Below are 72,089 nucleotides of genomic sequence, written 5' to 3'. Positions count from 1 at the left end.
GCTTCACCCCTCAGGCTCTTTCCAATAAAGCCAGGCCTTTAGGGTGGGTCCTGATCCATTTGAACTGAGACACATGGGACATAGGAGGACACCTGTGAAACACGTGGGGAGAGGACAGCCCCCCCACCTGCTGGAGAGTCACAGCCCTTCTTCTCTCCAGTACCCACCTGTGCAAGGGGCAGCCCCCCCACACACACTTTGATTTTGGCTCCTAGACTCCTGAGTCAAGAGATCATGAAGTTTCTGTTAAGTCACCTGACTTGCTGTGCTTTGTTAGGGAGCCCTGGAGAACAAATAATAAGAGAAGAAATTCTGGGAACAAGGCTCCAGTGTGTGGCATTTTCCCATTACATACCAGGCTGACCTGGTACAACCAAGGAAACTGAAAACCTTTGTGCAGCTCTCAGTGTTTATACACACCATGTCAGAGAGGATTTATAAACATCAAGAACAGAGTTTAAACAGCCCAGGCCCATGGAAGTTTACTTGGCAAGCACAGTGTTTTCAAAGACAAAATAACTGGTGTGAGCTTTTTGTCTCATTCACTGCAATTATGTGACCTGTGCACCGATGGCAGGAGTTTGCAGCTGCCAGCCATGATCAAGGGGACTCCACTGGCTGAGGGGATATCTCTTCACCTGTGGTCTAACTGCCATAGGGAACCACCAAGTTCTCAAGACATCTTACAAGCTGGTCACTTGAGGATGAGAGTCTTGGAATAATATGCTTTAAAGAGAGTGAGTCCCCTGAGGGCAGCGGTTAGCACTGGGCACACAGCTCAGTGGCAGAGTGCTTTCCTTGCCTATGCAAAATTCTGAGTTTGATCCCCATGCCACAAGAAATGAAGACAGAACACACACAGGCAGAACAGTGGTCGGCAGGTACCAGATGGGGATGAAGAATTCACATTAAACTTCTAATCTCTGCAATCTGATCACTTCTTTGTGAAGCAGTTGGGACAAGAGATAGTCCTTTGTGGGCCACTCTTCTTTGGCAGTCTCCTTGGGGAACTCACCTGTTCCCTGGAAACTAGGGAATGGGGAGCTGCTCCTCCTGCCAAGCCACATGTCTGCAGCTCAGATCTGTTGGGCTGGCAGGTCCAGAAAAGAGCTTATTGATTCTCTGCAACATGTTGTAGAGAATCTCCCCAGCACACTCTCTGTGGAGGCAGACCCTGCATCCTCCTCACATCCAGCCAGCCAGTCCACGAGTCTGCATCTTGGTTCCTTGGACAGGATATTAATCATAAACCTCTCACAACTCTATTTGCTAAATACCTTGGGAGGCTGGCCTCATTTTCTTCCCCTGACCAGTGCCTGAGTTCAGCCCTCAGGTCATGCCTGCACTCTGGAATTGTATCAGATCTGCTCTGACTTCACCTGGTGGCAGAGTGAGCCCCAACATGTGAGCAGGTGATCTCCCCACTCCCAGCCCTGCAGGGGAAGCCTCTGTTGCAAGACCTGTGGAGCTGTCTGTGACTGGAGATGCTGGCTGTCCTGCATTGCCTCCAGCAAGCCACACATGCCTCCTGCAGCTACCCTACTGCAGCACTATGCAAGCTGCGCTCACTTAGCATCTCATGCAGACTGCAGGTTTCTGCAAGGGTTGGCCCTTCCTGCCCTCCTGACAAGTGCCCTATCCCCCTCACCCCTTCTCCTCCAGGCTCTGCTCACACACCACCTATTTTAGGAGAGCTTCCTGAGGGCCCTTGACAGACATCAGGAGCTTCCAATGCACCTGCCCAACTTTGTAAGTAATTCTAATTTAGCAGTTAGCATTCTGATTTTTTGTAAGCACAGCTAATTTCCAATCTAAATATGAACATCTCAGGAGCAGAAACCACATTTTTCCATTCTAGCTTCCGAGTAACCATAAGAGTGTTTTGTAAAGGTGATCTGTGAAACACCTTACCCAGAACAATCTGCTTTGGTATCCATAAAAAACTGGATGTTTGAGCTTAAATTTCCAGCCTGTTAATTCAAATCTCTAAGGAACCTGGCGATGTGCATCTTAAACAAGCCACCAGTGGCACAGAGTGTTAAATGACCATGGAAGAACACTGCTAACTAGTGTCTGAAAAGCACCAAGACAAAGCATGTCTCTTCTTCCCTTTACCCCTTTCGACTGTTCTTAGTTGAGAGAGAGTATGACCTTCCAAAGAACATGGAGATGGGGCCTGGTATCGGGGCCCTCTACCTCCTGGTCCATACTCTACCACACACCTGCAGCTGAGGCAACTGCTCAGCAAGACATCCTCCTGAGAATGGCCACTGGGTCACCATAGCCTCTAGAGATCACAGTGGAAATCAACCAGTGTCCTCAAGGGCATTTCCTGGGCCCTGCTCTTGTTCTAGGTAGTTTAGCCATTCGCTGAAGACACAGAAAAAAAAGCTCCACTGCTTGCTCAAAGTCACCCTTCAATCCCAAGGAGACTAGAAGTGATTATATGTAGCTTAAAACAATTGGAGCTTAGAAACAATTCCAGGCCCGATGTCTGGACCTGCTCTTGGCTTCCATGACTACGTTAAACTATGCAGACCTGAGGACTTTCTACTCTGTGTGCAACTGCTTCCTTCTGTGCCCCTGGGTTTTGGCACCTGCATTGACAAGAAAGCTGTCCTGAAGAGCTGGGTTCATCTGCTCTATGCTGAATGTTGAAGCAATATTAAAATCTAATTATTTTAATGATGAATGAAGGAGAGCTAGTTTCTACAAACTCTATAACTCTAACAATGTTCAACAATATAGCAGGAGAGTTTCGGTTCTGTAATGAATCTGTACTATTTCGTGAGAGGAAGTGATTCCCCAGCACTTGCTTTGTGTCTAAGTGTGTTCCAAGTGCTCACCAAATCCTCGAATAGCTTCACAAGTTAGGCAGAATCACTTCCATGGCATGTTTGAGAAAACTGAGGTCACAATTCCAAACTACTTTATTCTTCCTTTATAAATGGGACTGGTACTGGGACTTCAACCTTAGTAGCTGCTCAATTAAGACTGTTAGCTCAAATATGAAAGAAGAGACATCAAGAGAGGTGAAACCAAGCCAGCTCAGATGAGCGGGAGAAAAGCAGAAGGTGAAGCTGCTTGAGACAGTGGAGTTCTGGCAAGAGAGAGAAAACTGGAGATGGACAGCAACTGGAAATCAAGGTTTCTGAGTGGACCGTTCAGTACAGTTGTGGGACTAGGGAAGGCAGAGGGATGTGGAAGCCCTGACCAGGATAGGAAGCTCTTGCTGTCTTGGGTCCAGGGCCCCAAATGGCTGCCATGCAGTGAGAGCATCACTCTTCCCTCAGAAGAACCCTGGTGTTGCCTATAGCAGCCCACACTGCCAGGAAGCCTCACCTTGCTGCAGCCTCTGCTGCTCTCTCTGGAGCTGCCTCTGCTCCCTGATCAACAGCTTCAGGTGGTAGAGGCAGATATCCTCCAGACTCTGCAGTCGTTGGCGGAGTCTGGCTTCAGCCTGCTTGGCGATCTTCCTCTCCAGATCCAAGTGCTTATGCAGCGATCCCCTGACTGTACTCCTCTCCATTCTCCTCGCTGTCTAGAGACAATAAACAAGGTCCTTCCATGTATTGCAGTCAGTCTGACAGAGCAGGGCCTGCTGTTTGGACAGGCGGCACTGAAGCCTGTGTGCTTCTGAAACACAGCTGCCCAGTCAAGTCAGGCCACATTGTCAGAAAACACTGCCTAGAGTAGGAGTTTCCAGAATCTAGAAAGATGGGGGTGGGAGAACAGGTCATTTCCCTATCCTTGGCCTCCTTGCCTGAAAAACAATGATAGATAGAGGGCTCCCTACACGGCCCAAATCAAATTGCTCTGTGTAAAGATCAATTGAGAAATATGAACAACTCTTTTTGCAGCAGGGAGAGAGTATGTGGATAGAAGCCTTTACATATACAAGACACTATTCACCCAGAACAAGAAACCCTTCTACTCTTCTCTAAAGATTCCTACTTCCAAAGAGCTTTCTCAGAGACCTGAAGACATCTGAGCACCTAGGCTCAGACATGCTGGCCCTCAGCTCATTCACACACACACACACACACTCCTTCAGTCTGTGGTTCTTCAGGGGACCAGTTGCCCTCTTGAGAGCTGAGGGCAGTTGTAAGACAGTTCCTACTCTCAAGTAACTTTAAGATTCTCCACTCTGGAGTCTAAAAACTCATGCAAAATCTGAACAATCAACATCTCAAAGAGTGAGCAAAGTGGATCTACAATTGCAAAATAGAACAGCATAAACAATAAGCATTTCAGGTGGAACTGGGGAGTCACTTGGGGCATGAGTTCCTCTTCCACCCTCACCCACCTTCTCAGACTGTAGGTTCTTTCCACCCTTCATGCACCTTGATGCCCAAATCTGCACTAACTTCACCTCAGCCAAACTCAGTGGCACTAATAGGCCAGGATATGTCTTTCCCTTCCTTAGAGATCCTTGAAAAACTTAACTCAGAGCTCAGAGGAGGACATGTGTACAGAACATAAATGAATTGCTATCAATAAGGCTTTGGTGGGAAAACTACAGGAAGAAGGTTAGCATTAAAAGGGAGATGAGGTCAGGCACAAAGCAGCTCAATCTAAGACTCTGCTATAGGTCAGCTTGATTTAGAGTCTAAAGTGAAGATCAAACCTTTAGTGACACACATGGTGAGCAGCACTTACCTACAAAGGCAGGGTTCTTACCGCGAGAACAGTGCTTGCTGCTTTCGCTCTATCAGACGCAGTCTGGATTAACAAATTTGTTTTATGCTCTGAACTGACAGCCAGATGTGGGTGGGGGCAAGGGAGCACTGGAGAGGTCTGTGGGCAGTGCTTGGTGCACTGGAAAGCTCTCTCCCTCCCTCCTGTATCCCCCCACCCCATCTGGATCCTGGGGCCATGGGCACCAACCCTGGAAGAGAGGCTCTGAGAGTGCAGGAAGCCTGCCAGACTCAAGCCCTCCCCTAGAGGGGCCACGTGGCTTGTCCTAGCTGTGTCCATGGGAGCCAAGAATGAGGAGTGGCTCCCTGTGTGCACAGGCGCCCTCCCCCAGGTCCTGTCCACCTCGCCCTCCCCTTTTGCCATGCTTCCCTCCCCCCACTCATCCTCCTTCCTGGATACCACATTTGGCCCCCAAAGAAAGCACCATTTTCTCTGCTATGCTTGTGCACATTCTGCACAGTGAGTACAGGGAGTGCTGCCTGTGATTATTCTGCACCATTGCATACCACACTGCTACCCCCAGGCTGCTACCCACGTGCAGCACACTTCAGAGCTTCTCACCTCTTCAACGTCCTGAAAGCTTTGTGCTCATATTTGGACAGCTGCAGGAGAAGGCAGAGTTGGACTGTTGGTTACACAATAAGATACTGAGTGAGATTTTCACTGTTGCCTTGGAGCTACATCCAAAAATAAGAGTCATTTATATGCCAATCTAAGCCACATAAAGACAGCTGGCAAACAGGCCAAACAGGCCCTGCCAACCACCATCACCACACAACAAGCAAGCTGTGTAAAAAGATTACTGGGGAAAGGGAGCAAGAGCAATTGTGGGGTGGGGAGGATTGTTTGTTCAGCAGGAAGCAATTCCTTTCCAGTCCTTTCCCAAGAGGTAATTCCCTCGCCTCCAGAATTTTTATGGACAGAGTAGAATTCCAAGAAACTCACCACAAAGAAGAAACTACCACACCCTGGAAACTAGTCCCCATTGTCCAGCTAGAGACCTGGTGGAATACAGAAGATGCAGAGAAAAGGCCCATGGCATCCCTGAGTTGCCACAAGAGCTGACATCACACATGGGCCACTGGAAAGCCTATTTCCTGCCATGTTGTGGAGAGCTGGAGAGGAGAGGCCTACAGAAACACCCATTGCTGGAGGGCAGGGAGAACTCTCACGAGGTGTGCCTGGGAAGACCATGTTGGCCAGACCCATGCTAGTGGAAGTGCTGCAGAGATTCTGGCTCCACATTCCCTGGGATTTGTCACAGGGATTTTGGGAGCAGCAGAAACCAAAACAGCATCATGCATTCCTGTCACTGGGAGGTACTGTTCCAGCCAGAGAGGAAATGGAACCACAGGCAAGGCCAGAGAAAGGGAGAGACAGAGGAGATCTGAGTGAAGGTCTACTTTCTCAAGAAAACCACACAACCTAAAAGCAGAGGCTATCAGGAACACATGGAGCAGGAGCAGACAGGGAGGGACAACAATGCCTCAGCATGAGGACTGCAGTGGCAACACTGAAGAACTATGGTTCAGATCCCACCTATATCTTCAACCCAGACAGGAGCATATTAGAACTGAAGACACAAGGGAAGTGCAGAAAGAAATGAAGAGCAACGGAAATGCTAAATATAAAGGCTTTGTATCTGTCTTTTCATAGTAAAAGAAAATGGACTGTTGAGGGAAAAAATTAACCCTGAAAGGTATACTTTATAAATAGATACAGAAGTAGAAGACACTACCTAGTTGCTCAAAGGATGAATGGTACTAATCACCTGAGTTGAAGAGGAAACCCCGCATGAAATCCACTGCTTTTTTCCATGATGAGGAACAGAAGAGCGCATCCTCCAGCTTTTCTTCTCTTCGGCGTCCATCAGATCTCATTGCCAAAGGCTTCGATACCAGGCTGGGTAGTCTGCTCCCGCTACTCAACAGAGCCCTACAGGAATTACTGGGATAGGGAGGCAAGGAGGGACACACAGTGTCCGGGAAGGTGCCAGTGACGTCATTCAAGAGCATTTGCACTCTGTGTAGCGACTGCAAGGCCTCTCAGCATCCAAGACTTCACCAGTCTCCTGCAGCAGGTCAGCAAGCAGACGTGGGCCTAGACATACATGAGAAGAGTAAAAGCAAGTTCACAATAAAAACACCACTTACAATGACAAAATTTAACACAGTAGTGAATCATAACAAGTTCAGGAATACATTTAATAGAAAGTAGAACACTGAAATATTTCAGAGAGAAATTGAAGACGACCTGAATAACCGGGAATGTACACCAATCATGCTGAGCACTTTAGACTGTCAAGTTTGTCTCGAGATTACAGGTTCAATCACAATCACATGCTTTTTTTCCTGGCAAACATTGAGAAGCTAACTCCAAAATCCAACTAGCAATCAAGGGAAGAGTGCCCAAATTATTTTAAAAAGGAAGAACAAAGAGAACTAACACAACTTGAAGACTTCCTCTAAAGCCATTGCATCTTGTTGGCATAAAGAGAAATATGTTAACATGAGAAATATGTTAACATTGCATCTTGTTGGTGTAAAGAGAAATATGTTAAACCAATACAATAGAAAAGAGACTTTAGGGGCTGGGGTTGTGGCTAAGCAGTAGAATGCTCGCCTCGCACATGTAAGACCCTGGGTTCGATCCTCAGCACCACATAAAAATAAATAAACAAAATAAAGATATTGTGTTCGTGTATAACTAAAAGAAAATAAAAAATAAAAGAGACTTTAGAAGTAGACCCACACATCTGATCAGCTCATTTTTGATAGAAGCATCAATATAATTCAATGGAGGCAAAAATATTCTTTCCATGGTGTTGACACAATGGGATATCCATGTGGAAAAATTAAATCTCAATTCTTACATTACACCACATGAAAAACTAATTTAAAAATGGATTGTAAATCTTAATTTCAAGGCTAAAACAAAATGCTTCTAGAAGAAAATATCTTTGTAAACTTGGGTTAGGCAAAGATTTCTTAGAGGAAAAAAAAACCCAAACTATAAAAAAAATGATAAGTAACTTAATAAAATTACAACTGATTGTTTTTCAAATGACCCACTTGAGAAAAGAAGTGGTAACTAAGAGCCTGTAAGAATAAGACCTGTATTCATAATACCCATATACGGCACAATGACACAAACAAACCTGCTCAAACATGTGACAAGACGTGACAGATGCCCTAAAAGCATACACAAACGGCCAATAAGCAGATGTTTATGTACTCAAAGTGGTTAAGTATTGGGCGCTCCAAAGAAAATCCACAAAGTCAACTAAGAATAGTTTAAAAATTGGTTAATGAGATTATGGATCAACTGAAACTTTTATACACTAATTTTTGTGAATATAAAAATAGCCATGACCATTGGGAAAAGCATTTGGCAACTTCTTATGAAATTCAACATATGCTTCCCTATGACTCAGCAATTCAACTCCAACAGAAATAAAAACATGTCAATTACAGGATTTGCATATCAGTGTTCATATAAGCGCTATTCATAACAGTTCCAAGTTATAAAAACCTGAATGACCATGAACAAATGAATTGATAGCCAAATGTGGTTCCTTCATGCCATGGAATTCTACTCAGCAATATAAAAGGCCAAACTCAAGATGTACAACAGCATGTCAGGTCTTACAGTGTCTGTGCTACGAAAGAAACTATACACCAAAGAGAATCCCAGTTCATATGTTCAAAATAATACAACAGGCACACTTCATCTACAGGTGCTAGAGGTCAGCCAGCAGTCACCCGAGTTGAGAGGTACAGATGAAGACCGACTGCAGAGAGGAATGACGGAATTTCTAGGGAGAGAGAGGTGGGGACTACATGCTGTTTGTGAAAACCAATAACCTGTAGACTGGAACTACAGATTTTACTGTGTATAAAATACAACTCAGTAAAGTTGATTGGAAAAAAACAGCCTAATTTTCTTGTGTCAGAAGCTTCTGCTTGCATGCGACGAATTGCTACCTCTGGCAGTTGTCTTCCTGCCTTGCAAACTAGAAACTAGGGTAGAGCTACTTTATGCAAGGGTATTTCCTCAGTTCTTCCTTCAGCAATGCTGTGACTGATGGGTGGGTTCAAATGGTGCTAGCTGATACCTCCATTGTGGAGCTTCCCTTGGACCTTCCACCTAAGCTTCCAACACCAGGACTGTCCCTTGGATCCGTCACCTCATTAGATGCTGAAAATGGTGAGTTTGCATCTATTAGCTATGTCTTCTAAAAATGTTTCTCTCTCTGACTGTTTAGTCTCCTGAAAATATAGTTCATATAGGAAAAACAGGACTGATGCTTGATTCCTTTTTAGAAAACACAACAAAGCATCCAACTCAGTGTTTTCAGACATTGGAATGGAGGCAATGGGGTTTGTGATCCCTAACACATAAGACACAAACGAAATGAGCTCTGCAGTTTCCCAAGTTAGCATCTAGAAGTAGTTTTCAGGCTCTGATGTATGAAGAAAGGAACAAAATAGAGCCCAGCTGTTGAGCAGCCAGAGTAAAGAGCCAGAGAATTGAGTCTGATAGGTAGAAGTGGCTGGAGTCTGCAGAACAGAGTATCAGGAAGCCAGTGTGCACATGTGTATACATAAACACACACACACACACACACACACACACACACACACAGTGAGAATGAGAAAGTTGCAGAGAACTGCAGAGGGCTCCCTCTGAGTCTCAGCTGAGTACTGATTTGCTGATGCAAGGGGAAAATCTCCAACAACCTTGGGGAGAAATAAACAGATCCTAGTACATTTATACAATAAGAAGCTACTAGGCAGTAAAAAGAATAAGAGTACTGATACAGGCTACGAGTCTAGATCTCAGAGCATTCTGCTGAAGCAAAGATGCATGCTTCCTGGTATCAAACACAGTGAGCTCTAGAACATGTAAACTTGAAGGGATATAAAATGCAGATCAGTGGTGTTCATGGGTAAGGCAGACAGCATGGAAGACACAGTTCCAGTCTACATCCAAGTCTTAAAGGATGAGAGAAAACGTCCTAGAAATATTTTTTATGCTTTTGTTTGCATGAATCTTCATACTTTGTACTGAAAATGGATGAATATTATTAGATATACATTGTACTTCAATAAAGCTGGCTTTTAAAAATAATACTGGAATCACTATGAAAAGCCAATTACTTTCAGAAATTACTTTGACAACAACTCATTATCCTGAAAATTTTAAAAAAGAATCAAGCATCAGTCCTGTTTTTCTCATATGAGCCATATTTTCGGAGATTAAAGAGTCAGAGAGAGAAACATTTTTAGAAGAGATAGCTAATAGATGCAAACTCACCATTTTCAGCATCTAATGAGGTGACGGATCCAAGGGACAGTCCACAATGGAGGTATCAGCTAGCACCATTTGAACCCACCCATCAGTCACAGCATTGCTGATGGAAGGACTGAGGAAATACCCTTGCATAAAGTAGCTCTACCCTGAGTCCAGTCCAATCTCAGATTCTGACTGCCACTTCACAGATTCATGAAAAAAAAAAAATCAGTCAACATGAGAAAGCCAGATCCAGAATGTAAATCATTTCTGGTGGTCAGCTTTTTCATGACTATGGCCAAAAGACCCAACAAGAACAATTTTAGAGGAGAAAAGTTTATTTAGGACTCACAGTTTCACAGGTTTCAGGTCACAGACAGCTGACTCCATTACTCAGGGCCAGAGGGAAGAAAGAACATCATGGTGGATGGATGTGGAGGACGAAAGCAGCTCAGGACATCACACTTGGAAAGAGAGAGAGCTCTCCTCACCACAACAAAATATATATCCCAAAGGCACATTCCCATCGACCCACCTCCTCCAGCCACACCCTACCTGCCTACAGGTACCACCCAGTTAATCCCCATCAGCAGAATTTTAATGCACTGATTAGGTTAAGGCTGTTATAATAGAGCAGGGGGCCTGGGATTGGGTTGTCTTGTGAATTTGAAGAATGAAATCCATGGATACAAGGATGAGAGTAAAGTAACAGGATTTATTAGAGTAACCAAAAAAAAGAAAGCAAGAGCTCGCAAAGCAGGAGGAATATGGAAGAGTGGCTTGCATAAGGGTTTACATGAATCTACAGGACTAAGGGAAGTAGCCCCTACCCAATCCTGGGAAGACTCTCAATATCCACAAGGTCTTCATGCACCGTTTGGTCCAAACAAGTTACTGTCCCCCCCCCCCCATTTTTGATGGTGGTTTGGGTACAAGATAGAGGATGTCCCACTGGCAGTTTTTTTCTGCCTATATAGGAGTCACCCTGACCTGGATGAAGCCTGGTTTGTGTCAGCAGTTTCTCAGCCCTGAATAGAAAACTGGCCTTAAGGGAGCCCAAGGCCCCTGCCTGTTTATTTTAATCCCTTTTCCTGCCTAAACAACCCAATATTTTTACCTCTAAACTTCTTTGCAATGTTTCACACATGAGCTTTTAGGGGACACCTTATATCTAAATCATAATAATTCAAAAAAATTAGCTGATATTTCTGGCAAATCAGTAGCAAGAAATTAAAAAGTAAACAAAAGGGCTGGGACTGTGGCACAGTGGTAGAGCTCTTGCCTAGGACTTGCGAGGTCCTGGATTCAATCCTCAGCACCATATAAAAATAAATAAATAAAATAAAGATATTGTGTTGGGGCTGGGGATGTGGCTCAAGCGGTAGCGCGCTCTCCTGGTATGTTCGCAGTGCTGGGTTCGATCCTCAGTACCACATACAACTAAAGATGTTGTGTCTGCCGAAAACTAAAAAATAAATATTAAAAAATTCTCTCTCTCTCTCTCTCTCTCTCTCTCTCTCTCTCTCTCTCTCTCTCTTTAAAAAAAAGATATTGTGTCCAACTACAGCTGAAAAATAAATATTTTTGTAAAAAAGTAAACAAAAAAGGAGGGGCTGCTTATAACAAAATAATATTGAGAGAAATAAGTACCAAAGTAACATGTAGCCTGTTTGGATCCTGAGCCCCACAAAGCAACTGAAAGCATCTTTGGGTTGAGAGGGAAGTTTGAGCAGAGGATGGATATTAAAAAATATTGAGTTGCCCTTGTCAACGGCATTGGGTGTGATAATGGAATCTGTTTCAGTCTGTCCTGGTTACTCTAAAACAAACCAAAAATGAAAATTCATAAACAATGGAAGTTTACTTTTTACTACTCTGGAAACTGGGAGCACAAGGTGTGGGCTCCTAGATCAAGAAGACCACATGTTGTTTCTCACATTCTGGGTGGCACAGCAGCTCTGGGGTCTGTTTCTCAGGGCACTTATCCTGTTCAAGAGGATGCCAACCTATGACTGAGTCACAAGTCAAAGGCCCACCTCCTGAACCCACACACTGGTAATGAGGATTCAGCATGTAAATTTGGAGGGGACACATTCAAACCAGAGCATCATGTTCATGTTAATGAAGTGTTGTCAGCCCAACACACATACCAGGGGTCTACAGGTGAATAGGCATTATATGAATCTTGGTTTTGCTATAAAATACTACACAAAGAAATAAAATAATGAAATTAGAACACAAGGGTCTCCATGCATGGGTGACAGGAATACTGCAAATGCTAACTATAAAGTCAAGAGGTAGTTTGAAAGTATGTTCTGATTTGGAGGATATTTTAAATTCCCCATATAAGAATCTGAATAAATACATAAGCTAGCCAGAAGGATGGGAAAAGGAGAGACAGTTAGACTATTAACTGATAATTCAATAGCAATAATGTAAAATAGGAAACTGCATGTTTTCAAAACCAAATAAAAATAAAGCACCAGCCAAAAATTCTGCACAGTAAAAGAGGGTAGACCAGTGAGAAGAAGGCAGAAAGTCTGTCACCCTTCCCAGTAGAGGAGTGCAGAACAGTGAGCAGAGGACAGGTAGTCTGAATTCCTAAACAAGACATCGAAAATATGTCTCTGCAATTTTAAGAACGATATGGGGATATGAAAATAAGCACCAGATTTCTATATCTTGAATTACAACTTCAACATCTTACCTTATACAGTGACAGTATTCTTAAAGGCCCTATAACCCTGGAAATTCAATGTACCAAGCAGGGGATTATGAAAACCCCAAAGTCTAGGAGTCAACTACACATATTCTGTGAAAAGGAGGGTCACTGAAGAGGGAAATTGCTTTATTAGGAAGTGATGTGATCAGTAGAACACTGACCTCTCCTGGCTCTTGGCAAGTCTGGTAGAGGGAAAAAAAAAAAAGACTGAAGAAGCCAAGTAGTTCCTCATGAACTCCCCAAGATTAACCCCTGAAGAGACTTGACTGACCTCCAACAATTTCGAAAAACAGCCCAATATAAGACTACCTGGTTAGTCTTAAACACCCCACAGGGAAGTATAATCTGAACAAGGATGAAAGGTGGGGACATGCTCAAAGAACATTTCAACTACCCACATAATTTATTTTATTAGATATCTTTTGACTTTAGATGCCTCTAGTTTTTATTCTTTTTGGATTGTAGGACAGATAGTATATGGCATGGTCTCCCAAAACTTTTCTACAACTCCTTTCTTATAAGATACTATAAACTAAACCTGTTCCTTTTTAGGTCTTACAAGAGTAAATGTCATACACAAAGAAAAACAACATTTTTATTCAAGTGATCTTCTATACTACCTACAAGTCTTGTTCAAAATCGAACAGGACTCAAATTACCCTTTATTTTCTCCCTCTCTCTCCCTTTAGGCCAGAAAAGAACCCACAAACATTGGTTTCATTTAAATTGATTTGGTCATATAAATATTGCAATGTAATGATAACTTTTAGGGGTAAGAGAACTGTGAAAACAGTGACAATGTATTGTGATTCTTGAATTTCTTTTTCTGCTATGTGGTCATCACAGCCATTCCCTGTCATTCCAAGGGGTTTGGCTCCAGCTCTCATGCTTATCTCCACTCAATGTCATCTTTTTTTTTTTTTTTTTTTTTTTTTAAAGAGAGAGTGAGAGAGGGGAGAGAGAGAGAGAGAGAATTTTTTAATATTTATTTTTTAGTTATCGGCGGATACAACATCTTTGTTTGTATGTGGTGGTGAGGATCGAACCCGGGCCGCACGCATGCAAGGCGAGCGCACTACTGCTTGAGCCACATCCCCAACCCCTCAATGTCATCTTGAAGCCAGAATTAGATAGGCAAATAGGCAAGAGTCAGATCCAGAGAATGGAGAGATTGAAATGGTAATTCCTTCAGAGCCCTTCCTCTACTCTTATCATGAATGTGCCCTTATTGTCTAATTTTTTGAGTTCTTTGTATACTCTGGATATTAGGGCTCTATCTGAAGTGTGAGGAGTAAAGATTTGTTCCCAGGATGTAGGCTCCCTATTTACCTCTCTTATTGTTTCTTTTGCTGGGAAAAAACTTTTTAGTTTGAGTAAGTCCCATTTGTTGATTCTAGTTATTAACTCTTGTGCTATGGGTGTCCTATTGAGGAATTTGGAGCCCGACCCCACAGTATGTAAATCGTAGCCAACTTTTTCTTCTATCAGACGCCGTGTCTCTGATTTGATATCAAGATCCTTGATCCATTTTGAGTTAACTTTTGTGCATGGCGAGAGAAAGGGATTCAGTTTCATTTTGTTGCATATGGATTTCCAGTTTTCCCAGCACCATTTGTTGAAGATGCTATCCTTCCTCCATGGCATGCTTTTAGCCCCTTTATCAAATATAAGATAGTTGTAGTTTTGTGGATTGGTTTCTGTGTCCTCTATTCTGTACCATTGGTCCACCCGCCTGTTTTGGTACCAGTACTATGCTGTTTTTGTTACTATTGCTCTGTAGTATAGTTTGAAGTCTGGTATCGCTATACCGCCTGAGTCTTCTTTGATATAAGGAGAGTAACTAAGAACAGAGTAGGGACGAAGAGCATGAGAAGATGATTAACATTAAACAGGGATGAGAGGTGGGAGGGAAGGGGAGAGAGAAGGGAAATTGCATGGAAATGGAAGGAGACCCTCAGGGTTATACAAAATTACATACAAGAGGAAGCGAGGGGAAAGGGAAAAATAATACAAGGGGGAGAAATGAATTACAGTAGAGGGGGTAGAGAGAGAAGAGGGGAGGGGAGGAAAGGGGAGGGGGGATAGTAAAGGATAGGAAAGGCAGCAGAATACAACAGACACTAGTATGGCAATATATAAATCAATGGAAGTGTAACTGATGTGATTCTGCAATCTGTATACGGGGTAAAAATGGGAGTTCATAACCCTCTTGAATCAAAGTGTGAAATATGATTTATCAAGAACTATGTAATGTTTTGAACAACCAACAATAAAAAAATAATAAATAATAATAAAAAAATAAAATAAAATAAAAGAATGTGCCCTTGCTCCAAACAGCTAAGGTAATCTGTCCCAGGTCTACAGGGAGTTATAAAAGTTGTTAATTAATGTGTACTAAGCATCTCCTGGGCCTAGTCACATATGCAGGAAGGAGAGAGATAAGAAAAAGATAGCAGGAGAACAAAGGAAGCCTAGGATGCACAAAAAGGCAAAAACACCTTCTCTTTATAGGATACCAGGATACCAGCTACGCCCCCTTTTCCCTCCTGGAAGAAGTTTGTTACCCCTTTTTTAAAATAAACTCTGCTTTATATGCTTGCCGTGCCATGTTTCTCTAATGTTATACTTCAACATATGAGGGAACAGAACTCATCGCTGGTAACGGGAGGTATCAATCTCACACAGGAAACTTTTTTACATGTAAGAATTTAACTATTTATAATGTTCAGAGGGAAGTTTCAAAACAAAATGTCTAAGAAAAAATATTAAAATCTTCCCTCTCCATGTGCTTCAGGAATTTTGTACATCTTTGATGGAACATCTAAAGAATGCTGACTTCTCTGTGGGTTTGGCTCACTGACTTATTTATGAGAACTCAGTCATGCACTAGTCTCAAGGCTATCACCCCTCTCTTTAGGGATCTGGCCAGTGCTGTGGGAAAGAAGTGTCCTTGGTGGGGATCACTATGTCATGCACATTGTTAGAGCAGAGTTTTCTTTGTTCTAACTTCTATTTAAAGAGCCCCACTGTGAACAACACTTTGGAGTCTCACCTGTAAAGAGAATGCTTTGCTGGGGATTTCCCAGCCAGGATACTGAAAAGCTGTCTCTGGACTCCCCAGCTACATGGCTTCAGGTGTTGGTGTTTCCCTGATATGATGATGTATTTTCTTCTCTATCTCTCTTGCCTATCACTTTTGCTTTTGCTTTTGCTTCCATATTATTAATAAAAGAGATACAATCTCATGTAAATAGTGTCTTTATTGTCTATTGGATCTGACTTGCCAAATTCAGCAGCTACACACATGTGAAATGCTTTAATGTAATAAATATATGTATGTAGTATACAATCTAATCAGTAATCATCATCATTCACCTCAATGTTTTTCATTACTATGGAGAAAATATTGAGAAGACTTTTGTCTTTGAATACATAGTGCATTTGGTCACCCTGCTATATAATTTCCCCTCTGCTTTCTGGCTTTATGTCTGGCCATATAATTTTTCCTCTTACCCATGCTCCCAACATGACGTCAGACATCATGTTGTCACATAGCAAAGTGTGTACTCACCAGAGTCCAAACTGATGGAACCTCTTGATCCTCGATTTTCAGCCTCTTAAAATTCTGAGGAAATGACTTTTATTACAAAGTAACCAGCATGGATATTTTCTGATAGCAACAGAAAATGGATTTTTAGAATGTTATTCAACTTAAATTTGTAAACATTTTTGTACTACTTAAATTTTTAAAACAAATAGAAATGAGAACTATAAATAGAAAACTAGAATCTCAGTGGCAATAAATTGTGTATTTACTTGCATAGCTGTAGTTACTATTGTTTCTTATTATTTCTTATGCACTCATGGTATTGTCTTCTCATTTTATTTCAGTTTAATGGCTCTGTTTTTGAGGAGTTGTTGACTTACAACAAACTTCTCAGTATGTAAATCTTTTTTTGCTTATCTTCTGAAGCACAGTTTTTCCAGGAATAAAATTATCAGTTGATGATGAACCCAGTCTAATTTAATCTTTTTTTAATATTTTATTTTTTAGTGTAGTTGAACACAATACCTTTATTTTATTTATTTTTATATGGTGCAGAGGATCGAACCCGGGGTCTCGCACATGCTAGGTGAGTACTCTACCCCTGAGCTACAACCCCAGCCCCCTAATGCAATCTTATGATTGGGAGCCATCTTGTCACAAAGTTATGAAAAGCACATTTCTGTTTTACTGTAAAATACTAAGATTTCTATTTGGCCTGACCATACTTTGAGACTGTCCCCTGATGTTTTAAAAACTTGTTTGGAATTCCTGCCCATGCTCTGAATTTACCCATGCCTGACTCTCCTTGACAAGGTGGCACCTTAGTAGCACCTCATAAATCCAGGCTTTCCTGACCAGATAACAACCCTCTCTGAAACCTCAGTAGCGCCTCATAAACTCTGATGTTGGGATCTGAATTTACTCCCTAACTTGAAATATCAAGCCATGTAGATCATTAATCTGCTATCTGCCATTGTATTACATTTGCTAGAACCCTGTTAGCTGTAAGTTTCGGAAGATACTCACTTTTATAAATTTTTGTTATAAAAAGGTCCCTGCCCTTTGATCAGGGCTGTTCTCTAGACCTACTTTGGGTGAGACAGCCACTGGCCAGCTCTCTATGTACACAATATAAGTTTGCTTTTAATTTGATTTAAAATTGGAGTCAGTGATCTTTTCTTTGTGTTGTGATTCAACAGTTGATAAAAAAAAAATTTAAGAAATTTAATCAAGTTGTGCAACTTCCTTCCAATCTCCATGGATTCTGAAGACCTATCAGATAATTTTAGATGCTGTTTTATATATAATAGGTTCTCTCTTACCAGTCTCAATATTACCTATTTGTCTTTCAACAACTTCACTACAATAGTTCCCAATCTCCATGGTTTACTTTCTCAGATGTCTGTTAGCTATAGAAAGTTCCAGAAACAGCAATTTATTAGTTTTAAATTGCACAATGTTCTGAGTAGCAGGATGAAATCTTACCCATCCCACCCCATCCCACCTGGGGTATGACTCAGTGCTTTCTCCAGCATTCCCACAGTTTATATACTGTTTATACAATACCTTCCTGTTTGTTTCTATTCATCATCCTTGTTATGAGATTGACTGTCACGGTATTTCTGTGCTTGTGTTGAAGTAAACCTTTCTTTACTTTCTCATGCCTCAAAAGTCATTTGATTTTTATTCTTATTGCATTATTAGCAGCTTGAGCCTGAGAAAAGACAGACCTTGACCCTTTACTAACAGAAAAGATATTTCTACTTAGAACATTATCCAGGAAATTGAGATGTGGTTATTAGAGACCATAGGTTGTGACTAACCTATGGTCACAAATAACCTCAAGAGAATGGCCAATGACCAGGAAATGACCTCTATTGCATTGTAATGCTAAATATCTAACCATAAAGAAAATAGAGCCTAATTTCCAAAACATGGTATATTCCAAAGCATTATTTTAAAATCACTCATGTAACCAAGACTTTCAGGTAGGTTCCTGACTCCTTAATTGAACCTGATTCATATGACAACTCAAGATAACCCCCAAGACCATCATGATCGGAGGGGCTAGATCCCAGTCCCTGTGCACAAAGAGTAGAGCCCTCATTCTCAACAAGGGCAATGCTATAATCTGCACCCACGGAGGAAAATAAGCCTCGTTTTCACACCACATAATGTATGCCGGAACATGTAATTTTTTTTTCGGTTGTAGATGGACACAAAACCCTTATTATTATTTTTTTTAATGTAGTGCCAGAGACTGAACCCAGTGCCTCATGCATGCTAGGCAAGCGCTCTACTACTGAGCCACAACCCAGCCGCGGAACATTTATTTTTAACTGATCTTGGGCTAACTAGTTCCAACTTCTACAAACAATAAAATTTGCCTTCTGAAAATTTATATCTCACCATAATAAATTTACATGTCCTCCCCCAATTAGGGAGTCACTTCTTTGGAAGAGATTTTCAAATACATATTTGCTATAAACTTTGCTTTATGTGAAAAATAATACACACACACACACACACACACACACACACACACACACACACATCTGTACTGAACATGACCAAGGCTATTTGATCCTTCTGTGTATCAAATAACCAGTGCTCTCTCAGTGCTGAAGGTTGACCAGGGCCGTCTGAATCCTTCCACCTGTCAGATGAGCGTCACTTACCCTTGCTGAAATTGGAGCAGGGCCCTTTGCTCCTTCCACCTATCAGATGACCTGGCTCTCTGTATGCTGAACATGGACCTGGACTCTTTTTATACTTCCTTATGTCATACATTTTCTCTATGCTGACTAAGTGTTGTGTTAGTCTTTCCACATGTCACATGACCAAAGCTCTCTGTGGCCAGATGGATACCAGGGCTTTTGGAATACTTGCATGTGTCACATGATCAGTATTCTTCTGTACTGAACATGAACCAGGGCTCTTTGAATATTTCCATGTATCAGGATTGCCGCAGTCTCTGGCTGGGCACAAATCACGAGTCTCCACACAGCTTGTAGATTCAAACAGCAATTCTTTATTCCCAATCTCACACCGGCAGTCTACAAACACGTTCTGGGGGAATCCACGTTCTCTGCCCAAATCCACACTCTGCCCAAAATCCACTCCACTGGACTTCTGTCTCCCAAAATATATTGTCTGACCCTAAGAACTCAAGAGGAACTCAGGCAGCAGAATACGCCCTATTCTAAAGGGGGAACACCCTAATCTCCTATTATGCTAAACCAGGAACACCCTAAACACGGATCCGCCCTGGTCCTTGAGCAAGGTCACCTTACATGCAATGTCCTGCAAAATGTCCTATTTCCATGAGTCCTTCCACTAAAGAAACATGGGGGTACACTGGCAAGGAAATTGTCATACCTACTTGGCTGATGGCTCCCAGCACAGGATGACCAGCTTTCTCTTTTTGTTGAAACTGAAATAGGGCTCTTTGCTATCTCTCCTTGTCAGATGACCAGCACTCTCTGTGTGCTGAACATGTACCAGAGCTGCTTAGATATTCATGTCACAGGTCCAGGACTCTCTCTGTGCTGAAATTGAACAAGGCTTATGAATCCTTCCATGTGTCACATGACTAGGGCTTGCTCTCAGTAGATCATAGACAAGGGAAGTTTGAATCTTTCATGTGTCAGATGACCAAAGCTCTCTTTGGGCAGAATGTGGACCAGGGCTGCTTGGATACTTCCATGTGTCACATGTCCAGTGCTCTCTGTTGTGAATATGAACCAGGGCTGTTGGTATAATTCCATGTGTCACATGACCAGCACTCTCTGTGCAGAAAGTGAACCAGGAGTGCTTGAATGCTTTTGTGTGCCATACGACTAGTGATCAATCTGGGCTGAACTTGGACCATGCTGATGAATCCTTTCATGTGTCACATAACTAGGACTCTCTCTGGGTGGAACGTGGACCACAGAAGTTTGGATCCTTTCATGTATCAGATGACCAAGACTTTCTCTCTGCTGAACATGGAACAGGGTTGTGTGGATCCTTCCATGTGACAGATGACCAGCATCTCTCTGTGCTGAATGTGGATAAGGAGAAATGTGAATCCTTCCCCATGTGGCAGGAGACCAACATCTGTTGGTGCTGACAGTCAACCCTGGCTGCTTGAATCCTTCCATGTTTCACATGTCCAACACGTTCTGTGTGCTTAATGTGGATCAGGGCTGCTGACATCCTTCCATGTGTCATACACCCAGTGCTATTTGCACTGAACATGGGACAGGCCTATTTGAATCCTTCCACGTGTCAGATGATGAGCACTCGTTTGCTCAAAGTGGCTCTTTGGTCCTGCTGCCAGTCTGATGACTAGGGTTCTCTGTGTGCTATACATAGACTAAGGCCTTTTGGACCCTTCCACTTGTCACATTACCAGTGCTAGCTCTGTGTGGAATGTGGACTAGGGCTGTTTGAATATTTCCATGTGTCAGATAACCAGCTCTCTCTTTCTGAAAGTGGTTCAGAGCTCGTTGGTACTTTTGCCTATCAGATGGCCATCGGTCTCTGTGTGCTGAACATGGATAAGTGCTGCTGGTATCCTTTCAGGAGTCACATGACCAGCACTATCTCTATGCTGAGCATGGGTCAGGGTTGCTTGAATCTTTCCATGTGTCACATGACCAGAGCTCTGTGTGAAACTTTGATAATAAATGTTTGAATCCTTCCATGTGTGAGATGACCAGGACTTGCTTTCTGAGGAATATGTACCAGGGCTGTGTGAATCATTCCATGTGTCAGGTGACCAACCCCCTCTCTGTTCTGAACATGGACTGAGGCTGCTTGGATCCTTCCTCATGTCACATGACTAGTGAATTCTCCATGATGAACATGGATCAGGGTTGTTGGCATCCTTCCTCATGTCACATGTCTAATGAATTCTCCATGATGAACATGGACCAGGGTTGTTGGCATCCTTCCTTATGTCACATGTCTAATGAATTCTCCATGATGAACATGGACCAGGATTGTTGGCATCCTTCCATGTGACATATGAGCAGAACTCTATCTGTGCAGAACATGTATCAGGAGTGTTTGAATCCTTCCACGTATCACATGAACTGCACTCTCTCAATGCTAAATATAGACTATGGCCTCTTAAATCCTTCCATGGGTCACATAAACAGTGCTCTCCATTCTGAATGTGGACCAGGAATGTTTGTATTCTTTAACATGTCAGATGACTGGTATTCTCTCTACTGAACATGGACAATTCTTCCACATGTCAGCTGACCAGTGTTCTCTGTGCTGAATGTAGACCCGGGCTGCTTGGATCCTTTTACATTAAATCACATGACCAGCTCACCCTCTCCGTGCTGAACATGGACCAGGACTGTTTGAATCCTTCTGCATGTCACACAACCAGCACTTCTCTGCTGAACACAGACCAGGCTGTGTGAACCCTTCCACATTTTAGATGAACAGCCCTCTCTCTGTGCTGAAAGTGGACCAAGGCTGTTTGAATCCTTCCACCTGACACTGAACAGCACTCTCAATGTAGTGAACAGGGATATCCTTCCACATGAAATCTACTAGTGTTGTCTGCAAAATTTTCAGACCCAGTGCAAAAAGAAAATCTGAGCTCTAGCTAGAAGCGGGGAAGTCAACCCCTCTTTCCCATGGCCTGCTGCCCCACACTGGTGAACAGGCAGACACCAAGGGATCCTGATCTCCTTGCAGGGTGCTGCTCAAAGCTCTATTCTCTGGCCTTCTCAATCATCTTGGCCATCTTGTGCTGCTAGCCTTGGTGTGGATGGATGGCCTTTGCCTTGGCCCAGATACATGATGTTTGGCTTTCTTCTTGCCATGTCAGGATCCCTTTGGGCACGAAGAGACTAAATGAACCCTTTTGGCAAGAAGAGACTAAGTGACACCCGCCCTTACTCCCAAATATTCTAAGCAGAGAACAGCCATGGTCATGGGACAGGGGTGAGGAGAAGAAGGCCAAGAATATGTCCTGGGAAGTGGGGAGGGAATGGAAGGACAGCCCCGCTGTGAGACAAGAATTCAAGTACCAACTGTCTTGTTAAACTCTTAGGAAATACAAATTCCAAGATAAAATCAAGAATTCTGTGGCCTTCCAGAGACCCCTAGGGTTACATCAACATTTTTTATCCCTGCTTGTACTGGGAAAGTAGCTAGGAATGATCTGTTATAAATACCACTAAGCACAGAGACATCTGAGTATCTCCAAGAGATAGGGACTTGGGACCATGGTGTGGAGAGAAGGCTGTGCTCCACTCTGAATTACTCTTTGATGTACAGAACAGCAGTTTTCAGGCTGAAGACTGAGTTACTCCATTTTGAGTATATGTGTCAAGTTAGGATGGCTCCACACCTTGTTTATGAGTCAACAACCACCATCTGCCCAGCACCGCCATAAGGCACAAATTGATAAATAACTTATATGTGCCAACTTGTCAAACTAAATCAGGAGCACCTGGACATGACAAATCGTATCAGAAACAGCAAACATAGGGCTTATCAACCCTACCAGATGAGAACCCTTCTCTCACTAGAGAACCCAAAATAAAGGAGGATCCCTGGCCCCAGAATGAACACAACAGCAGCACCTTGACCCCATCACCTGGTCGGTCATTCCAGGAAAATCACAATTGTAATTAACTGCCAATTTCCTGTCTCTTTTGGACTTCAGAAAAGCAGTTTCTCCTGCCTGATGACCACGCATGGCTCCAAGCTGACACCTGGAGCACTCTGAAACTGACACTGCTGCCAGTCTGTCTGCACCCTCTGCTTTGATAACTCTGAGGAACGGGTTCTATAAAATCCTTATCCAACCACCTACAGTGATTCTTGGACTCCGCATTTCTGTCTGTGCTCTTGGCTCAGCATCCTGTAACCCTACAGCCCCTTTCCCTTTCTCAGTCTTTCTGTGACCTAGTTATGTATCACCATGTGAAGTATGTGTGACTGGAGTATTACCAGTATTAGAATTTAAGTTTGTAATGGAATGAAAGAATTTGTGCTTACCTGGCTTATGTCTCTCAGGTGACCCACAAGTATTCAGAGAACTGCCACTGCTGAAAGTGGTACAGCCCATAAATTTAGTGTCATTCAGCAAATTCTGACTTTGTGGAAAGACATGTTTGGTCCAGGTTAATGACAGCTCACTAGCAACAGAAGTGTAGTAAAAATGGGGAGAGATGCCTGAGGTTGATCATTCTAATAAAAAAAAATGTGTATCAAGGTGCAAACACCCATCCAACTGATGCATAACAAAAGAAGACAGGTGGGACTTTCCAGTAGGAGGCATGCAAAGACAGCCATGACCCCCAGGAAGATATAGGACGGGGTCAATTTCAGGAGGGGATGATGTAGGCTGAGTGGGCGGGAGAGACTGAGATGTATTTTGAGCCCAACTGAGTTGATGACCAGAATTTCACCCTACCCCCACCACAGGAAAGATTATTTGCAATTTTCTACTTTTTAATTTTAAAGTTGGGCCCAGAAACTGTGATTTTTTTTAGTGAACAGGCAGATTGTAGTGCTTATGTAGGACAACTCTGTACCTTACAATATGAGATTCAGGAGTTCTACCATTCAACCCCAGGATAATCTTCAAGAACCATGGCCTAATTCTGTGGTGAATCAAGAGTTAGGGTTGGTTTCACCAATAAGTGCTGATACAGCCCCTTGATTGTCCCTGTGGCTGAGACCTGAGGCAGAAGGGAAGCAGTACACTGAGTTGCACCTGGGAGAAGGCTGTTCCCCAGACATATTCATGGGTGGTTGAACATTTGTCAGAAGTTCCATATTTATACCATTTTAAGACCTAGGTGGGTTCTGTATATATAATTTTATATGCCATACAAGTGAGAAGCATCCCCCAGAATACAGGAGAGGCTGGGAAATCAATGGGCCCATATCCAACAAGCACAAAAGACTACAAAGGAATAAAATTTACTTAAAAGTTTTAAGCTCTCCTCCACAGTTGGCAGGTAGGGTGGGTAGGTATCCCTGCTTGAGAAGTTACCTGCATAGAGAAAAAACAGATCTATAAAGGAACATTTTAGGTTTGGGGATGATAGATAAGATGTAAAGCCATAATTGTTAAAAAAGTCTAAGTAGGATTCTTGAATGGGGGGGCCACTGGTATTATGGTAAAATTCTGTACTGGTGTCCACACATTACTCATCTGAGAAAAATCAAGATTAATAGGTCACCAAGAGAGGAGATAACTAGCTTGGGAGCTGCTCATCCATGGGCCTCCTCTTGAAGATGTATTTTAGGTCCCCTATGGGTTCACAACTCCCCTTTTGTGGATCCACACCTCCTCTGGGTAAGCTGTCCTCAGTGTGGACTTGACTCAAGAGTAATGAATCTAGCTAGCAACATCAGGCACCTTTATTGCTGCAGGGGTAGAAAGAACAATCAAAGGGCCCTTGCAAGGAATTAACTGACATCCTGGAGATCTAGAACTTGATTCCCAAGTGTGCATAAGGCAGGGGCACATGACTATTCCCTTCCATCTTCCTGGTGTCCACAGTCCTGGATGATCTGTTAGAATTGATTTAGGGAAGTTGTATATTGTGTTATATTGATGGTTTCAAGTTCAATAGGTCAGAGAATAGGAAAGTTCTGCCACATGGCATTTCAAAGGGACAGAGTTAAAGATAGGCCTTGGGAACCATGGAAGAGCCACAGGGAGGATTTCCGCCCAAGACATGAAAGTTTCCTGTCATTTACCCAGGAAAAATGAAGATAGTTATTTAATGCCCAGGACTCTGGTCATTTGTTGAGTGATCTGAGATATGAAAGAGGGTCCATTATCACTTTGGAAGACTTGATCTTCAGGACATGCTCCATTTGAGTTGAAGAGTTCCCATCCATTTTGTGAAGGGATCCACAAACCAGTGGGAATTAATGTCCTTTGCAAGAGGGTAAATAGGTACTTCTACTTGCCAGCCCACCCCTGGGTAAGTTCCTCAGCATTGTACAGTGGAATAAGGGAAAGAAGTCTGATATTTAATGGATAATTTGAGCCCAAAGGTGATATGATTGACAAACAGTCCCTTGTTCATGAATTACCTTTTGCAAATTAAGTAACAGCTATCCCATCAAAGTGGCAAGTTTCATGGAACCTTTTATAAGTATCATTGTAGAGACTGAGGGATTTATTAGATAAGGTGGTCCGGTTTGAAAAATCCATTAGGGTCAAGGTTATAACCCTGCACAATCATCTATTCCCTCTACTTTGAAAGGAAGGTACGAGTTCCAACAGAGCAGGATGAGGGCCTCAAAGATGAGCTCTTCCCCTTGCCCAGCAGCCATGTATACCTTTCAATCTTTCTTCTTACCTTTCAGACCCTCCTGCTAATGTCCTTCTGCCTAATCTAACACCCTTATCCAATTTGTTCTACTGTTAATATCCTATAATAGTACACCATACCTGTCAAAACTATGAAATCAACATTGGCACACTACTTTTAAGTAAATTCCACACTTTATTCAGATTTCACTAGTTTATCATTAACATCATTTCTGTTTGAGGATTTCAGCCAAGATACTACATTTAGTTGCTAGGTATCACTGCCTTTGGTGTGACAACATCCTACTTTTTTGAAAGGGGAGGTACTAGGGATTTAACTCAGGGGCACTTGATCACTGAGCCACATCCCCAGTCCTATATTGTATTTTATTTAGAGACAGGGTCTCACCGAGTTGCTTAGCACCTTGCCATTGCTGAGGCTGGCTCTGAACTCACGATCCTCCTGCCTCAGCCTCTGGAGCCACTAGGATTGCAGGTGTGCACCATCATGCCCAGCACCTTCCTATTTTTCTTGTCTTTTTTTTTTTGTGTTGAATGATGATTAGATAACTTATAAAATGTCCATCAATAATCCTGACTTCTTCTCACAGTTTAGGCTAGGGTATGAACTTTGAGGAAGAATAACAAAGAGAAAGGTGAAGTGTTCTCACATCACATCAGAGGACACACCATCACCACAACTTACCTGATGTCAGCACTGATCTCCAAGTGGTATGTGTCATTTTCCTCCACTGTAATGTTATGCTTTCTTCCTTTTTTCTCATTATACCCTTTGAGATTTACAAAGCACAGACCATACTCAAGGTGGTGTTACGGGGAAGGGGGATTAAATTCCACCTTCTAGGTAAAAATGATTTATTTTTCAAGATGAAAATAATTTTAAAAAAATTTCATATATATATGCTAAGCACCACAACAAGTTCATGGTAAACATACAAGAAAATGCAAGTGCTACCATATACCAAAAAAGTAAAAAATAAATTCAGGTGGAATAGTGAATATTTTCAAAGAAAAGCAATCTTTGGGCAAAGCACTGAAAGTAGAACAGAATCTGGACAGATGAGAATAGAGAGGCACAGAAGATGGAGAAATTAGCATATTCAAAATATGGGGGTAGAAAAGGGCAGATTTTTTAAAGTTCAATTTCAGACAAAACATAAGCTTTAGTCCAAAGTCTGGACATGTGCCATACATGCACGCATATGGACACCTGACCCAAGGGAAGCATTCACTTAAAATCTTCAGTTAAGAACTTTATGTTTATCACAAATGTATAATGTTATGGCTAATCAGGCTCTCCAAAACCCCTATTTTGAAATCCTAACCTCCTACTACCTCTGAATATGACTGTGTTTAAAGACACGGTCCTAAAGAGGTAATTAAGGGTCGATGACACCATTAGTGTGGGCCCTCATCAAATATGACCAGTGTTTTTTAAGAAAAGTTGACTCAAGCAGAGAGACACAAAAAGAAAACCATCTGAGGACAGGGGGAGAAGACTACATCTATGTGCCAGGGACAGAGGCCTCAGGAGAAACATGGAAACCTAGTCTTGGGCTCCCAGCATCCTCCTAAGTTTTGGTCCTTCAAACCCCCATTCTGTGGTACTTTATTAGGAAAACCCTAGCAAACTAATGTGAATTGTTATTTGGAATCTAAATAAGATGAAATCTGGCAAAACTTGCAAAGTGCAGCATTTATTACGATGCACTATTTAAGCCTTGTTATTGAAGAGTTCTTTCAGCTCATTAGCAAGATGAGGTGAGTGAAGATGAAGTCAGAGAAAGTAAGGGTGAAATGCAGTGAACCTTATAGGCAGTGCATTCACGTTAAAATTTAGCTAAATTTGTCTATTCTGACCCTTACCTTAAAAGCAGTTTTTTTTTTTTTTTTTATAATTTTAATATCTATTTTTTAGTATTTGGCAGACACAACATCTTTGTCTGTATGTGGTGCTGAGGATCGAACCCGGGCCACACGCATGCCAGGCGAGCGTGCTACCGCTTGAGCCACATCCCCAGCCCCCTTAAAAGCAGTTTTTGCTGACTGAATTCTTTCCCCACATGGTAAGGCAGGGACCGCATGAAGTTTCTGCAGATCCCTAGGGCACTCTTTTCCCTACCAGCAAGTGCTGCAATGTGCTGCCTCAAATGATCCTCTTTTGTGCTGTCAGAGAAAAATAAGATGGAAAAGAGTACAATTTGGTAAGCTCACATCCAGTACCACAGCGGTCCTCGGCTGATGACCCCTTCTCTGCCCGCCACCTATGCTGAGATCCCCAACCTTCACAGAGCAAAGGGCACAGGGGGGCAGCTCCCTGCCTGCGCTGCCAACCTGGTGGGCAGTGTCACACAAGGACAGACGGCAGATGGATGGACTCTGGGCACTTCTTACCTAACAGACAGGTGAGAACAAGAATTTAAGGGAATAAATCTACAAATGGGCCCACTGTGCTTCTTCTCCAAGAAGCAGGTGACCTGCAGCCCTGTGTGGCCCAACTGGACAGGCTACGTTACATTCCTCAGGGAACTTCCCACTGCCCTGAAGTGGGAGACTCCACTGGCCAAATCCCAAAGCTCCCAGGGAATAACTCCTGGCCAAAGACCGCGAGCGCCACCCCTCAGAGCCGCAGCAGGCCAGGACGCCCGGGCGGTCGGGACGGCGCGGTCACCGGCAGGAGAGGCGGGCCTGGCGGGGCTCTGGCACCTCCCCGGACGCCCGCGAAGCTGGAGGGCCGGAGGGGCTCGCTGTCCCGCTCCTCCGGGGCCGTCCACTCCCCTCAAGCGTGGCCCTTCCCCGCCCTCCAGTGAGCCCACGCCCGTCGCCCTGCGCCACGTGCCTGGGACCTTTCTGACTGGCTCTCACAATCAGGTGGGGGCGGGCGTGTCTTCACGGCGCCTCGGTTCGGAGGCCTCAGCTCTGTTAACTCCCACCCTGACCCTGGGCGCCCACCGGGGACGGACGGGTGGACGCTGGCGCTCCAGAAACGGCGACGCCAGCGGAGGCAAGAGTGGTGGGAAACGCACCAGAGGACCTCGAAAAGCAAGCTAGCTTCACATAAGACATCCTGGGGGCAAAGGTGACTCCTAAACCCACCACCTGAGGTAAACCTACGCCACATTTGATTCTGTGAGCCCGCGCTCCTCAGCGGCGGGATTTCATGGTATCGCGAGAATGTCTTGGTCTCGCGCATGCGCATAAGCCTGGACCCGGCGATTGCCCTTCTCAGACCACAAGCCGCGACCGGATTTCACAGTCTCGCGACAACTGTCTGCTCTCGGGCACGCACGGGAACCTGGATCCGGCGATCCTCCCGCCCCCGTGGCACTTCCGGTGCGTCACGGCTCCATAAGAGCGCGTGCGCGGCGAGTTTCGCCCTTTTGCGTTAGGCGTCGTCTTGGGTGCTGTACCTGCATCGTCCTGGTCGCCCAGGTGGTAACTGGCCACAGCTCGTGCAGAGGTGGGAGTGCTGGGGGATCGCGTCTGCGGAGGCGTGTGGGGGGGTCGCGAGGCGGCGGCGGAGGGCCTGCGCCGAACCTCCATGTGTCTTTGGGACCTGTCGGCCGTGGCAGTCTCCCTTCCTAGCCATGGAAGAGCATATTCTTGTTTATTGGCAAAGCTGTCACCATTTAATTGGTATCAGATTCTGACTTGCACAAGTGACATTCTTCACTAGAAACCGGGAGGATGACGGGTTGTTAGGCAGGCCTCCCTGAAACGTTGTTCAAATCCTACAGGAAACAGCGCCCTGCTGATGAGCGGCAGAAACCGTGACGAGGTACTTTTACATTTACAGAATTTCCGAGTTAATCTAAAATCCTTTATCGCGGCTGCTGAAAAGCTAAAGTTTGCTCGTTCTGCTGGCTTTTTATAACGTTAAGAGTAACTAGGAAGACCTGAATTGCTATCTCATTGCTACAATGCTGGTTTTCTTTTCTTGCAGACGTCAAGAAATCCAAAGTGACGGTGGGTAAAGGCCTAAGCAGCATCTTGCAGTGGATCACCGAACTTAAATTTTAGTCGGGGAATGGGTATTTTGAGTAACATTCTGGAAACTATCAGGGCACTATTTATAATATTAGCCTGAATTATTTTGAATTTGTATTTCAGATGCATCCTTGGTATGATTGAATAAAATGGTTCACATGACTACTCGCTGTTACTTGACTGAATTGAATAACAGTGAAGAGATAGGATACTTTGTTTACTGTGCAGAGACTGGGTATAGCATTTGAGGGAAATTTGTACATACATTACCAGATTACCCCCAAGAGAGAGGTCAGTGTCTTGTATCACGCAAAAGATTTAGGCAACTGTTAACTGTTTTGTGCTTTATTTACTGAATACTCAAACTTTTTTAAAAAAATCCTTCTTAGGGGCTCGAGTTGTGGCTAGTCTCTCCTAAGAAAAAAAATCAGCATGGGTTCTACTTCAGAATTGGGCAAACTGCAGGCCATGTGTTCACTGCTCTAAATTTATGGTTTCCTTGTCTTTTTAAAACTTCTTGCACCATCATTGTAGGTTACTTGCAAAGGGCATGTGGTTAAAAAGGTTCGCTACAGGATTGGGTTACTTTCTCAGCTGTAATGCACATTGTGCAAGGTGTGCCATGTATAATCACAGAAGAAATATCCCTGGAGAGAGGGGGAATCTTAAGCAGTGGGATTCTTGGCATAGCAGATGTAAAGAGTTTCAGAATGTGTCAGTCAGGCTGACAGGTCTATTTAGGAAAACATTCAGGGTAGAATGTGGGCCACTTCCAGAGAGGCAGACATGACACCTGATTGTGTAGGGTGCTGGAGACTGGACTGGAAGTGGAGCCAGGGCACTTGGCATTACCCTAATGTAATGTTTACAGATGGGCATGTGGTTCAGGAGTTGGAATTGCTCCTGGGTGTTTTGTGTATTTTAATGGTTCACGGAGTACAAGTTTTGTTTTTAAAAACAACCACCTTTTAGAAAGTTGTTAAGGCTGTTCTGGCAGGTGTTACAATCTGAAAAGTGATGAAGTACCTGTAGGTTTGCATCAGTTTTTGCAAAAGGGGGCATATGATTTGATAGCAGAAGGGAAATAGTTATTTCACCATGGCAGCCATTTAAGAGGATTATTCTAAACTACTTGGAGTTTAGGAAGTGGTATCTTGCAGAAATGCAATCTATGTGTAGGCAAAGATTTGGTGTTAATAAGAATGTCCTGTAAGGACATTACATCTGTCTCACCCTCCAGGAAAGCTAGCAGGAAACTTGCCTTTAGTTGAGATAAAAGCAGCACTGGATTTTATTTTTGCACTTTGAATTATCAGAATGCACCAACTAGTTCATCTTGGCAGCAGCCTGTTTTCCTCATTTGAAAATGAGGACCTCTGTAAAATCTTATTGGTCTTTAAGCTATTGTATAGCCACTAATTGTAGTGTGATTGAAGTAGGTTTTTAATAGCACAATAGGTGGGAAAAGCATTTTTATTGGTATATTTTTAATAGGTTGCATTGTACCAGAATTTTGAAACGCACAGGTAAAGCCAGTTATTGGGAAAGTTCCAGTAGGTGGCACTCTTCCAACACAATCCAGAAAACTTTGAGCCTATTGCTGAGAAACAATTTACTACTAAGTTACAGATCTGATGTGGTTATTAGAAGTTGTTCGGGTGAGTTAACATATCCAGTAAATCAGTTGTATATTCAACTAGCATTTTTCATGTTATCCAAAATTCATAATTTGCTAGTAGCTTACATATAGAACATTTTTCCCCTTGTGTTTGTTGCTTGGTTCTTAACAAAGATAAAGTGATGTGTCTTTGTAGCAGATCACTTCATTGGACATTCTAGTAAAGGGTACCTTTAAGATCAAATGTGGGTACTTAAATTTGATTCCATACATTATGCTGACTCATAAGGACTTAGTCCAGGCAAATGTAAAACATCTTTATTGAAAATAATCTAGAGAATGTTACTCACTGAATAACAAGAGTTACTCACTGGTGTGGTGACACATGTCTGTAATCCCAGAGGCTGAGGCAGGAGGATGCCAAGTTTAAGGCCAGCCTCCGCAATTTAGCAAGACCTGTCTCAAAAAAATAAAGGGCTAGGGATGTGGCTCAGTGGTTAAGCATCCCTGGTTTAAGTACCTGCTACCAAAAAACAGCTAAGAGAAAGTTTACTTCGGTAATACTGAGGTATCTGAACCAAAACTTCACAAAGTCTCAAAATCAGCAAAGGTACACAATTTCTATAAACAAATATCAAGGAACATGAAACCCTCACAGTTGTCATCTGGTTTACAGGTAAAGGTTGAGGTTAAAAGTTTTTCATAAGTCCCTTTTAATACTATTTGTTCTGAGGTTTCCAGAATCACAGTTTAGTGATGCTTTTTATCCAAGGTACAAAGGCTGAGACTTTGGTGTAAACACCAGGGGAGCCCTTGACTCCACAGCCATACCCCCAGGAAGTCACCCCATACACAACCCAGCTTTCTCCAGGCCTCTTGCACATGAGTGGTCCCCCGCTGTCTCCCTGGCAGCTGTCCACACGCCTGTGTTCCTGGAGGTTTCCAGCACAGAGCATTCTCCCTGTAAACCGACCCTTATACCGTTCTTCACAAAACCTCTTGGGAAGTACAGGAATGGCTGCTTGTTGTAGTGTCCTTGAATAGGCTCGTCCTACTCAGACCAAATATCCATATTAATCAAGGAGATCCAGCTACCAATCAAGTTTAATGAACATTTCATAGTCTCCAAAACAAACCCCTGTTGTGACATTGGTATAGTTCAAAGTGAGTGATAACTATAAGTGGCATGTAATGTCATTAGAGGCCTTTCTGATTGTCAGCACTTAACCTTCACACGTACTGAATTTTTGAGGAATAATGAGTAACATTTCTTAGTTTGGTAGCAGAGAAAGGTAACCTGGAGAAAGCACATTCACGTGGGCTTTAGTTGTTGAATTCTGTACAATAAAAAGCTAAATTCATGCTGATTTTGCTTTGGCACATTTAAGAATCACCTACTTCACTGAATTTGAGGATTAAATATTAATGCAATAATATAAAATATAAGGTGCTAAATGGGAATATGGCATTGTATAAGGATGCCTTAGCTAAAATACCACACATCCTTCTCCATACATAGTTTACACCTGCTGCAGTGCACTCTGCTTGTTGGTAAACCATTCATTACTTTGCTCAGTAGCTTAAATGTGTGACAGATAATGTCCTTGTTGTTATCCTAGTTTATATATAGATTTCATCATATTCTCTTATCCAGTTAACTAAATTGGAATAACTAGGACACACAAAAAAAACAAACAAATAAACAAACAAAAAAAACCCCACCATATAAAATTTACTTCCTTGGTCATTTCTATTAATTCAGATGTGATATCAAAGGACTGATTCCCTTATGAAGTAATGGACCTGGTCCTCAGTGATGTGATGTGCTTAGAGATCAGCACAGTACATTGAGAAGGCCTGTATCTTGACCGTAGTGAGACTGATGTCTGTTTCAAGGCCTATCCTGAGCAAGCACTAGCTGACAGTGCCTAAACTCTAGGCAAGACAAGGCCAAGGGCTATATTCGTAGAAGGATCCAGCTGAACACGATTCTTGCTTTGGGGTTGCAAGTGAGGAGAATGGGAAAGAAGGATGAGGGAGAAAGTGTATTTCCCTTAATCTCCGCCTCCACTTGGCACCTCTGCTTTTGTCCGATCTATACTTAGCTTGATAAAGGAACTATTTAACACCAGATCCTTTTGCTAGGCCAAATACATCATTGTCATATGGGGAGCTTTTTAAAATCGACTACGTGGCCTAAATCGTGGGGTATGGTATTGAAGTCTCTTCCCTTGTCCTCTCACCAGTCAGATAAGGATATTCTCCACTCCAAGGCCCACTAGCAACTGAGTTCTCTCAGTTTGAATTCTAATTGGAACTAACAGTACTCTTAAAAATGAATCTAGATTACATGCAAACATTTCACGTCTAAGAATTTCCAAGCTGCTAAGTCTGAACCCATTTACGATCTTCCTGCCAACTGGATAATAGCAGACAAGCCCAGCCTTCTTGTCTGTTTCTCGGTGAGCTTATATTACCTGTGTCTCCCCAGCCTGTTATGTAGCAGTTGGAGGCTGTCTTCTGTGGCCGCTCTCTCTGCAGTGGCAAACAGGCTGGCAGAACATGGCTGCTGAGTCTGGCACACTGCTCCTCTGGTCCTTGCAGTCTGACCAGGGCGATGTCATGGTCACTGCTGTCTGGTCGGTACTGCTGATGCACCACAACTTGCTGCACTCCAATTTCTTCTTCAAACTCCTCCAGCACCAGAGTATGATAATCCCCGACCCGAACAGCATAGTTCCTGGAGCTGTTGCCATACCTGAGAGACAGAGCTAATGAGCAGCTTGTTTTCAGCATGAAAACTGCCAGCAAGGCGACTCTCAGCAAGGAAAGCCAGCGGAGTTGTGTAAAATTCAGTTCCAAATCATCAGCCCCTTTTGTGAATTCAACCTTTCCTTTCATCCCTTTAACCCACTGCTGCTGACCCTCTCTGTCACCACCTCCCGACTTCATTTCACCTGAAATCTAGATTACCATCAAGTAACTCATTTTCTGAGAAGAAGCAAATGTGGAGAGTGAGTGGGAAATGCGGACTAAACATCAACAAAACAGAAATGAAGAGTACAGGGCAGAATTATTGTCCTGCATTTGCCGCCTTTGTTTTCTGTCCCTCTCAGGATCTTAGTTTATCCTGAAACTCCACAGGGCAGAAACACACATGACTGATATGTGGATGCTGAACCATAATGGGTGTAGTGAGGGAGCATGGGAGGGATGAAGGAACTTTATATAGGGCAAAGGGGGAGGAAGGGGAAGACATGGGGGTAGGAAGGATAGTGGAATGAGATGAACATCATTACCCCAAGTACATGAATGGTGTGACTCTATACGACCAGAGATGTGAAAAAAATGTGCTCTATATGTGTACTATGAATTGAAATGCATTCTGCCATTATGTACAATAAATCAGAATACATAAATAATTTTTAAAAGTATTATTCTCTATCTTTCCTTAAGTAACAGTTATTGCAGGTCAGAAATCTTTATCTGTGGCATTCACTGAAAAATCTTAAACATCGGGAACATCAATGCCTTCTTAATGAGGAACGCAACTTGTTTGGTGATTCTGTGAATGGACAGATGTTCACCTTTGGTGTGGGCATTCTTTATTCCATGAGAAGCTATGTCAAGAGCCATCCAGGGGCTGTGTGTGGACTACATCGGCATGGCAGCCCTAGTGAACAGAAACAGCTGGTGTTCGGGAACTTCCCATGGAGTCCTACAGAGTGAGATTGCCCAAATACACGTAAATTTCTATTCCGCTCTGCCTAGTCCCACATAGCACCCAAGAAAGGGTGACCTGCTACAACCACCTGGCCACACAGCCTCTCAGAGATGGGTGTGATCTGCCAAGATGCCAATCAACCTGCTGAGGGCAAGACATCAGAAGCAAGACTCCACTCCTGAAACCTTATCCCTGCCTTTGATGTACCCCCTTAAATAAACCACAGGAGCCATTTTCTAGTTGTCTACCTCCAGCTCCTGTGTGGATTGGACCTATCAGGGGTTCCATCCTTTAAAACTATTTCTTCTGACTCTGTGTCTTTGTTCTTTGCGAATTATCCTAGACTTTAATTTCTTAGGTGGCTTACATCCTCCTGAGCAGGGAGAAGAGCCCTTTAACGAGGTGCTAGCTGCCTCTCCATAAAGCTCTTTGATTCAAATAGAAACACAAAATTCACTAAATTGAAAACTCTCAGCCTGTTTTTTAATCAACATACCTTGATTCTGACACATCAACCTAAAGCGAGATTTCTCAATGCCAACACTTCACAGTTTGGGCCAGATAATTCTTTGTGGTAAAGGCAACTGCATCAAGGGGTGTTTACAAGCTTCCCTGGTCCTATTCCCTAGATCCATCAGTGCATATACCCACTATTCCCTGCTGTGAAAACCAAAAAAAAAAAAAAAAAGCCTCCAAATACTGTCAGATGTCGCCTGGGGTGAAAGAAGCCCCAGTGAGCAAGACGCTGCTCAGATGCTGCTTGGTGCCCTGGGCACTGGCTTTGCTCACTGAGAGTCCCAGCACCTTGCATGCTTCTTGCCTCAGCCACCCGTGCAGCGCACCTCATGCCTGCATTCTCAGCCCTCTCACGATAGGCAATGAGTGTGTTCTCCACCTCATCCTGCCTCGCAGCTCACATCTACCCCTACCCCACCTGCTCCTTAAACCTTCCTGCCAGCCCCACACCCGTTCTGCCCGCTGCTCCCCTTTCTACCTGCTTCCTAAACCTTTCTGTCCAGTCCCGTATCTACCCGCTGCCCTCCCTCTATAGCTCCACAGCCAACAGCACACTCAGGCTCCCCTCAGTGCTGCCCTGTGGACTCCCTCCCTGTCTGCCTGGACCCTGCTGTCCACTCCCACAGTCACTCCTCTGCACGACGACAGTCCTTTCCTTGTAAAGGCCACTGCAACCCTGGCTTCATCGACTCTCCACACACTTGATGCTGACATCAAATGCTTACAGAGAAAAGTATACACTTAACAACCCTCACCTCGATTATTGACAGAAGCTTGTGAGGCTTCCACTACTCTACCAGACCTCTCCTGGAATGTGCACTGGATTAGGGTGTGTTCAGAAGCTTTGAGTTTTCTGGTGACTGCCTATTTAAATTACAACCTCCCGTTTCCTCCAGGTTGTGAGATGCTCAAACATCCTAGTAGCCCACCTAGGCTCTGGCCTCCTGACGGATGATTTCCTAAACTGAACCAGTTCAAAGGACTAGGCGATGCAACACAGAGGATGGGCTGGTGCAGCCACCTGCTACGGATGGATAACCTCTTTGCTTTCTACCTTTCATCTTCACTATTACAACAGCCTCATCACTGTTCTTCCTTTGGAATAAACACAGACCTGGACTCTCACATGCAGGCCTTCCTGCTCTTACTGAAGTAGGCCTTCTGCTTGGTAAAACAGACAAATTTGAGTCATTGCATAAAAAGGCATACAAGTGCATTGCAAAGATGTTTCATATCATTTCAAGCTCACTGTCATACCCTTAGATGTCTGTCCAACCTGAGACCTGTCTTACACATCTCCAAATGACTCTTCTCCACAAATACCTCTTAATCATATTTCAAGGTTCAGAAAACCGTGATCTCCCATGGCCTAGTGAATGAAACAGAAATCTACAGCCTTAACATCCTAAGTCTTTTCCCTTGTCTCTTCTAAGTCACTATATACATCCCAGGTCTGACAACCTAGCAAACAGTACCATACCATACCATACCAGACAGGATAACCCAGTTCACAGTACCACATACTTCCCAGTTCTGATACCCTAACTCACAATACCAGTGCCAAACTCTGCTCTTCTTCCAATGCAGCTCATGTCTCTCACCACTACACTCTAACATTGGATATTATCCATCACCAGCCTCTACTGCTACACAAATCCAGCCTCTTTGTTAAAACAGATCCCATAACAAAATCATTTTCCTCCCACATATATAGCTCATTCCATCTTTGAACTGTCCTAGTGTTAAATACAAAATAACTACAAATCTCCCCTCTGTACCTGCCTGTCCTTCAAGATTAACGATGCAACACCCCTCACTGAGCACAGTTCTCCCTTACGAGACATGCTGTCCTCACAGCAGCTAGAGCAGGGTAAGACCAGGCAGCACTGCTCTGAGGGTGCTGCCCAGGCTGAGTTAATTGTGCAGCAAACTCACTGCACTGCTGACTTGTATCAGGGCTGCAGGACATCAAAGCTCAGAGGCCTTCCACATGTGCTGTATTTAAGCCAAGCTTCCTGAACTGAAGGAGGCACTGTGCTCATCCTTATTCCATGTTGCTTATTAGAATTGGCCTAGCAAATCTGCAGCACCGTGAGTCTGTCTTCAGACATTTACATCACTCATCTCTCCCAGCCTTCTGGCACACAGACTATAACTAATTTACCAAGGGATCCTTTCTCAGTCTAGCATCAGGGGTGCTGAACAGGCAGCATCCGTCAGCTCCATAACATTCTTCCCATCACCATCCTCCAGAGGTCCAGATCATATTCTAGTCTATCCTTGGAGCAAGCGGTCCTTAGCCTTGGAGCCCAAAGGAACCAGAGATGACTGATCAAGTGCCAGCCCCAGAGCCCCTGTGGCTGTGCAGTAGGCACCCAGGAACCTCGACGTCTACTGTATAGTACTACACAGTGACAAAAGCACTCTTGTGGCCCTATGCTGGCCACAAGCAACACAGATGTCTCCCTCCTCTGGACTCTGCAGCCACATCATACACTCCATGGCAGCAGAACTCTACCTGTCTCAGTCTCCACTGCACCATGAGTGCACAACGTTTACTGGGCCTCGGGGGCTCAATAATTGTTTAAGTTAATGAACAAATATAATCTTTATTACCTGTGCTACTCAGGTAACACAGGAATGCGTTAAGCCCACTGGTCTGTAGCAGCATTCTCACACTCAATTATATCCCAGACAAATATGATATAAAATGTAGATTTCTATTTTTGGCAACACCTTGAACAGATTACTTCAAAAATATTTATTGAAACAGATAAGTGGAAGTGACTAGAGATCCTAGAAAAAAGAATATATGAGAATTTGATATATGACATAGTTCACATAAACCAGGGGGTAAATAATGGAACATTCAAAAAAAAAAGAAAAGTGTTGGGAAGACTATCCACAAAGAAGAGTGTGAAAGTTGGCCTCTTCCTCACATCACATGCCATTCACAAAAATAAACTTAACAGATTGAAAGTCTAAATATTAAAAGCAGGGCTGGGGATGTGGCTCAAGTGGTAGCATGCTCGCCTGGCATGCGTGCGGCCTGGGTTCGATCCTCAGCACCACATACAAAAACAAAGATGTTGTGTCCGCTGATAACTAAAAAAAAAATAAATATTAAAAAAGTCTATCTTTAAAAAATAAATAAATAAATAAATATTAAAAGCAAAACTATAAATTCTTTAATTTTTTTTAGTTATGATGGACAAATACCCTATCTTGTTTACTTATTTTTATGTGGTGCTGAGGATTGAACCCAGGGCCCCGACACGTGCTGCACCAGCACTCTACTGCTGAGCCACAACATCAGCCCAAAACTATAAATTTTTTAGAAAAAAGTAAAAATATCTTTATTAATGTGAGTCTAGGGAAAGATTTTTAAAATGAGATATGTAAAGCTTTTACAAACTTTAAATGAAAATGAGACTTTTTAAAAATTGGCATATTTTCATAAGAAAAGAACCATAAACAAGTAAAAGAGATAGTCCAGACTGGGAAAAGTTCTGGACATATCAGAAATGACTTTATATGCAGAATAATGTTTAAGTCAACTACAAAAAAAGATAATACGATAGAAAATTGGCAAAGGACTGAACAGTAGAGTTCATGAAAGAAGGAAACAATAATCAGGGAAATGCAATTTAAAAGAAACTCCAAATCTCTAAAATTAGCAAAAATTAAAATTTCTGGTAGTATCAGGTTCAAGCGGAAAGATCAGGCAGAACCTTCCACAGTGCTGTGTCGTGAATGAATCCAGTTTCTCTTGAGGACACCTGGCAGGGCCTCACAGAACTGAAGGGAGCCTGGCACCTCAGGACCCAGCACGAGGCTCCCACATGCACCCTGGTGAGACACAGCATACTGCGTATTCTACTGAATGGTGCTTTAGCAGTCAATCAATGGAAATCACCTAACTATCCATCCATAGGGGATTCAATAAACTAGATAAGTCTTACAGCAGAAGTGAAAGTTCATATGGCAGCTGAAGTGAATGAACAAAATCTACACAGTAGTCTGCAAAGGTACATGCCTTATGAGGGCATGTGAGAAAAAAAAAATGTAAGCTGGGCACAGTGGAACACACCTGTAGTCCCTGCAGCTCTGGAGGCAGAGGCAGGAGGATTGCAAGTTCAAAGCCAGCCTCAGCAATTTTTTGAGGTCTTAAGCAACTCAGCAAGACCCTGTCTCAAAAATTAAAAAATAGATAAATAAAAAGGGCTGGGGGGTTCAGTGGGTAAGTGCCCCTGGATTCAATCCCCAGTGTAAAAGAAAAAAAAATGTAAAGCAAAATTTTGCTTGGAAGAAATCATCAACCATACAATGCATATTCTTTTTAAGATTTTTATTATGACACTTTTCCAACACACAAAGTTAAGGGTCTAACCAAACACCTCATTGACATCACCTTGCTTCAGTGATCATCAACGTTTTGCCAGGTTTAGTGTATATTTTAAATACACCCCAAAGTTCATGCTGAGGCAATGGCCACCCTCTAGAGCCCACAAAGAGCCCTGGATGAGAGGAGAGGAGTCAGTCCTCCTGCAGGTTTCCTGCAGGGTCTCCCCTTGGAACTAGGAAGATAGGATTGACTAGTGAAGTATTGGCAATAAGAGGAAATAATCAGGACTAGACCAGCATGAAAGCCAAGGATAAAATGGATGCAACCTGCCTTTCTAGAAGGTACAAACAGAGAACCCTCAGACAAACCACCAAGAAGACAGAAGCCACTCAATGAGGCGGCCGCCCGCCCCTAGCTGAGCACCCTCTCCCAGCCTTGAACAAGGCCAGTGTTTGGTCTGGCAAGAAGAAAGCAGCGTCTAAGCTGCCAGAACCGCACTCCTGCTCCTTAGTGTCTTTATTGACAACGCAGCTTTCACATCTGCCGGCTGTGGTCCACCTCAGGAAAGCATCGCCACAGCTGCCTCCCTGGCAGGGCCCATGATCTCCTCTCCCCAGACCCAGATCCCATGTAACATGAGCCTGCAAGGTGCTCCTTCTGTCACCCCTCACTCCCGCAGGCTGAAGAAGCACCCATCAGAGAAGGCTCACAGCCCAGCTCTGACACCCAGGTTCAGAAGCAGGAAGGTGCTGACAAGGATGGACACATACCTCTTGAAGCAGTGAGCTGCCGTCAGGACCCAGCAGCTGCTGAGAAGCGTTGCCCCGCACAGGAGCCTGCCACCTCCATGGGGTGACTTCAGCCGGAGGGAAACCTGCCAGGGCCAGCCACCCCTGAAACAGAGGGAGCCACATGCCCATAAAAGACAAAAGATCCAAAGAAAAGTATCAAAGTGATGGCTCTGATAGCCTGTGGTGTGAGGAAGCGGATTCCAGAGACTCAACAGGCCAGCTGCCTCCAACCTGGAGAAGGTTTCCCAAATAGCAGCAGCCCTGGGGAGGTGCCAAAGGCAGGTAGTAGATGCCACCCAGCTGCCCAGCATTCTGGGACACGTGGGGTGTGAGCACAGTCCTCTCCCCACCCACCTCACCCAAGCAGGCTGAAGACCTACTTAGTCAACACAGTGCTGGCCTGCACTCAGCAACCAAAGATTTACAATGAAACGAGCCAAATCAGATACATTATTCTAAATCAAATGCATTCCACATTTTCCCCAGGTCTCTGTTACATTATTTTGTTTCTATCATGCCACTTTTCAGCAACACATCTATGACATAAATCATAGGATAATGATATAAGAACATGGTCTGTATCAATCAACCGTAGGTAAAGGACAGGGCAGTTAACAGTATAAGAGTACTTAGTTTAGAAAATAAAATGCATAGAACAATTCCCATGTAACAGCAGAAGAACACAAGTTGGCACTCTATAATGTGGAGAATCTCCTTTGAAGAACCTTTTACCTTAAAGAATTTTTTCCACCAATGATGCGCTTCTGTCGATGGTGCAACAATCTCAGACCACAAACAGCCGGGAGGGACTCTGCAGCAGAAACAGGCCATTAATTCAATCATGCTGCCGAGAGGGGAAGACATGTAAGCCAGTAGGTATTCTGGTTTAGATGAGGGGACCCCAAAGCTCCTGTGAGATAGTTCAGGAAGGCTTGGGGGTGAAACACCTGAGTTTGAGAGTCTGAGCCCAATCAGTGCATAATCCCCTGACAGGTGTTACCAGGTGCGGGCGATAGGCAGGTGGGTATGTCTGGAGGAGCTGGTCACTGGGGCTTGCCATTGGGTGTAGAGTTTGACGCTGGTGAGCAGAGCTCTCTCTTTCTCTGTTTCCTGATTTCCATGCCCTGTCCTGCCCTCCTTCTCCACACCCTCCTACCATGAGGGCCCAGAATATGGATCCGGCCCTCTATGGACTTAGACCTCTGCAACTCTGAGCCAAAGAACTTTTCCTTGTCAGGTCTTTTGGTTGCAGCAGTGGAAAAGCTAACAAATTAGATCATTAATTAGATATCACACTGCTAAAGGGGTAAAAAAAAAAAAAAGCTATGTGACATATTCCCCTACTACTTTCTTCTCTATTGTAACATTCCTTTTCTCTGCAAATTATAGGAAACTTTTTATGATAATAAAAGCAAGTTTTCTCACTTAAACAAATGACAGTAATGTGCAAGCAGACAAGTCTGATGGGTCTCTGGCATTCATCTGTGTGGGCTGCGTGGGCTGCTGAACAGCGTGAACCTGCCTAGCTCACCTCCTCTCTGATCACAGCGGTTGTCTTGGGTTCAGGAACATTAGGGGCAGGGAGGACTGCAAGGGCAATCATGGCTTAAATTAGCTCCCACATACAGCTCGGATCCCAGCCACACATAAAAATGTAGCTCAGAGGAGCAAAGCTCTCTACTCAGAGAGACTTTTGATCTGAATGTACACTTGCTTACAAACTGCATTAACACCTAAGAGCTTGGTGAGTGAATTCAAGTGGTAAACTACTCATGAGTGTCAGTCAAACTTTCCACCTCTGTCAAGAATTTACAAGAGTCAAGTTAAAGACATGAAAGGTGGCCTACAGAAGAAGTGCAGACATAACAAGGCACAACTATTGGGGGGTCCTGGGATTGAGCCACACCCACAGCCTTTTTTGTTATTTTTGTTTTGAGAGAAGGTCTCACTAAGTTGCTGAGGCTGGCATGGAACTTGCAATCCTCCTGACTTAGCCTCCTGAGTCACTGGGATTACAGGTGTGCACCATTGCACCTAGCAGGAGGTATGGCTGATTTTAAAAATAATCTTACAAAACAGAATTTACCCTGGGCTATTTGTTTCTTTGGTTAAGTATAGGAACATAAAGTTCAGCAGCACGCTGTTCTCAGTGGATAAGGGAAGGGCAGGAACTACGCCAGGGTCAGGGTACAGCAAGGTCTTCCACAACACCCAGGCAGAGGGAGCCCAACAGGGAGTCCCCAGGAGCTATTTCTTGGTAGAGAAAGAGTTCAACAATGTGTACCAAGAGGAGTAATCTGCCCAGTTATCTCAGAGGCATGTCGTCTAGACCTTGACCTTCAGCTCTTAGAAATGAGTTGCAGCTGATTCTGTGAATCATAATATGGTAGAAAAACACGCATTTCCCATAGTGAACACCCTGGTTGGGTCAAGACCAAGCCAAGGACAGGAATGGCGTAGTCGGAGTGAGTAAACTCAAAGCTCATGCCAGGAGAGCTGTCCACTGTCACAAGCCAGAGGTGTTACTTTTTGACAGGTCTCTGGGGAAGCCAGGCCTGGCCCTGGACATCAGAGCCAAACCCACAATTCCCTGACCTCACTCATAGGGGTAACATCTGTTCCTGAGCCGGGGGCACTGTCTGCAGGAGGCACGGAGGCCCTGAAGGCCCCAGACAGATACAGCAGTGAGGAGACCACGGGCCGAACCACGGGGATGGGCTCAGGGTGGATGCTCCAGGGTCATAGATTTTTATGTTTCCTTCAACTGCTTTAGAAATTTGACATGATGCAAAGAATTAGGCAAGTGTGGTTTAAACTACTGGTCAGCACCCAGTAAGACGAGTTTACCACGTGCTGCCAAGAGCCGTGGCTGTGAAGAAGCACAGAGACCACACCAGCCCAGGCTGCACAGTCCCCTCAGCTACTGGAAGGTGTAAAGAGAGTGCCCTACGGTCAGCTGGAGAGCTGACCCTCCTCCTCACTCACATCCTGGGATTCCTCTGAAATGGCTGGTTTCTCACTCCCTCCCTCCCAGAGATCCCCAGCTCACCAAAGTGGAACATACCAGATCTCTTTCGACTTCTGAAGTACCAAGGCCTTACTGTGCTTGACTAATACTGAAATATTTTCTCATTTTCCTTATATTTTTAAATTTCAGGGAACAGAATCCACAAGATGCAATTTTTTTCTTTTTGAAGTTAGTTATAAAAATCCACCCCCGCCCCCCGATATTTAAAATATTAAGGAGTAAAGGCGGGTGCTGCCAGGAGCCCTGGCTGTAAAGAAAAAGCACAGAGACCACACCAGTCCAGGCTGCACAGTTTTCCAGTTTTCGTTCTTTCCTTCTTAGAAGTAGAAGAAAATGAACCCTCAGGGGTGGTCACAAGCTGACAGCTTTGTCAACAAGCTGTGACATGAAAAGGGCTGAGAGTATACAAGCTGACCCGAGACCAGAGGCCTGTCGTGTACCCCGCCCCGGGCCTGGCCCACCCCTGCCTACTGCTGCACACACCAGCACAGGGAGCAGGGGACCAGACCTCCTCACTGCCTGGGCTTTGCTGACAGGGTGCTGGGCAGTGAAAGTGGGCACTGGGCACTGGACTCTCTGGGTCCCAGGAGGTAACTCACCTGTACTACTGCTGCCCGAGGTCTTCGTGCCAGAGTAATCACAAATAACCCCTGCGTCTTCGCCATGTCGACAGTTGTGTCTCCCGAAGTCTCGCTTGACACAGTCGGCCAAGGTCCTCTCTGTGCCCACGCACCTCACGTTGTCCATGTGGATGGGCCCCTTCCCTTCTCCAAAATAAGCCATGGTTCTTGCTCTGGCAGGACCCCTGGAAGCAGAGCTTTCTTAAGGTGTGGAGAATCGCAGCAGAACAGACCACAGCATGCACCTGCCCTGGGAAGCACTTGCTGCAGGACTCCAGAGCTCCTCAAGGAGGGGTGGCTTCCGCCTCCCCCACCCACGCACCCAGAGCTGTGCACAGGACCAGCCACCCAAGTCAACCAACTCAGGTCAAAGATGATATCATGAACACCAAGTAGGGAAAAAAGCACCCTAAAAATCTCCTCCTTTCTAAGAGTATAATATTCTCTTTAAATTGGTAAAGTATTGCCAAGAGAATCACAAGATTAAATGATGAGCAGGAACCCAAGGACAAAGTTTTTGCCTCTTTTAGAAATAAAAAGTACAGTTCTTCTCTTCTTAACAGAGAACAGAAAATGGAAATCAGAAGTAGAAGGAAAACTTAACTTTTGTCATATTTCATATTTTGTTTTAATGGCACATTACTTTTTAAAAATGTAAAAATCCAAAAAACTTTTTAATAAACTAAAATATTTTAAACTAAGACTATATTTGAAACTCAATTTCTAATAAATTAATAAACATGACTATAAAAGTTGAAAGATTTTTTTAAGTTTGAATTACAGGAGAACTATTCATAAAATCTCAACTTAGGAAAAAATCATTAAAACAATACAGAGAGAGGATAAGTCACATATAAAAATATTGATAAATTCAAAATAAATAAAGGATGCCACTTTACTAAAAGCCACCCTAAGCAAAGTGAAAGATTAATTTAAAGTTGATACCTATGATACACAGTTACTAATGCATTTGTTGGTGAATGTATTTTCTGAGAGAGGAAATTAGCACACGTCTACACTGCTGTAACAGAACTCCCAGACCTCCTTTAAAAAATAAGAAAAGCGACCACCCAAGAGAACCACAGGCAAGAATAACTCCCCCGGGCATGCCGCTCCCTGACGGAACCCAGGGAAGAGGAGGGGGAGGACCTGAACAGCGACTGTCCTGCCTCTGGGCCCGAGTTCCAGCTCTGAAACCCCTGAGTATTCAGGCCGTCTGCATCTCCAGAGCAGCCTGGAAAGAGCGCTGCGGGTGACCATCCTCCCCCAACTCCAGTGCGGTTGAGCCCTGGCATCGAGTGGGCTCCAGTGGACTTCTAAGGGACGGCTGGGCCTTGCTGCTCTGCCCCTGTGAACGGAGGAACCCACTCATGGGGGAACGGGTCATCCAACAGCGAGACTGCCTTAAAAGCCAGCTTCGCGCTCTCTTTAGCACTCTTTCCACAGGACCCCTGGCACCACCACAGGACTCCATAGTTCCCACCAGCAAGAAGGCCCCCCCAGGCAAGGCCCTTCTACTTTCTCGCCTCTAGATCTGTGAGCTGAACGAACTTTTCTTCTTTATAAATTATTCGGTGACATCAACAGAAAACAGACAGTATCAACATAATGAAAAGCAAGCTGGATATCAATACAATTTAATTTTTTTTGAGGGGGGCGGGTACCAGGGATTCAACTCAGGGGCACTCAACCACTGCCCCAGCCACATCCCCAGCCCTATTTTGTATTTTATTTAGAGACAGGGTCTCACTGAGTTACTTAGCACCTCACTTTTGCTGAGGCTGGCTTTGAACTCACAATCCTCCTGCCTTAGCCTCCCGAGCCACTGGGATTACAGGCCTGCGCCACAGAGTCTGGCTGATAAATATTATAGAACAAAATAAGTATGAGTTACTACAGCTACTCACATCAAGAGAAATGAACTTCAAAAGCAATACTGAAAAGAAATCACAAGTAACCAAAGAACCTAAGAGAGAATACTTACTTTCCAAGAGTAGATTTCTAAAAATAGACAAAACTGTCATTTAAGGATGTAACTTGTTCTAAAGTTATGAAAAACTTTTTACTTTGGCATGGTGAAGTGAGGAGGGTGGGACTGGCACAGGTGGAGCTGAAAGGTACAGTAATACTGTTTCCTAGGCCACCAGTAGGGGCAGGGTTGCCCAATTTCATGGAGAAAATAACCTTATACAATGTCTGTAGGACAAAGAGTGTTTTCTGTTTATATATTTTTGAATGGATAGAAAAGAGAATCAAATCACTATATTTATATTCCACTGGATACCAAAGAACGATGTTACTGTTTTTATTTGAAGGGTCATATACACATATGTCAGAAATCAAATCCTTTGCAGGTTTTTACAAGTAAGATACAAATTAGACATTTAGTGTTAGATTGCTACTAAAATGCTGAGGGCATACCATTTTAAAAATTCTTTTAAAGAATACCACCCCAGGGCTCAGGCTGTATGTAGCTCAGTGGCAAAGCGCTTGCCTAGCTTGCGTGAGGCACTGGATCCGATCCTCAACACCACATATAAATAAAAAACAAATAAAATAATGGCATTCTGTCCATCTACAACTACAAAAAAAAATAAATAAACAAACAAAGAAAAGAATACTACCCCAACCAATAAGCCGTTTGAGAACATTGAACTGAAATGTTCATACACAGCTCAAGAGGAATGGAGCTTCCTGGCAGCTGCTTGGTCTGTCCCAAGGCACCCGGCTGATCTCAGCACACTCTGGCTGCTCTGTGGACCTCACGACCCTTCTCTCCTCTGTGTGTTCCAGCACCACCTGCACATCCCACTTGGGCATCCTGGCTCAGCCCCCTGGCTGCTGGTTTTCCCACCAGGGAAATGCCTTATGGTGCCATTTTGATTCAGTTCCCAAGAACTGATCTTCAAGCCGACACAGCTGACTGGGGATGGCTGGGCATAAATTTTGTGACGGCTTAAAGCTTCTCTGGATTGCTGTATAAATAAAGGCATGTTAAGGAAGTTTCATGATGCAAAAAAAAGGTGGGAAAAATATTCCCTACTCTAGTCTCCTATATTTTTACAGTTCACACATTCATAGACACACACAGAAACACACACAGACACAGACACACAGACACAGATTCCCAATTTCTCTCAGTTGGAAGTTATAAACACATTCAAGTATATTTAGATTGATTAAATAAATAATTTTCATTTAAATGCTACTTGATATCAAATTACAGATTGTGCAGATATTGGCTAAAAGATGGGTAATCCAATTTGTTTTGTAACATTAAATTACTGAATTACTTATGAAGAGGTTTTTTTCCCTAGAAAAAAAAGTACAAAGTAAAATAATGCTTTTCTTGGTGATTTTTACAGAAATATTATTGAGGATTACTAAAATATTGGCCACTTAATCTAGATTATATTTCAACCTAAACTCACATTTTGTAAATTGCTTTATTGAGATGCAATTGATATACAGAACTTTGATGAGTCTGGACACCTGTGATGCTAGGTCTAGGGCCCAAGCACTGAACTCACCCACCACCCACAAACACCCCCATGTGCTTTGGTTTGGTAAGAACACAGAAATATCCTCCCCACCTGTTTTAGAGTATACCATCCTGTACTGTCAACTAGAGGAACTGTGTTCTACAGCAGATCTAGAACTTACGCATTCTGCATCACGGAAACTCTCTGCCCACTGAGAAACACTCCCCTCCCTCCCCTAGTCCAGCAACCACCATTCTGTTTTCTGCTTCTATTAACTTGACTGTTTTAGAGTCCTCACATAAACAAAACTGCACAACTTGCCCTGAAAATACTGGTTCATACCTTGTGGTACAATGTCCCCCTGATCCATCCATGGTGTCATACATGCATGTCAGGATTTCCTTCTCTTTTGAGGCTGAATAGCATCCATCTGTGTGTGTGTGTGTGTGTGTGTGTGTGTGCGCGCGCACACACATGCACCATGCTTTCTTTACCCCTTCATCCACCTGTGGATGTCTCGGTTGTCTCTGCATCTTGGCTACTGTGAACAATGCTGCAATGAACATGGGATGCAAACACTCCTCCGAGTCCCAAGGTGGGACTGCTAGATCATGTGGTAGTTCTGTTCTTTTCTCTTTTGGGTACTAGGGACTGAACCCAGGGATGCTCTACTACTGAGCCACATCCCCAGCCCTCTTTATTTAGTGTGAGACAGGGTCTCGCTGAATTGCCCAGGCTGGCCTCTAACTCATGATCCTCCTGTCACAGCCTCCAAGTCTCTGGGATTACAGGTGTGTACTACTACACCCCACACAAACAGCAATACTACTAATGGCTAATTTGCAATAAGGGACTAAACTGGGAATGCAATGCAGAAAGAAGATCTTTTTTTTCAATGGAGTAAGGAGCAATAGAAACATAGTAAGCAAAGAAAGTTTATATTAAATCATTGCAAAAACGTGACACGTGTTAAGCACTGGGTTCGATCCTCAGCACCACATAAAAATAAATAAAGATATTGTGTCTTTCTGCAACTAAAAAAAAAAAAATGACTCATTGGCCCAATTCACCTATGCCACTGATAGATTCTTCTTACCTTTACCTACTATCCCATATTTTGAAATAAAAAATCTGTATCACAAATAATGGGCCCATTGACCAGAAGACACCTAGAACTGCACCTAGATCTAAGCCTGGGCAATGAGTGGACGAGCAGTGTTCAAGCAGCATCTAACAACACAGCACACAAAATACAAAACACCAACTGTGGATCAGACAAGCAGCATCTAACAACACAGCACACAAAATACAAAACACCAACTGTGGATCAGACAAGCAGCATCTTACAACACAGTACAAAACACCAACTGTGGATCAGACAAGCAGCATCTAACAACACAGTACAAAACACCAACTGTGGATCAGACAAGCAGCATCTAACAAAACAGTACAAAACACCAACTCTGGATTAAAAGTCTGTAAAAATCATTGGAACTTTTATTAAAAATATAAATACTTTTTAAAGTAAAATATATGCCTCCTAGAAATGACAGCTTGAACTGGCTGGTACTGAAGACCCACGCAGATACAGAGTTAAGGAGGTCAGTCATCCAGCAGCCAGGCAGCTCACATTCACCAGCTCACGCTGCACGGCCTCTACGAGGTGGCTGCCACATCCTCACAACTGCTTAGGTGCTGTCCCTGTCTGGTGGAGGATCGTGGTGCCAGGAAGGCCTGAGCCACACCGCGGTGAGGTCTGACCAGGAGTGGCCGCCTGTGGTGGAGGCCTCGGCTCTGATGTCCCTGTGTCTGTGAACAGGGCTTCCCTGCTCTGCCATGTCTTCCTCATGTGACTCCCGCCCAGAGGCCTGTCTAGCATGCACATTCTCCGTGAGGCCCGTCAGGTCTTCTTGCAGTAAGGGAACCACATAGCAGTGCCGCAGGGCCCTTGAGCTGTTTTCAAGGGTGAATCGTTGACAAGAAAGCACAGAAATGCAAAATGTGAAATAATAAAATAAAGGCTGCAAAGCAAGACGACCACGTGGAGCATGGCTCAAGAGGGAGGCAAGCACCAGCCTCAGCCCTGAACAACTCAGGACTGGCCCTCCAGAACTCCTGGAACAGAAGAACCAGGACAAGAGTCTCAACGTGGCAGCGTGGACCCGATAATCACCAGGGAAAGGTGGACATGGGTGGCTGAGGGGCCAGCATAAGCCACGGTAGTTATTTGACTTGTTACTAGCTCAAAAGCCACATTTCCTATGTGATGTGGTGTAGCTTCTTGAGAGAAGACAGAAAAATTTAACTAGATTCTACTTCCTACTTCTTTGTAATTCTGGGGCCATTCAGCACGTTGCCAGTCCTCTTGGCTGAATGGCAGTTACGAGTCCCAGGTGAGGTGTGACTTGTTGAAGGAGCCTAGAAGACCCTCCACTGTTCCCAAGTGGCCGCCCCCACCACCAGGCTCTCCTTACTTATGGCCCAACTGTCGGCAGACCACAGCCGCATCCTCGTCAGTCCAGCCATCGTCACAGACTGTCCCCCACTGGCCGTGGACGTAGACCTCCACTCGTCCTTCCTTCTCATTTTCTCCATCCACCAGTCTGACAGGAAAACCTGAGTCACAATGCAAAGGTATCAGAACAAGCCAACTTGAGTAGAAGCACAGAAGGCTACAAAACACAGCTGTTTCCATCAGCCTGGAATCAGGGCAATTTTTTTTTTTTCTTTTTAAGAGAAAAGATTGAGCAATAAAAGCAAGCATGTGTGCCCTTTGGTCACCTTTTCAAGCTCTGCTAAACTGTGTCCCCAGCACTGGGAACAGGCTGACACTGAGGACATGCACTAGCTATTTGTTGAATAATCAAACGAATAGACAAATAAATGGATGGATAGCACAATAAAATCATGAATTATTTTATTACAACTTTGGAATAGTAAAGAACATTAACGCAGAGTTGTTTTTATTTTGTGTCTTTTTAAAAATCTTTTAAAGATTTTGTGTCTTTTTGCAAACGTGGGTAACCTGAACAGGTCTAAAGCCAGAGGGGGAAAGACAAGTGGCTGACAGGTAATTTCTACCCAAGGCCCTTTGCTTACTCTTGATTCCAAGGGAAGGACCTAAGTCAGAAAGTTACTGAGATTCCAAAGTTGAGGAATTTATCTCTAGCAAATTGAGGCTTAAATCAGGCAAATGAAATGGTCTGTTAAGCACCCTCTTTCTATCCACACTAGTAAGTGTGGTGTGACTTAACACCTAAGATTTGCACACCTTCCCACAGAACAGCAGTCATCAGGGGCTGAATCCAATACGACTGCTGTCCTTACAAAAAGAAGTCTGGACACAAGGCCATACACAGAAGGAGGCAGCAGGAGGAGACAGAAAGACTGCCACCAAGAAGCCCAGGAGAAGAGCCTAGCGCCTGCTCCCTTTGCAGGCTGGGCTCTCGCTCAGTAGCAGAGCACTTGCCTTCCACGTGAGAAGCCCGGGGTTCCCCAGGGACCGGCCTGCCCAGACCTTGACCTTGAACTCCCGGCCCCAGCACCGAGGCAGTGACGTCAACGACTCTCTGAACTCCACAATCAACCTAGTATGAAGAAGAACAGCACGTCCCGTCCACCACAGAGAGTGTCCATAAAGCTGTAACTAATTCAGGAAGAGTTTGGTGCATACTGAATGAACATCATGGTTCAGTGCCCAAGAGGCGAAACATCTCCCTGTTTCTAAACGCTGTTCATATCATCATCCCCAGATCTCCTCTGTAAGCTTCTCCTTCAACACAATATGTTTAGTAAGCAGGAAAGTTAGGCTCCATCTTTCTATCCCCAAAGACATTTGGCTCATTGAATGTCAGACAATGTTCCTCAAACGGATGGCTTTAGTTAATAGACCAACCACTGAGACCAGGATCGAGGAGATTCACAAGAAGAATCATACAGTTGATCCGCAATTATCACCCTCAGCTTTAAAAACATTTAGACACGTCTAGAATTCTAGAATGAAAATGATTTCCCCGAGACCTGAAAACATTAGTTGTTCTAACTAAACAATGGGCAACACGGGCCTTCCAAGAACTAGGATCTTATAGGATGTCTCCAGAGCTGATGGACAAGACTGAATGGATCACTCCATGACCCAAATCTGCTACCTGAAGCCAGAAGATCCCTGACAGGCAAACAGGTTCTGTCTTCACCAACTAAATGCCATCCTGCATCACATCATCCTGAGGCACTGAAGACCCTCCGTGAGAAGAGGTGGGGGAAGAGAGAGCTACTGAGAAGAGACTGAAAATGGAGCCTGTGAGGGACGGAGGGGTTGAAACCTCCGGCAAGTGCAGCACCAGGGCAGTGAGTCGGCGTCTCACCCCTCTGAGCACAATCAGGGTTTGCCAGACACTTGGGCAGGCTTCAGATCTGCCACGTGGCTTCAACACAGTCCACTACACCATCTCACAAGGAATTCCACCTCACAGCTTCAAAACAGGAAGAACACAGGGGTTGACTCAATCCTGAGGTTGAGAGGAAGGCCCTGCTCTCCTCCTGTCAGACCTGCAGAGCTCCTCAAGAATGGCGCACTCTCCATGTTCCCACCCGATCTTTTCCATAATTACTTCCAGACCATTAGAGAAGCTAGTTACCTTTTATCCAAATGCAAGTCTGAGCAAATCTGTAACTGGGGAGCCAGAAAGGCTCCTGGTGGTTTCTAGAACCACCTGTGCATCTTAGGAAGATGGAGGTAGGACCTTCAAGGAATCTGCTGGGAACCCCACTGGGAAACTCAAAGGGCAACAGCTGGCTGGTGACCAAGGACTGACCAGGCCTCAGGACCAGAGAGGAAATCAGTCATGGCACAGGGGAGAGAGTCATGTCTTCTTTTAAAATGCTGTCTCGAGCAGCTCATCCAACTCAAGGAAATTAGAACAGGTGACTGAGGGACAGTGGGTGAACATGCAGCTTCTTCCACCTTCCAGGAACATGTGATTATTAAATGAGAAATATACACTCGTAAGTAGCAGAAAACAAGTTTATGGGTAGAAATTTCATAACATTAATGCAGAGACTCAAAAGATGTTGGGGGGAGAATGGACTTTAAAAACCAGCTTCGATGAGAAACACTTCACATTCTGGAGCAGGGGCTAGGGATGCAGGGGCCCTGTGACCTGCAGACTCAGTGCAGTGCCAGCCCTCACCCAGGTGCAGGCCACGCCCCTTGCTGCCCAGGTGGCAGGTGATGCCCACGTCCTCCCTGTGACTGCAGTCGTGCCGGCCCCACGGGCCCCTGGAACACTGGAGGAAGCTGGCTTCCCTTCCCAAGCAGTGGACGTCGTCCAGCCAGATGGGCCCTGCGCTGGCTTCAAAATGGTGGGCAGGGGCTTGTCTGCCATACCTGTGGTGACAGAACAAACAGTGCACAGCGCTGTGCGCGCCTGTTTCCAGGAATCAGAGCACAGACACCTGACTGGGCACCTGCCTTCAGGGCACAGGCCTGCCTTGCTCCCCCGGAGCCTCACAGCTGTGTTTGCTTCATCACACATTTTAGTCACTTAAACTATTCTGAACGATCCAATGAGAGACTCATGGATAGCTCCTTCTTGTGTTCTGTTACAATTTCACCCACCGACCAGAGAGAGTGCAGCAGGAGCTGAGCCTTCACTCCTGCCATGAAGTGGCAGAGGGAGGACCTGGTCTGCAGGAGCCACCTGGGCTCCCGGGGTCCTACCGGCTCTTCAGGCCTCCCTGGCTTCTTCTCCAAGACCATTAGTTGCAAGTGCCATCTGCTCCACCAGTGCCCCTCCCAGGGCAGACCTGGACTCAACACCGGAGCAATGATAGTGTTCTTGGCTTTTCATAAGGCTACATAAATCTAACTTTTAAAAGTTTTGTAAATTACATGTCTGCTGAATTGAGTTTACTCTACCTGTGACATTGTATGTCCCGCCCACATCCAGAGCGGGTGGTGGAAATAGGGTTCCCCTCGGTCAAATGGGATGGCTGAGAAATAAAACCAAGGGAAATAAAACGGCGAAAAAAACACAGAACACAGAAAGTAGTTTCAAAATCAGGGGCAGGATGGGCACGCAGATCAGACGATCAGACGAGGAAGTGAGCCTCTGGACACAATGGGGCCTGTGCCTGCTTTGTGCATATCAGGGAACATCAAAGGGACTGTATAGAATGCTCTTCTCCAAAAAAGGTTAAAGTGGGTTGTTCAGTTCCTAACGGGTTGCACCCACCTCTGGAGCTACTGTGAGGAACCTGCCAAGCAGAGTGGAGGGAAAGGTACGGGCATTGGGCAATCTATTGCTGTGGAAAGTCTCCAGGGCCAGGTCTGTCCCTCCCTGGCTTCCACACGCATTTCACGGACGGCTTCCTGCAGCATGTATTTCAATGAATCACTCTCACTGTTTCCCTGGGCTTTGCTGCAGCTCTCGTCACGCCCTCGTTCTTCTTCTGTTAAGTGCAGCACCTGCCAACACCTCTGCCATAATCACCAGAACCCTGCACGCTGCAGAGAACAGCTTCCAACAGTCATCTCAACACTCTGCGTGGAAAGGAAAGACTGAATGGGCTCAAGAGACAAAAATGAAGTGTGCAGGAGAAGTCCAGCATCACTGGCTGCTTTCACGGACGAGGAACACTTGTGGACGCCAGTGGCGAATGAGGGATTCTCAAATCTCCCCAGCCTGTGAAGACGGTGCCACTGCCAAGTCCACAGACACCAATGACATGTCATGATTCTCACTGATAAATGTAATGTTTACTGGGATGTTATGTCATCTCCTGACCTTATAATTTTAATAACTGTTCTGCCCAAGAAAATTAAGATTTGAGGCAATTATCTACACTTATATCTTTATAATGGCATTATTTACAACTAAACTGAAATGAGATTAAACATTGATCTTAACCTAAAAATCTAACCTAAATATTAAGTAAACTATGGTGTAAACATTTGATGGATATTATGTTATTATTAAAACTTGTGACTGTAGCAACATAAAAGTGAAAAATGCTGATACAAAAATAATACGTCTATTATAAGACTCAATATAAAGCTATACACCCAAATTATAATATGATAGCATAATAATGGAAAAATATGGATAGCTTTTTAATCTTGGTTCTTTTCTAAACTTTCTGTCTTATATTACTCTTACAAATCTTAATATCTATGTTAAATAATGGCCTTGCCCAGCTTGAAGTGCTCAGTGAACATCTGCAATAAGCTCTGGCTTAGGGTGGGGTGAAAGAATGTTCCCAATTTCTTCAAGCTCTGGAATATTACTCCAAGCACGACAGCAACATGGGGAACAAGGAAGAAGGGGCCCAAAGGCCTTGCTAGTGGTCATCCAGCCCACACAGGCCTCCACCCTGGAGGCACTGTGCAGTGACATGGAGACTTCTCCCAGAGCATGACACTCAGCCTGTAAGTGGGCGAGGTCACAGGGCAGTCCCAAGGTCACTTCATAACAAGAGGCTGTTTGTCTCTTAGTAATCATCACCGCCCTCTGCAGAGGGGAATGATGTAACAAACTGTTTCCCTGGGCTTTGCTGGAACTTTAGACCCCATGATGTCGAACACAGGCAGTGCCCCACCAGAATACAATGAGGCACTCAGAGACTTACTGACAGACACAAAGGGCCTGGGAGTGCCCTGGCTTCAACCAGGGTTTTCAAGAAGAGGGGCAGGCAGGAAAGGCAAAGGGGACACTGGGCAGGAGGTTCTGGGCTGGGGTGCGGCTCCAGGGCAGAGTGCCCCCCAGCACGGGCAAGGCCTAGAAAGAGGACGGAAGAACGGAAGCGAGTGGTGGAGGTCAGTGCTCCTGTGGAGTGGGCAGGCAGGCAGACGAGGGAGGATGTACCCCAAGCCCTCCAATGTGCGGTCACCATCTGCGCCCCGCCAGTGGACCTTACGTGAATCCCAGCTGCCGGCAGGCCACGCGGGTGTTCAGCTGGGTCCAGCCGTCATCACAGATGGTGCCCCACTGCCCCTGGTAGTGCACCTCCAGGCGGCCCTCGTGGCTGCCTCGCCCACCTGCAAGTCTGATGGCCCCATCTACGGTGAGAAGCGGGCGCAGAGACAAAGTAAGTCGACTCTCAGGAGAAGGCACCAGAAATACCTTGTCAGGCCCCACAGGCTTTGTGGACGCTCCATTAGCACCCGGGGTCACTGCATGAACCCATCCTCGGGTCTGCACTCTTATTCTCTAAGCACACACACACTCTAAGTCCAAAGGATCGCTCTTCTCTAGATTAAATCATGTTTGGGAAATTTCCTATAACTTACAGTCTAAGCAATTCTAGTCCTTTGCATTTTTAAAAATCAAGGAAATATAGTAACTTGGAAATAGTTCAAAATTCTAACTACAAATGAAAACCACCAGATTATGAAGACAGAAAAGGCTATGCTGGGTGAATAACAATCTACCATGTCAAGGCATTTATTAATCCTTAGGCGTTTGTGAATCATAAAAGTGGGGTACACACCTTGCCCTTGTTCTTTTAGAGATAATGCATATCAGAAATTTGAATTTTATTAACTCAACGAATAATTAACCCCCAGAGGATTCTATAAAAGGCTTCTAAGAAGATACACTGTACAATTAATTTAATTTTTTAGAATGATGTTTAAAAGCCATTTCCATCTGAGATAATCTGACCCCCTCTTAATGAAACATGAATATCTTGGATAAAGGTCATACTGCCCATGAATGTGAACGGTCTCCTGGAAGCATGTCGGTGTACTATTTCACTGTCTGCACAGTGCTCAGACACACCTAAGCTCATCTGAGTGCCACGGCTGCAGGACTAGACTTTCATCACCTGCAGGCAGCAGGGCAGCCCAGGACCAGGATGTGCTCTGGCCACGCTGGCATATATCATAGACCTGATAAGAACAGATGCACAGCTGTCTGTAGAGATTTGAATTCCGTATTCCATAGTTCCTAAGAAGCTATTCTTTTGGTGTTTAAAGAAAGAAATTTTTCCTTCAGGTTCTTTTCATCATAGAAGCAATGGTTGTGTGGTGACAGCTCTTGCCTGTTTTTCCTGACCTGCTGACCATGTGGTGAGCAGGCACACAATGCTACTCTGCAGTCAGACTCACCTCCTGTGACAATGGCCCTATGTGACAGACATGCTGCACTGGGAATAGTGTAAAAACTGAGCATTGCAAAGCCAACCTGGTGCTTTAGTCAACAATCACATCAATGTTTTATGCCAGTTGCAAACATATTCTAAGACAAGACTGATGAACAGATGAACTGAAGGTGGCTTACAACCTAATGTCTGGAGTTCATCATCCCACATCTAGCTTGCTAACTGAGTGCTACATATTACGACATAGTCCTGCTTACTTGTCTAGCTTTATACAATTGTACAGCTAAAAAATTAAACTTAAACTAAAAAATTCAGAAATATCTATGGATAAGAAGCTAACACCTCAATATATAATTTGTGCTAGACTTTTCATTTTTATTTGGAAGAGTTATGATGTTCATTTGGAAGCATTGTCTGAATTGAGAAGGGCCACTCAAGTATGTCCAGGGGCTGGAGGCAGGGGCTGGACATGAGATCTTACCTATCAGAGGTGCACAGGACACTCCAGCATCTTCTCTATGGCCACAGTTATGCTCTCCCCAGGAACTCTTGGGACACTGCTCAATGGAAAGCTCATTCCCGGTGCAGCGCACTTCATCCAACATTATGGGGCCAGATCCTTCCCCAAAATACGCCTGAGTCCATGCCTTAGCAACGCCACTGAACAAACAGAAAAACAAGAATTCTGAGTTCAATAGCAAAGGTTGACCTGACATTTTTTTGTATCTGGTAAACCCATAATCATTATCAATCTCTACATATAAATTCCCTCCATTGCACAACTTTTTGCATTTCTTTGTTGTTTTCTTTATTTCTGAGTCTGCTAGCTATTCCCTACATTGACCTTGCTTTTCTTCACCAGCAATGGAGCCTCACATTTTTAAGAGGGCAATGGCTATCCACACTTTCCTCTAGATGCACAATGTAAAATGCACCCTTTTAACCATTTTAAGTGTCCAGGGGAGCCACTGCATTCTGTGTAGGGAAACTATCGCAACCACCCACTTCCAGAGCTTTTTTAGAATTCTGCACAAGGACTGAGTTTCTCCAAGGACATCTAGGTACAGAATTGCCTGTACCACTTCCAGGACGTTCCCTGCTCCACCTCCTCCTGCCCCACTGGACCAGGGGCTGCTGCAGAGTCCAAGGTACCACAGCAGGAAGGAGCCTGGGCCCTTGGCTGAGAACCACCCAGCCAGCCTCCAGGGGTGGCCCCAGCCTACCGCTGTCCCCAGGTGGCTGCTGTCAGCTCTCTGTCACTCACGGACAACCCATTTCTAACAAAATGTCTTTGCACTGATTCATTCGTACTAAATCTACCTCTTCCACAATTCGAAGTGATAGCATATTCTAGAACCCCAGATTCCAGAGAAGGTTGAGACCGCTGTCACATGCTGAATGACTTTACAAACTGCATTTCTAGCCTCTTTTAGCTTTTTTAAGTTTTAGATTTTCAGCATTTGTATTTGCAACTTTTTAAATTGAAGAAAAAAATTTTAAAAATAATTTTAGAAAGAATATTTATGGAGTTAATTCATAGCTACGTGTTGTTTTCATCACAGATTATAAAGCGGTGGCCCCATGGCCTTCTGCCCATGACCTCCTCCCCGGGCCTCAGGCTCTTGTGGTGGAGACACACACAATCAGAAGCAAGCATTTTCAAGTGTTTTCAGACACTTTAGTGTGTCACAGAAATGTTGTAGTGTGCTGAACAAAGCATTTTGTGCAGAGAAAGCATTGATGTTTCTAGAAGAGTATCTTAAGGCAAATTGATCTTACAGTAGTTAGGTGTCCACGGGCTGCAAAGAAATTGAGACATTCAGAGCTACCCACAGTGGAAGAGGTTCTCTCTCCCAAAGGAAGCATGTCTGTGCCAATGCCAGTCGCCAGCATCTCCAGAGCTAAGCTTAGGTAGCACTGCGAGCAATTTCCAGAATGGACAAGGCAGGTACTGGCTGATGTAGGCAGCACACACACCAGTACGGGTCTGGGGAAGGCGGCAGCCTGAGCTGTGAGCCTGAGACCCCAGGCTCCTCTCCAGGGGGCGGAAGCACATCAGGAGAGAAGAGGCCCTGCCACCTGTCCAGTCCTGCATGCCCACGCTTTACAAGGCCATGGGTCAAGACTGGCTTCTACACTTTATAATGGTTGTGGAAACAATAAAAGAGAATAGGATTTGTTATAAAAATTAAATAAAATATAAATTTCATTGTTGAAAAGCAAAATTTTACTGGAACAAAGCCAAACTTGCTCCTAAATTGTGGTCTAAGGCTGCTTTTGTGAGACATCACACCACTGATGAGATGTGAAGTCTGGAAAATTCATTGTGTGGCCCTTTAAGAAAACTTGGCAGACCACTGTGTTTAAGGGAAGGCAAAGGTGAAACCTGAATGAGAGGGCAGCAGGCTGGAGAAGGAGGGGAGGTCCAGATGGAGGCCCAGGATGGAGGCCCAGGATGGATCTCTGCCCTGAGACAAGTGCCAGGAAAGAAGGTCTATAAAGGGACACGACAGTGGGCACAATTCATTGGAACCAATATGGGAACCATAAAATTAGATCCCAAACTCACAACAGAAATAAAAACAAAATGCAGATGGTTTAAAGACGAAGAGGGTGGAGGGAAGGAAGGGGAAGGAAAGAAAGAACTCTGAGAAGACATGAGAAGACAGGAAATTAAAACAGTAGGCACAGAGTTCTGATAGCCTTGAGAGAGAGGGGGGGGGGGTTCCTGAGCAAGATAAGAAGCCCGTAGTCAGAACAAAGAGCAAAGAAGTAAATCCGTCAACATGCAGATTGAAACCCACCAAGGAGCAGAATGCACCATGTGTGGGTCTGCAGAAGGCAACTGCCTGAAAAACACCGGCCACAAGTCCAGAAGAAATATTCATAATATGTAACAGCCACAAAAAGATCTCCTGGTGAGGATCAATGATAACTTGTTACAATTTAGTGAATGACAACCAACGTGCGTGGAGATGCACTGGGAAAGGACAGCAGGGCAGCCTGTGTCCTGCCCAGTGAGAAGAAGCTAGAGCGCCTGATGCCAGACCAAACAGCAGCAAAGCGCTCTCACCCCTTATCCCAGCAGAGTCAAAACACCGTTCTTACACAGTGCACAGCTGCAAGGCAGCAAAATAAGGCTCTCCATGCTCACAAAACCCTAGCAAATCCCAGAGTCATGCAAAGGCTGGGGAGGGCAGGGTGGGCTGGTTGACTACCGTGTTGAGGCCCACTGTAAAGTTAACCTGAGGGGAACATTAACCAGGAAATCATGATGTAATGCAAACGGGGTTTCTAGCTGATCTTGACTCACTGACAGAAGAAGCTCTGCACACCACTCCTCAGCCAGTCGCTAGCATTTCCTGCTGCTGGCTTCCAGGGAAAACCCAGGAAGACCAGAACTCTGTCCTGAGAGTGGACAGTGTGGGAAGGGGCACAGACCTCAAGAGCTGACCCTCAAGGCAGAGCTATGCAGGTTCAGGTTCAGGGTGCCTGTCCCCTGTCCCTGCTGTAGGGACACCATCCCACCCCAGCCTGACAGCCCAGTGCAGCCCACTTTTTTACTTGCTAGCCGTCGTCACAGGATGATCCAGAGTGCAGGGCTGCTCTGAAGTGAGACCAGTCACTACTTCTTACCGAGCAGCAGAGCCCTCCTCAGACCCTAACCTGTTCAGTGATCAACTGGACTAGTGAAGTGTGTCCTCCATTGACAAAGGCCAAATGCATAGGCCCACTCCCTCCCCAGGCATGGCCAGCTGTCTTGGGGGAGACAGAAGAGGTCAGGCTCCTTCCCCCAACACCAGCTGTGACACTGCAGCCTGAGGCACCTCACCCAGTCTCTGGAGCTGCACTTGCCTCCACCTGGCTCACAGCAGCCAGGCCCCACCTCCCTCCTGCCCCATGCTGCGTCCAATTAACACTTGGCAGAAAGAAAAGATCCCAAACTGAGTCCTCACCTCAGGACTCTGCTTCCCTGACAAGTCAGCTGCAGGGGCATTGGGTAATCTCAGAGGACCTAACTTCCCCACCTCTGGAAAAAGTTCTCTTTCCTGCTCAATAATTTCATCTACCAACTATCTTTATCATACAATATTTTTTAAAATTTAAGAAATAGCAAAATAAAAGAGCAAAGAAAAAATACTTTAAAGCAATTGATACCAGAAGTTTTTTTTTTATTCTGACAACTCAATACGCCATATGATAATTTTATGGGGAAAAAAAAACCCTAAGATTCAAAATGGCACATCAACACACAAAAGTGTGGTATCAGCATTCTACTCTGTGCTTGTAAGGTTTGGGATGACATGGGGGTGTGCTTTTAATAATAAGCACATGCAAAAGAATTCGCATGTCTCCACTGGAACTCTCCTGGTAAACTGCCCAGCTCAACTTACCCAGTGTTCTAGCATCTGGCCATCTGCATCGTCTTCCTCCCAGTTCTGGGTTAATGAGATTTAAGTGTCTTAAGTGCAATAATCCCTTCAGTATTTAGGAAGCTTGACAACCATGAAAACAATCAGACCCCACCACAACACAAGGTGTCCGCGAGGGCACCTCACAGAGAGCTGCAGCCACTCTCCAGGGAGCATGGTGTCTGTGGAACTCAGGTGGAGCTCCCTGAAGAAGCAACTGTAACTTGAGTCAAGCAGCAGTCAAGCTGCCTGCCATCAACCATCGCCTTTAAAAAATGATTCCATCTGAAAGTTCTCAGCCTCCAAATGAGCAGGACAGAAGAGGCGCTGTACACCCAGGTGTGCGTCAATGCAGGTTCACAGGAGAACTCCAGAACCAACTACGAGAAAAGCAAGAGAATGGCCAGCTTCGGAGCCCAGACACAGACAGGTCTCCTTGGGGCTGGACATTGGCCCTCACAGGGCGTGTGGAGGACCTTCTGCCAGCCGCTGAATCAGACAGCACTGCCACACGGTGCCCCCAGCGTGACACTGTGAGGGGCTGGGGAACTGTCCAGAGGGGGTCCCAGGGGAGGCCTCGGCTGTGTGATGCCCTGGTCGCCTCTTCCTCCCCAGCACATGCTCTCTGCCATGACAAGCTGCCTCACCTCAGGCCCCAAAGCAAAAGGGCCAGCAGACCAAGACTTGGAACGTCCAAAGATGGCTTACTTAGTGTCACAAACACAGCCTCCAAGAGAATCAGTGTCACCGAAAAAGAAAGAAAGAGACTTCCAAACCTGTACGCCCTCTTTTCTCTAAGTTGGTTGTCTACCACCTTTTGTTATGATAACAGAAAGCCAACACCCTCGTTTATCTGGAGATAGTTTTCCTTTTAATAATTTTTCCAAACATGAATCTCATTATAGGAAGACAGCAATGAGGTAATGCCTGAGAAAGACCTTAGCACCTGACTTAACTCAGGGGTGTACGCAACAATAAAGTCTTTCTGGTGATCCCACCTTAATCTGCTTTTGTATAACACATGTTGCTGTCAACACGGTCTTTGTTAAAGAACTATTTATAAGTGAAAAAAATCTTTATCTTTCATGAAAGAATCACAAATTTCCAAAATGGCTTTGACATTGCAGATGTTATTAATATTCAGTGTCATTTAAGTTTTACATGCAATTTATTTAATATTTATTTTTTTAGCTGTAGTTGAACACAATACTTTTTTAAAAAATAACATCATTGTATTTTTTATACATTTATTTTTTTAATTTTTTTTTTTTTAATGTGGTGCTGACGATCGAACCCAGTGGCTCCATGTGCTAGGCAAGTGCTCTGCCACTGAACCACAACCGCAGCCCTGGACACAATACCTTTATTTTATTTATTTATTTTTTTATGTGGTGCTGCAGATCGAACCCAGGGCCTTGTACATGCTAGGCGAGCACTCTACCACTGAGCCACAACCCAGACCTTATATGCAATTTTCTAAGCAACAAAAGGTTGCCTTTTCTCCACAGGAATGTATTAATAGTAATAAAAAAAAAATGCTTTCCACCTTGAATTTAGAATAACCCTTTCCATGACTGGTGATATTAACAGATTACACAATACTCAGTTCTTAACATTTTTGGCAAAGACACAGATTTCCTAGTAACCAACATGAAAATCAACTGGCACATCGCTGAACACATAGAACATAGAACATGTAACTGATAATCCAGTAGTTACAGATACACATGCACAGTGGAGTGTTTTATAAGATTCATAGCTGACTATGGGGAGGTTCTGTACGAAAACTGTTTGATGACCCCCACCCCATGCCCACTTTACTTTGAATGTTTAGTGACATCTTTTCAATACAAAAGTTCCGAATTCACTGACCAAGACAGCCAATGGGTGCTTCATACCTACTGCAAGTGCTTCCTGAACTAGGGAACCCGCCCTAGCTGCGGACATCTCGGTAAGACCTCCCGTTACTCTCTCCCTCCCAAGTGGGGCTCAAACTCAGGGCGCTCTGCGGCCAGCACCTGCCACAATCTCACGCTCTGCCACCCAGCCGCAGAACCTGTTTGCACTATAAATCTGTCCTGAGACTGATGCCTAGTCAGCACTCTCCAAATTATAGCCTGGAAGTTCAATGATTCATTGATTCTCTCCAGAGGAATCGACTGCCCCCCCCACCACCACCTTTCCAGGAAAGCAATGGCAGTGGACAGCGCAGCTCTGCTGACCGTAAGCCTGCAGGCCGCCCACGCCTGAGCAGGCAGGCGGGTGCAGCACCAGCTCCACCGGGACCTTGTGAGGGGACACGGAGGACCCAGCGGCTGCCCTCACCCACACTCAAGTATGACTCCCAGTGGAGAAACACACATCGCCTGTGCGGGCTTCCAGCCACGAGTCTACTTTGAACAGTCCAGCCAGCCTCTGGCCCTCACTTCCAACATTGGGAACTACAAGGACCAGACCAACCAGCCAAAGGGCACCCAGAGGAAGAAGGAGACAAAGTCAGCAGACGACACTTCAGGGACACTCGCTGGGCCAGCCGGCATAATGGAAAACAGGAGACTGCTCTTGACCAAGAGACCAAGGGACAAACACCAGACGCACCCATGCCCTGGAGCACCTGTGTGAGCGCCAAGCTTACAGGAGTCAGCGCTAAGCATGACCACGTCAGTCAGGAGAATGGCATCTGCTCTGCAGGGACGATGCTCTCATTCTTAACAGACCCACACTGCAGACTTGGAGATGTTAAAACAACTGTTCTTAAAACACTTCACAGAGAGGGGAAACTGTAAAAACAATTCCACAAACACCTAAGTAGCGAGGGCTGAAGGGTCAACGCTCACGCTCCAGCATCAAGGAGTACAGCTGACTGAACCGCTGAACAGAAGGACCGTGACAGGGCGCCTGGGCACGGGGAGGCTCCGCAAGGTGCCGAGGGGCGCTTCTACAATTTAAAGTGTAGTATCAACTCTTAAAATATCCCCAACACAGTTTCAGATGAAGTTTTAAGTTTGTTATGCTCACGTTCAAAATCACAACAGAGAGGGCTTAGGAGGTCTGCAGTCAGAACCACCACAGGTGACAAGGGGAAGGCACCACCGGGGTCTCAGGCTGCATTCCCATTTCCCACATGGGAATTATGTCCTGCATGCATTAACAACACACTTTGTTCTAAGCACATTCCTAACAAATGAGCAAGACATGCTCAAAGGTCAGACAACATTTGGGGACAAGAGTTCAAAGTGAGTTTTGAGACAGCAGCAGCTGTTTGATCAGATTACCCCAGTCTCTGCCTGACAGTGCTGGTCCTTACCTGGGAGCCATAAGGCCCACCCTGGAAACCAGCAAGAACCTCAGCTCCTGCTGTCATGAATCCATCAGCTCATCATGAACAGTTAGAGCACACAGAGCACCCTGCAGGAGCTGCCAAGACAGGGGTTCAGGGCTGGGCTTCCGACCTGCTCCAGGAAACATGCAGTTTAAACAAACAGTGTCTTCCTTTGGGAAATAACAGGTTCAAAAATTTAAGCAAAACCAAACAAGAACAGTAAAAACAAACCTGAAGCCCAGCTGCCTACAGACCACTTCTGCGTCTGCATTGTCCCACTGGTCGTCACAGACGGTGCCCCACTGGCCAGCATGGTAGAGCTCCACTCGCCCTTCATGCAGGCTGCGGCCGCCAGCCAGGCGGATGGCAGGCGATGCTGGGCCTGTGGACATGAGATGGACAGGTCAGCCTGCACCTTTGCATCATCGCTCTGTAGGCCTGGAGCGAGTCCATTTCCCTTATCAATGGTATTTGTTAAGCTATAACATGTATGTGTGGCATGCATATACAAACGTACATATCAGGGTACTCTTGACCCAGTGAAATACTCCATGTTGAGTTACGCTCATTCAATAGCCCTTCACAGTGACAGTTTAGATCCAACTTCCCAGCAACCTTAGAGACCAGAAAAGACACTGAAACCTGCAGATTACCGGAAGCATATTTGATCATGAGGCTACTATGGTGGAGACGTTATTTTATTTACAGCAACTTGAGCTTTATCAACATGCTAGTTATTAAAATGGCATGTTTATAACAATTGTCTTCAGGACAGAATTATTTTTATATCTGTAGAAATCAAGAAAAATCACCTCTCCTTCAGCAAGCTGGTGGACAGGATGGCTCCTCAGCGAACAGCCACCAAAGGGCAGGGTGCAGCTCAGCAGGAGAGGGCCTGGCCTGCCCTGGGGCCCATCCTTGGCACCACAAAAACAAAGAGCACCCAAGGTCTTCCCATTCTCACAGCCTGAGGCCCCTGCCAGTGTGCCCCCTCCCCTGTCTGCTCCTCCTCCTCAGAGACCCTAAAACCACTGGGGGTACCCACCCTGTCCTCTTCCTTCCGAAGGTTCCCACCTCAGAGTCTTGCCTGGGGGTGGCCTGAACTCACCTCCCAGACACTTCAGGCTGCTCCCCCCTCTCATCATTCAGTTTTCAGCCCCCTCCTCAGGCTGCAGTTACAGCCCCTCCTAAGGCAGAGCCTTACCACATTCCTGATCTTGTCTGCCTCAGAGCATCTGCTTCTATCTGTAACAGTTCACGCCTCTCTCAGCTTTCTTCTCACCTGTGTAGTTAGTAACTGGTAGATAGAAGGCTTGTGATAAGCATTTATTGACTGACTGGGTCAGCATGTGAGGCTCAAAACCAAGAAAGGACTCCAAACAAAAATAATACACAGTTTCCAGCGTTCACTTGTGTTCAACAGCAGACAACCCACCTGCAAGGTGTGGCTCAGGGCACCAGATTGAGCCTGCACTCAGGGAGCTGATCCGCCCCAGAGGCAGATTACGCAAGCAAAGGTAAGAGGTCACCAAGGAAACCCATCAGCTCACAAGGTTGGGGGTAGTTATCTGTGAGAAAGAGCGATGGGTGCCAGAGGGGCTGGAGGCCAGAGATGGGGCAAGAGCACCTGCACTACAGGCTGTGGTCACTCCTCAACCTCCTGAGCAGGAGAGTCATCTGTGGCTGCATGGCTGCACTGACATAGGAACACCAAACTTGAAGCAAAACTCCAATTACAGTACATGCATATGCCCACATTCCTTCCTTGTAATAAAGTTAAAACACATTAGTTAGTCAGGATGCAAACTGTAAAAGGAGAGGAATAGGGTCAAAATATGTGACCTAATGGTGATTAAAACTGTAAGTTTTATAAGTTATAGCATGGTTATTTTTCTTCTAAAAACATAAAATATTCAGAAAAATTATGAAACACAGTGTATGTTTCTTAAGTTAATGGTCCTCTCAACGGTAACTGTAGTGGGGGGGCGGGGATTCAAACAAAAACAGTTTGGACTCACCTACAACCAAGAACCTTCATGACACACTACCTTTCAGTTATCAATGTGACAGTTTATTTAAGATTTTTTCCTGTTTAGACAAGAAATCCTCAAAGGGGGCGCTGAGGTTGTGCCTCAGTTGTAGAACCCTTGCCTAGCATGTGTGAGGCACTGGCAGCACACATCAAATAAACAACAACAACAAAAAAAAAAAAAAAAGGAAGAAAGGAAGAATGAAAGGTATTGTGTCCATTTATAACTTTAAAAAATACAGAAATTGTCAAAGCATAAAAAATATACAGATCACACAATAAAATTTGGTTAACATCCTCATCATTATAACAAACTAAAAAAAATCACTGGAAAGAAAATTCTGAAAACTAGTTACTTATATTCTAAATGAAATAAATAATGTTCAACATGCTACCATTATGACTGCTAAGATTACCTATGTTCAAAATAGAACTTCGCAAGTTTGTAAAAGGCTGCAAGATCTATGTGACATGACAAAAACCAGGTTCTAAAAGAGCACACCAAGGATGCTCACCGAGACTGGGAGGCTCAGTGCTCACTGATCTCACTTCACCAAAAGGTGACAAGCTACCTTTCTTTTATGACTGTGACAATTTATTAAGGGAGGGAGGTGCTGGGGTCCTCACTGTACCTGAGGCAGGCTAGTACTCACTGACTGTGCTTCAACTTTCAGGGAGGGAGGTGATAGGGTCAGCAATGTACCTGAGGCAGGCTGAGTACTCACTGACCCCACTTCACCTTTAAGGGAGGGAGGTGCTGGGTCAGCACTGTACCTGAGGCAGGCTCAGTGCTCACTGACCCCACTTCACCTTTAAGGGAGGGAGGTGCTGGGGTCCTCAATGTACCTGGGGCAGGCTGAGTACTCACTGACCCCACTTCTCCTTTAAGGGAGGGAGGTGCTGGGGTCCGCACTGTACCTGAGGCAGGCTCAGTACTCACTGACCCCACTTCACCTTTAAGGGAGGGAGGAGCTGGGGTCAGCACTGTACCTGAGGGAGGCTGAGTACTCACTGACCCCACTTCACCTTTAAGGGAGGGAGGTGCTGGGCTCCTCCCTGTACCTGGGGCAGGCTGAGTACTCACTGACCCCACTTCACCCTTAAGGGAGGGAGGTGCTGGGGTCCTCACTGTACCTGAGGTAGGCTGAGTACTCACTGACCCCACTTCACCTTTAAGGGAGGGAGGTGCTGGGGTCATCACTGTACCTGAGGCAGGCTGAGTACTCACTGACCCCACTTCACCTTTAAGGGAGGGAGGTGCTGGGGTCCACACTGTACCTGAGGCAGGCTGAGTGCTCACTGACCCCACATCACCTTTAAGGGAGGGAGGTGCTGGGGTCAGCACTGTACCTGAGGCAGGCTCAGTACTCACTGACCCCACTTCTCCTTTAAGGAAGGGAGGTGCTGGGGTCATCACTGTACCTGAGGGAGGCTCAGTGCTCACTGACCCCACTTCACCTTTAAGGGAGGGAGGTGCTGGGGTCCACACTGTACCTGAGGCAGGCTGAGTGCTCACTGACCCCACTTCACCTTTAAGGGAGGGAGGTGCTGGGGTCAGCACTGTACCTGAGGCAGGCTGAGTACTCACCGACCCACTTCACCTTTAAGGGAGGGAGGTGCTGGGTCATCACTGTACCTGAGGCAGGCTGAGTACTCACTGACCCCACTTCACCTTTAAGGGAGGGAGGTGCTGGGACAGCACTGTACCTGAGGCAGGCTGAGTACTCACTGACCCCACTTCACCTTTAAGGGAGGGAGGTGCTGGGTCAGCACTGTACCTGAGGCAGGCTGAGTACTCACTGACCCCACTTCACCTTTAAGGGAGGGAGGTGCTGGGGTCAGCACTGTACCTGAGGCAGGCTCAGTGCTCACTGACCCCACTTCACCTTTAAGGGAGGGAGGTGCTGGGGTCAGCACTGTACCTGAGGGAGGCTCAGTACTCACTAACCTCACTTCACCTTTAAGGGAGGGAGGTGCTGGGGTCAGCACTGTACCTGAGGCAGGCTGAGTACTCACTGACCCCACTTCACCTTTAAGGGAGGGGGGAGCTAGGGTCCTCACTGTACCTGAGGAGGCTCAGTACTCACTGACCCCACTTCACTTTTAAGGGAGGGAGGAGCTGGGGTCCTCACTGTACCTGAGGTAGGCTGAGTACTCACTGACCTCACTTCACCTTTAAGGGAGGGAGGTGCTGGGGTCCTCACTGTACCTGAGGAGGCTCAGTACTCACTGACCCCACTTCTCCTTTAAGGGAGGGAGGTGCTGGGTCAGCACTGTACCTGAGGAAGGCTGAGTACTCACTGAACCCACTTCACCTTTAAGGGAGGGAGGTGCTGGGGTCCTCAATGTACCTGAGGCAGGCTGAGTACTCACTGACCCCACTTCACCTTTAAGGGAGGGAGGTGCTGGGTCATCACTGTACCTGAGGGAGGCTCAGTGCTCACTGACCCCACTTCACCTTTAAGGGAGGGAGGTGCTGGGGTCAGCACTGTACCTGAGGTAGGCTGAGTACTCACTGACCCCACTTCACCTTTAAGGGAGGGAGGTACTGGGGTCAGCACTGTACCTGAGGCAGGCTGAGTGCTCACTGACCCCACTTCACCTTTAAGGGAGGGAGGTGCTGGGGTCCTCACTGTACCTGAGGCAGGCTCAGTACTCACTGACCCCACTTCACCTTTAAGGGAGGGAGGTGCTGGGGTCAGCACTGTACCTGAGGCAGGCTGAGTGCTCACTGACCCCACTTCACCTTTAAGGGAGGGAGGTGATGAGGTCCTCACTGTACCTGAGGGAGGCTGAGTGCTCACTAACCCCACTTCACCTTTAAGGGAGGGAGGTGCTAGGGTACTCACTGTACCTGAGGCAGGCTGAGTGCTCACTGTCCCCACTTCACCTTTAAGGGAGGGAGGTGCTGGTGTCCTCATTGCACCTGAGGCAGGCTGAGTGCTCACTGTCCCCACTTCACCTTTAAGGGAGGGAGGTGCTGGTGTCCTCATTGCACCTGAGGCAGGCTCAGTACTCAGTGTCCCCACTTCACCATTAAGGGAGGGAGGAGCTGGGTCAGCACTATACCTCAGGGAGGCTCAGTACTCACTGACCCCACTTCACCTATAAGGGAGGGAGGTGCTGGGGTCCTCACTGTACCTGAGGCAGGCTCAGTACTCAGTGTCCCCACTTCACAATTAAGGGAGGGAGGAGCTGGGTCAGCACTATACCTCAGGGAGGCTCAGTACTCACTGACCCCACTTCACCTATAAGGGAGGGAGGTGCTGGGGTCCTCACTGTACCTGAGGCAGGCTGAGTGCTCACTGACCCACTTCACCTTTAAGGGAGGGGGGTGCTGGGGTCCTACTGTACCTGGGGCAGGCTCAGTACTCACTGACCCCACTTCACCTTTACGGGAGGGAGGTGCTGGGGTCCTCACTGTACCTGAGGCAGGCTGAGTACTCACTGACCCCACTTCACCTTTAAGGGAGGGAGGTGCTGGGGTCAGCACTGTACCTGAGGCAGGCTGAGTGCTCACTGACCCCACTTCACCTTTAAGGGAGGGAGGTGCTGGGGTCCTCACTGTACCTGAGGGAGGCTGAGTGCTCACTGACCCCACTTCACCTTTAAGGGAGGGAGGTGCTGGGGTCCTCACTGTACCTGAGGCAGGATCAGTACTCACTGACCCCACTTCACCTTTAAGGGAGGGAGGAGCTGGGTCAGCACTGTACCTCAGGGAGGCTCAGTACTCACTGTCCCCACTTCACCTTTAAGGGAGGGAGGTGCTGAGGTCCTCACTGTACCTGAGGCAGGATCAGTACTCACTGACCCCACTTCACCTTTAAGGGAGGGAGGAGCTGGGTCAGCACTGTACCTCAGGGAGGCTCAGTACTCACTGTCCCCACTTCACCTTTAAGGGAGGGAGGAGCTGGGGTCAGCACTGTACCTGAGGCAAGCTGAGTACTCACTGACCCCACTTCACCTTTAAGGGAGGGAGGTGCTGGGGTCCTCACTGTACCTGAGGCAGGCTCAGTACTCACTGACCCCACTTCTCCTTTAAGGGAGGGAGGTGCTGGGGTCAGCACTGTACCTGAGGCAAGCTGAGTACTCACTGACCCCACTTCACCTTTAAGGGAGGGAGGTGCTGAGGTCCTCACTGTACCTGAGGCAGGCTCAGTGCTCACTGACCCCACTTCTCCTTTAAGGGAGGGAGGTGCTGGGGTCAGCACTGTACCTGAGGCAAGCTGAGTACTCACTGACCCCACTTCACCTTTAAGGGAGGGAGGTACTGGGGTCCTCACTGTACCTGAGGCAGGATGAGTACTCACTGACCCCACTTCACCTTTAAGGGAGGGAGGAGCTGGGTCAGCACTGTACCTCAGGGAGGCTCAGTACTCACTGTCCCCACTTCACCTTTAAGGGAGGGAGGTGCTGAGGTCCTCACTGTACCTGAGGCAGGATCAGTACTCACTGACCCCACTTCACCTTTAAGGGAGGGAGGTGCTGGTGTCCTCACTGTACCTGAGGCAGGCTCAGTACTCACTGACCCCACTTCACCTTTAAGGGAGGGAGGTGCTGGGGTCAGCACTGTACCTGAGGTAGGCTCAGTACTCACCGACCCCACTTCACCTTTAAGGGAGGGAGGTGCTGGGGTCCTCACTGTACCTGAGGTAGGCTCAGTACTCACTGACCCCACTTCACCTTTAAGGGAGGGAGGTGCTGGGGTCCTCATTGTACCTGAGGCAGGCTCAGTACTCACTGACCCCACTTCACCTTTAAGGGAGGGAGGTGCTGGGGTCCTCACTGTACCTGAGGTAGGCTGAGTACTCACTGACCCCACTTCACCTTTAAGGGAGGGAGGTGCTGGTGTCCTCACTGTACCTGAGGTAGGCTGAGTACTCACTGTCCCCACTTCACCTTTAAGGGAGGGAGGTGCTGGGGTCCTCACTGTACCTGAGGCAGGCTCAGTACTCACTGACCCCACTTCACCTTTAAGGGAGGGAGGTGCTGGGGTCCTCACTGTACCTGAGGCAGGCTCAGTACTCACTGACCCCACTTCACCTTTAAGGGAGGGAGGTGCTGGGGTCCTCACTGTACCTGAGGTAGGCTCAGTACTCACTGACCCCACTTCACCTTTAAGGGAGGGAGGTGCTGGGGTCCTCACTGTACCTGAGGCAGGCTCAGTACTCACTGACCCCACTTCACCTTTAAGGGAGGGAGGTGCTGGGGTCCTCACTGTACCTGAGGTAGGCTCAGTACTCACTGACCCCAATTCACCTTTAAGGGAGGGAGGTGCTGGGGTCCTCACTGTACCTGAGGTAGGCTCAGTACTCACTGACCCCAATTCACCTTTAAGGGAGGGAGGTGCTGGGGTCAGCACTGTACCTGAGGTAGGCTCAGTACTCACTGACCCCACTTCACCTTTAAGGGAGGGAGGTGCTGGGGTCCTCACTGTACCTGAGGTAGGCTCAGTACTCACTGACCCCACTTCACCTTTAAGGGAGGGAGGTGCTGGGGTCAGCACTGTACCAGAGGTAGGCTCAGTACTCACTGACCCCACTTCACCTT

General features: G+C 45.5%; 2 protein-coding genes, 1 long non-coding RNA gene and 1 other non-coding gene across 4 annotated transcripts in view; 2 read left to right on the top strand and 2 right to left on the bottom strand.

Annotated features, from left to right (window-relative positions):
- The window catches only part of Ccdc190 (coiled-coil domain containing 190), a 5,121-nt gene extending 1,467 nt beyond the window's left edge, over window positions 1-3,654 (bottom strand). The window contains exon 1 of the mRNA XM_076865048.2: window positions 3,343-3,654. Coding sequence (XP_076721163.1) covers window positions 3,343-3,529 — 187 coding nt within the window. The 5' untranslated portion in view covers window positions 3,530-3,654. The remainder of the gene's footprint in view (window positions 1-3,342) is intronic.
- Window positions 3,655-28,710: 25,056 nt separating this feature from the next.
- Window positions 28,711-29,715, top strand: LOC143406097 (uncharacterized). Its single transcript, XR_013092170.2, has 3 exons — window positions 28,711-29,026; window positions 29,304-29,344; window positions 29,510-29,715. It is a non-coding gene; the product is annotated as an uncharacterized LOC143406097 (long non-coding RNA).
- On the top strand, window positions 29,104-29,234 carry LOC143406587 (small nucleolar RNA SNORA24). Its single transcript, XR_013092233.1, has one exon. It is a non-coding gene; the product is annotated as a small nucleolar RNA SNORA24 (small nucleolar RNA).
- A 1,303-nt stretch (window positions 29,716-31,018) lies between the features above and the next one.
- On the bottom strand, window positions 31,019-65,652 carry Prss12 (serine protease 12). The gene is made up of 11 exons (XM_076864093.2): window positions 65,619-65,652; window positions 64,742-64,892; window positions 57,258-57,436; window positions 55,592-55,733; window positions 52,867-53,063; window positions 50,152-50,293; window positions 44,175-44,380; window positions 41,280-41,358; window positions 40,527-40,649; window positions 33,649-33,929; window positions 31,019-32,222 (listed from the first exon to the last, which is right to left on the bottom strand). The coding sequence occupies exons 1-11, from the start codon at window positions 65,650-65,652 to the stop codon at window positions 31,915-31,917; spliced, it is 1,842 nt and encodes a 613-aa protein (XP_076720208.1). The 3' UTR covers window positions 31,019-31,914.
- Window positions 65,653-72,089: the final 6,437 nt, after the last annotated feature.

Source organism: Callospermophilus lateralis, chromosome 8 (assembly GCF_048772815.1).
Source record: "Callospermophilus lateralis isolate mCalLat2 chromosome 8, mCalLat2.hap1, whole genome shotgun sequence".
NCBI lineage: Eukaryota > Metazoa > Chordata > Mammalia > Rodentia > Sciuridae > Callospermophilus > Callospermophilus lateralis.
The sequence above is the reverse complement of the archived record's forward strand: the minus strand, read 5'-3'. Positions and strand labels throughout refer to the sequence as shown.

Coding starts and splice junctions, on each gene's coding strand:
- Prss12 (XM_076864093.2), bottom strand. CDS start 65,652: ATGAGAGGGGGGAGCAGCCTGAAGTGTCTGGGAG. Junction 53,064..55,591: donor TGCCGGCAGCTGGGATTCAC/GTAAGGTCCACT, acceptor CTGTCACCACAG/GTATGGCAGACAAGCCCCTG. Junction 40,650..41,279: donor GGTGGAAAAAATTCTTTAAG/GTAAAAGGTTCT, acceptor CCTCTGTTTCAG/GGGTGGCTGGCCCTGGCAGG.